Here is a 59,501-nt window from a genome sequence, read left to right as displayed (position 1 = left end):
GGTGAGCTCTGAATCCAATAAAAGTCTGGAATTAAGAATCTACTGAAGACTACAAAGCCATTGTTGATTGCTGGAAAAACCCATCTGGTTCACTAATGTCCTTTAGGGAAGGAAATCTGCCTTCCTTACCTGGTCTGGCCTACATGTGACTGCAGAGCTCACAGCAGTGTGGTTGATTCTTAAATGCCCTCTGAAATGCTAAGCAAGACCAAGGCCAGTTAGGGACGGGCAATAAATGTTGGCTCAACCAGTGATGTCTATAATCCCTGAATGAATAAAAAAAATGCCTGAATGATAGCTGCGAATTAGCCAGCAAGGCTTTGCTATAAAGTTATTCTGAGGGTGTCACTGTTGCCGACAAACACCATAATTTATGGCCTGTCCCCAGTTACTGACCACACAGAAGGGATTGGTTAACACAAAAATATGTAGCTCATTCATGAAGGATTCGTTAGCAGTGTTACTGCTGGAGGACTTATACATATGTCTGAGTTGGGAGCTTCTTCAGAACAAATGGGCAGCACAGTGGGTTAGCACTGCTGCTTCATGGCTCCAGGGTCCTGGGTTCAATTCCCGGCTCGGGTCACTGTCTGTGTGGAGTTTGCACATTCTCCTTGTGTCTTTGAGGGTTTCCTCCGGGAGCTCCAGTTTCCTCCCAAAGATGTGTGGGTTAGGTTGATTGGCTATGCTTAAATTGTCCCCAAGTGTCCTGAGATGCATGGAAGGATTAGTGGGTAAAATATGTAGGGTTATGAGGGTACAGCTTGGATGGGATTGTGGTCAGTGCAGACTTGATGGGCCGAATGGCCTCTCTATACTGTGGGGTTTCTGTGATTTATGAAATCGGATGCTGATGTCTAGATCACATGATACATTCCCCCTCTAGTGATGTACACAGAATACAGGGGCAATTCTCCCAGCCCACTGCGCTGCTCAGGTAGCCACGACGTGGAGAGGGACACTCCGAAAGCTTGTCCTACCAAATAAACCTGTCGGACTTTAACCTGGTGTTGTGAGACCTCTTAATCCACTCTTGTAGCACAGCTAGCCAAGAGACATCAGCAGTGGCCATTTGTGGGATTCACGCTGGACGCCAGGCCTCCCAAGGTAAGTTTTGGTGTCGTCAGCTCCATGTCAGAAATCGACGCAGAACTGACATTTCGATATGATTAGCGGGCCTGGGACGGAATTCTCTGGGCCCGCTAGCACCCACCCGCGGCCGGGAGTGGTTCTCTCCAGCGGTGTTTACGACTGCTCCCAACTGACAGGCACCAGATTGTCTGACCCCTGCTGGAGGGAACAGAGGCTACTGAGGCCCCCTGGGAGGTCGGGGGGCAAGGGGGACAATGGCAAGAGGTAGGGCAATTCGGATCGTTGGGAGGGGAGGGAGGAGGACGATTAGGGCAGGCCATCGGGGGGGGGGGGTGCGCCCAGATTGTTGGAGGTGAGTCTGGATTGTTGGGGGCGAAGATCAGAGCTGGCAGCAGGGTGGGGGCTGGTTGCTGGTTGCTTCAGGCTGGTCATCGGAAGCAGGGGAAGATAAAGGCAAGGGAAACATCATATATTGTAGTTATAAGTATAGAGAAATAGAGGGTTTATTTATTTGTCACAAATAGGCTTACACTAATACTGCAATGAAGTTACTGTCGCCACACTCCGGCACCTGTACGGGTACAGTGAGGGAGAATTTAGCATGGCCAATCTACCTAACCAGCACGTCTTTCAGACTGTGGGAGGAAACCCACACAGACACGTGGAGAACATGCAGACTCCGCGGTGACCCAAAGCAGGAATCAAACCCCTGTCCCTGGTGCTGCGAGGCAGCAGTGCTAACCACTGTGCTGCCCTATTTATGGACCAAGAATCAGAATGCTACATTACCTTTTTTTCTGGCCAGTGCACACACGCGAATAGCCTTCCTCTGTGCTGCTAATCTGGTGTATATATAAATATATATATATATATATATATCAGGATTACAGTACACACACTAGTTGATCAGTGTGATTTGGCAGCCTAATTTGTGCATGTGTGTTGTACTCAATGCTGTCTCATTAAACCGCACAAGAATATTTGAGATATTCAAGGATATTTTGTATTAGGTGAGGCACTTAACTCCAGTGAGCAGCAAATCAAACCACAGAACCTTTTACATGAAGTGAGGCAAAGATACGCGCTCTGGATTGGGTTCTCAGGACAACACTAGAAAGAGTTGTTTCAAATTGACAAAGTCTTGCAAACAATATGGCCTTGTTTCATTTCATTGTGTGATTTACATTAGAAGTGTGGGACTGAATCATGTGTGCTGGTGGTGGGTGAGGGAATGGGAGTGATTTCCTTTGGAGTGCCAAGATAGCTGACCAGGCACAACCTTGTGTCATTATAGAGTTACAGAGCACAGTGCAGTGGCTGTGTGACGGGTGAAGATTCACTGCTCTTCTGTTCTTGGATTCACCTTCTCTGACACCCCCTGCAGGGTGTTGAATAATTGTCGATGATGGCATCTGAAAGCATGCTGCTCGGTGGTAGCATGAGGGAGGGAGGGAGGGAAGAGGGAGGCAGGGGGTGAGGAAGGAAAGAGGGGGGCAGGGGGTGAGGAGAGGGAAAGAGGGCATCGAGGAGAGAGCTGTTACGGAGGAGCAGGGGGATGAGGAATGAAAGGGATAGTGAGAGAGGGAGAGAGAGAAACCACAAGTACATGTGGAGCTATCCAACAGGAAATTGAAGTCTTAGCTTGAACTGAATGCTTCTCGCTGAAGCTAATCCACGGATTCTGCTCGTAATGAATGGGAAACTGATTTCATTTGCAAACATTAAACATTTCCTGTCGTAAAACAGAAGTTTAAAAGTAGATTATTAAAGAGTGACTCAATGTAATTGCATTTCTCCATTTATAGTAGTGAGGGGGGGCCCAGCCTCAATCCCTGGTCAAGGCAGCCAACTGTAAGGGTGGGTGGTTTTTGTTGTGTTCCCCCCCTCCCTCTCCGGCCTGGGGCTAGCAGACAGAGTCAAGGATTGATCGAATAGAATGATGCAAACAGAGAGAAGCCAATGTGGCCACTGTGCCTGTGACAGTTCTATAATACTGGATCTTGCTGGTGGATTCAGTGACCCTTCCCTCCCTGTGGTGGCAGGGGAGGGGAAAAAGGGGGCGGGGGGGGGGGGGGGGGGGGGGGAGAGAGAGGGAGGCGGGGGGGGGGGGGAAGAGAGGGAGGTGGGGGGGGGGAAGAGAGGGAGGCAGGGTGGGGGGGGGGAGAGGGAGGCAGGGAAGACGTTGGGGGGGAGGAGGAGGAGGAAGAAGAGGGAGGGGGGGGAAGAGGTAAGTGGGTGGAGAGGGAAAGAGAGAGTGTTAAGGAAAGGGATGTTATGAGGGGATAGTTGGGGGGTGGTGGTGAAGAATGGGCAGGAGGGGGAAATGAGAGAGGAATAGAGAGAGAGGGACCCACTGTGCCTGTGACAGTTCTACAGTAGTGGATCTCACTGACTGATTCAGTGACCTCTGCCCGCCATGTGAAGACAGGATTAATATAGCTGTGACGCCCTCCATGGCCAAACAGGTTGTGGTCATTCACTGAATGTGTATGAAAACAGACCATGTGAGTGCAGATTAGACAAATTAAGCTAAGCCAGTGAATTAGAAAGTTAGGCTTGGGGATATTTGGACAGCAGGAGGACATTTGAATCCACGCTCGTCAGAACCAAACTTCATACAGTGCATCGCAACGACCTTGGAAAGAGAATTACACCAGTCCACATCACTCCGTGGGTGTCCATTTGAACCCTTTATTTGACCAGGGTAGAACATTAAGCCCAGCATAATAATGTTTTGGTCACTTGCCATAAATCATTCACCAACCAATTGGACATTTCAGACAGATTACCGCAGATAGGTCGCAACATGTAAACAAACTCTGAGATCTTCCTTTATTCCCAAACTAGTGTATGTAAAAAAAATACAGCTCTTCTTCACAGGACAAGGCCTCAGTGCTGATATCAATCATAGCTGTGTTATGTCTCCTTACGTTCTTGAGAGCCCTCGGTTATCCAGATCTTTCACCTGTGGAGAGGCAGCAGAACGTGATAAAGAGTTCTGAACATTAAATCTTTGACCGTTTTTTGGAAAAAAAACAGCCTAGTTCCACCGTTGTACCACAAGAAGATGAACTGAACCAATCTCAAATACTCAATTGGACAAGTCAGGGGTTTTTCACTCAGAGGGTGGTGAGTGATGAAACCAGCTGCCGTCGGTGGTGGTACAGGTGAACTCGCTGGGGTCTTTTTAGAGACTTCTGGATGAGTACATGGGATTTAATGGGATTCAGAGTCATAGATAGGCCTGTTAGGTATGGATATGATCAGCGCAACTTGTGGGCCGAAGGGCCTGTTTGTGCTGTAGTGTTCTATGTTCTAACTAAAGAGGGGTAGGGACGCAGCCTGTCATCAAGCCTTCTCACAACCCTTCCTGGAGAACTCTCTCTCCTCATCTCAATGCTAAACGCTCAGCCCCCTTCCCCCGAGACTGTGCCCCACGATTTCACTGCCCAGAGAACAACCCTCTGTCTCTCCCTCTCAATATGATCACCTCTCATTCTGTGCAGGAAGACCTCAACTATGGCACAGTGTTAGCACTGCTGCCTCACAGCAGTGACCCGGGTTCAATTCCCGCCTCGGGTGACTGTAGAGTTTGCACATTCTCCCCGTGTCGCGTGGACCGGGTGCTCCGGTTTCCTCCCACAGACCGAAGATGTACAGGTTAGGTTGACTGGCCTCGTTAAATAGCTCCTTAGCGTCGGAGTAAATATGTGGCGTTAAGGGGACAGGGCCTGGGTGGGATTGTTGTTGGCACAGGCTCGATGGGCCGAATGGCCTCTTTCTGCACCGTAGGGATTGTACGATTCTAAAGCTGGGTTTGAGAGTCTGAAAGTTGCGACCGAAGTGAAATGATTGTCTCACTGGAGTCAATGTTAAAACCAGTGTGAGCTTTCTCTGGGCATTTCTAGCCTGGAAAAACTGATGTAATATTTGAAATACACAGTGATGTACTGAGCATTTACTGCTGAAACAACTTGCAAAATTAGAGTTATTATTAAATAAAGAAGAAATATAACACACAAAACACTTAGAAAATGTGTTCACCATTTGCGTACAGCATTTTAGATTGAGCAGGCTCCATCCAGTGGCAGAAGCTGGTCAGTGCAGGTGGCTGTCTCAGCTCCACCTGCACCAACCAATCTCTGCTACTAGATGGAGCCCTTCAGTGCAAGTTTTAAAGTTATTAGTGTCACAAGTGGGCTTACATTAACACTGCGATGAAGTTACTGTGAAAATCCCCTAGTCGCCACACTCTGGTTAGCATCTCAAAGGGACCGTTCGCTCTGTGACACCCTGGTCCACTCCTCTACCACCCTCAACACCCATCCTAGGAGGTGTAACCCCTTTATCTCCTCCTCCTTCAAGGGCCCAGACACTCCTCCTGGATGAAGCAGTGATTTACTTGTACTTCTCCCCATTTTGTCAAAGCAGTCGCTGCCAGGAAGGGGTCTCCACCGCACTGGGGAGACCCAACATAAACTGGGCGACCGCTTTGCAGAACACATTCGCTCGGTCTGCAAGCCGTGGCTCTGACCTTCTGCTGTTTCAATTCACCAGCTTTCTCAAATTTCTATTGATCCTTTGCCTGCTGCAATGTTCTAGAGAAATCCATCACAAGCTGGGGGAACAGCACCTCATCTTCTGAGCAGGAATTTAACAGTCTCTAATGAATCCAAGGAGGAATTCAGGAGAAACTTTACCCAGAAAGCAGAACTTGTTACAAACAGCCAGGTGAATGGTATAAATACATTTAAGTGGAAGCTCGGTAATTCATAGAATCCCTTCAGTGCAGAAGGAGGCCATTTGGCCCATCTAGTCCGCACCAACCATAATTTCACCAAAGCCCTATCCCCATAACCCCACGTGTTCACCCTACTAGTGGCAATTTAACGTGGCCAATCAACCTAAGGAGGGGAAAGGAATAAGACATGTTGAAAGGATGAGGGGAAGGCTCTCACTCAGCACAAATGCTGGCGTTGACCTGTTGGATATAATGGCCCGATTCTGTGCTGTGAATTTATTTATAAATATTTTTAACTCCATCCAAGGTCGGGTGGTGCTTGAAGAGGAAGCTCTGAGCTGCATAACACTAGGCGTGAAGTACTCAACGTTCATGGGTGGTGACAGTGATGGAAGCAGCTTGAAATATTAGACGCAGTAATTTACAGCGTTTCAGTACACTACTCAATATTGATTCTTCCACTGAATGATTCCAGTTTTCACGTATTCAACTAGACTCAAGGACATGGGACTGCTTGAAGTCAAAACTGAAAATGTGGGGGCTAGTTTCCATATGGATAGTTTAACAGATTGGGGAAGCCTAGAGGGCACAAATTGAGTGTGTGCAGAAACAGACTGGATACTAGGTGGTTCTTCTCTCAAGGTGCAGCAAGCCTCGAATGCAGCGCTGATGGCTTTGGTGCCTACTGATTCTCTGCCTTTGAGCGCGAGGACTGGTTTCTGACTGGGGCAGAAATTATATCATATAAAAGGCAAGTGTCTTTGTAGATAATACTTGGTCAACGGGATTACCCTAAGGGGTCAGAGAGGAATTTTCTAGAATGTGCCCTTGTAAAGTGTTAGGGTTTTTGCCTCTCCGGCACTGGAAGTGTGGGGAGGCAGCAAAAGCTTTACTGGGTGGCACAGTGGTTAGCACTGCTGCCTCTCAGCGCCAGGGAACTGGGTTCAATTCCGGCCTTCGGTCGCTGTCTGTGCGGGGTTTGCACATTCTCCCCGTTTCTGCATGTGTTTCCTCTGGGTGATCCAGTTTCCTCTCTCGGTCCAAAGACGTGCAGATTAGGTTGATTGGCCATGCTAAATTGCCTCCTACTGTCAGGGAGATTAGCAGGGTCAATAAAGCTTACAGGAATAGGGCCTCGGTGGGATTGTTGTTGGTGTAGACTCGTTGGGCCAAATGGCCTCCTTCTGTACTGTAAGGATTCTATGAATGAAGCTCCCTCCAGCCACCATGAACCAGCTGCTCTTCTGCCTGCCAACTCAGTGTCTGTACACATAAACCCAGCAGCAAGAGAACCCAGATATGGACAACAGGATCACTGCACGCCACTTCAAAATACCTGGGTAAAATATGTGTATGATTGATTGAATTTATTGTGATCTATTTGGCGACGTTTACACCAGACTGAAAGCATTGCCCTCAAACAGTCAACTACACCATCACTGGGTGATATCTATTCGCTTGGTTCACAAACACTGGACTGTTTACAACTTTAAAAAAAGCTGACGCCAGACAGCTTTTTGAGGATTAACCCTTACAACACGGTACTCAGCCAGGAGACAAGTACAAAAATATCAGCAACCCACAAATGTTTGTGCATGCCGTATTAGAAAAGCAATCTTCCCACACAAAATCAAACTGGATTATACTCGCACAGGGACCAAGCATCCTCTTGTACTGTGCTCATTCTCACTCATCGCTTTCAGCAAACTTCGTAACTGCGGATGACACTACCCCCAACTCGACCGCTTTCAACACCCACCTACACAAACTCCTCTGCAGGAACTGCTGAACAGCTACAACGAGGAGAAACTCTAAGATTTTACACATCCACAATCAGGAGAATACAGTCCAGAGTGTCTTAGCCCACCTGGCTGTTGAAACACTCTCTATGTTACCGCAGAGACCAACTCTTACAGCTCACAAACTGAAACCCCCAGAACGATCAGTGAGATCACACTTTGTAACAGTGAGCCATTGCACCCTGTTGCTAGTGCAGTGTACTGCACTGCTGTTTGCAGCACTTACCTTGTATATACGGACCAGCCAGTGCTCAGTGGTGTAAGCTTCTTCTAGCACATCAAGCTCAAAGTCTTTGTTCCCAATCTCGGCATTCCTTACTCTGTCATATCCAGGCGGGCGTTCTGTGGGGAAATATGATGGCACCATTAACATGACCAATTAATATAGTCTTGTCAATTCATTCCTTAATTAAGACTCTGTGCAATGCTTGTCCCAACTTAGCATCTCAGAGCACAGAGCAACTCATATAATGTGAAACCAAAACATCAGAACGATGCAGCTTTGGGATTGTGTGTGCAGGGATGAGGGGCAAAAAGGAAGGCTCTTCTGAGGGGAGACTTTGGGAACATTGAGATAACATTTATAGCTAAACAGTCTACCTTACCTGGACATGGTAAGGTTGTGTTTGACACTGCCTATTATCTATATCTGATATTGCAGCCCCTAACCTCATTGAACCCCAATTTCTCTGCATTCAGTCTGTGATTCAATCCTTCGTGTGGGTGAAAAGCAAATACAAGAAACGAAGAAATACTTAATTCCCAAACTGACAGATGAGGTTTTATCCCGACAGTCTTTACGTATCACTTTAAAGTTATAGCAATCTTAAAAGTAGAATGAAAGCGATTGTTGGGAGATAGTAATGACTATCTCCAGGTGATGATTTACCTGGGACTCCAATGAACTTTGATTCAAACCTGATATTCTTTGAAGGGGAGGGTGCATTTTTTACGCTTTACAGCAGGAACAAGCTGCTGGTCATTAAAGCTGGAATATAACATTTATTCTGAAAGAACTGTCTTGGTGATCTGAGTGAACTTGAAACTCAAGATGCAGTTTAGGTTCAGTCCCATTCCCCTTCAATTCCATGCTATAACTCACTGCCCATTCACTGAGTAATGGAGGAATCTGCAGCCAGTCTTTTCTTAGGATAGGTTTATTCATAAAATCCAGAGAACACAGATGTAAACTCCCTTCTCCTCCCCCCTCACAGGCACAGACTCCCTTCTCCTCCCCCCACACAGGCACAGACTCCCTTCTCCTCGCCCCACACAGGCACAGACTCCCTTCTCCTCCCCCCACACAGGCACAGACTCCCTTCTCCTCCCCCCACACAGGCACAGACTCCCTTCTCCTCCCCCACACAGGCACAGACTCCCTTCTCCTCCCCCACACAGGCACAGACTCCCTTCTCCTCCCCCACACAGGCACAGACTCCCTTCTCCTCCCCCACACAGGCACAGACTCCCTTCTCCTCCCCCACACAGGCACAGACTCCCTTCTCCTCCCCCACACAGGCACAGACTCCCTTCTCCACCCCCACACAGGCACAGACTCCCTTCTCCTCCCCCCACACAGGCACAGACTCCCTTCTCCTGCCCCACACAGGTACAGCCTCCCTTCTCCTCCCCCACACAAGTGGAAACCCGTTCTTACATACACTTTAGAATACCAGTATGATAGGGAGTGGGATTGCTTGATCTTGGGTTCGAACATAGCTTGGCACAACATTGAGGGCCAAAGGGCCTGTGCTGTACTGTTCTATAATGTCCCAAGCTTTTCCCCATTAGTAACAGCTGCTCTCACTTACAACTCAAGCATGCATTTCATTGAGAGGGTTGCAGCATTAACATTCTGAACTCTATGCTCCCTGTTATTAACAGTAGGTTTCAGGCTTATAGCCAAGTCCATTTACTGCTTTCACCTCAATACATATCACGGTGAGTTGAGTGCTTACCTGGGGAGGAACAGCTGAATTTTTAACCCTGTGCTAGGCCTGTTCAGTTTAAAAGCCCAGTGTGAGTATGAATCACACCTTTCTATATCTTTTGGAATACATTTAGAATTCTGTTTTAGTACATTAAGGATACAATTCCTCACGTGTTCTTGCAAAATTTTCTTGTGGTGATCAGCAATGGGTAACCCATTTTAGAATGTGCCAGCTTATAGAATTTGGTATCTACATTGTGCCAGCTTGCTCCATTATCCAACCATTCTCAACACTGATACTAAATGATTGGTACTCAATGCTGAGCCTGAATCAGATGACAAAGCATTGACTCTCTGGTGAAAAGACTGCTTCCTCCTTGTTGGGCGTCTCAGTCCGGTTTGTTGACGTGGATCAGTTAGCAGCTCTCCTGCCCCCTAGACAAAGTTAAATGTTCATTCAACAGACTTAAGCACACGTTTCTAAGCTGACATTACAGTGCAGCATGGAGGAAGTGCTGCACTGATGGAAGTGAAGTCGTCAGTACAGGGCATCAAATTACGACCAGGTCTGGCCTCTTGGTGGGTGGGTAGTGAGGGGTGGGGGGTAAAAAGATTCCACATCACGATGTTGACACAACCACAAATTCACCAGTGTCCAAGCCAATATTTATCCCTCAACTGACATCACTAAAACAGGTAATCGGGTCGTTACCTGGTTGCCATTTGCGGGATCTTGCTGTGCACAAACTGATTGCTGTATTCTGACATCACAATAGTGACTACACTCAAACAGCATTTTGACGGGTGTAAAGATGTCAGGTATGCAGGGAACCATACAAACACAGGTCTTCCTTCCTTGCGATATGGAGTTGAGACCCTTACCCTCAATTCTGACTGTGATTACACTATGATTGCAATGTTATGTTTTATTATCCATTCAAGGGGCGTGGGCTTTGCTGGCTAGGCCAGCATTTATTGCCCACCCCTAATTGCCCTTGAAAAGGAGATGGGGAACTTTCTGCTTGAAACCACTGCAGTCCAGGTGGTGCATGTACACTCACAATGAGAGAATTCCAGGATCTTAACCCAGTGCAGTGAAGGAACAGCTGATATATTTCCAAGTCAATCAGGATAGTGAGTGGCTTTGAGGGAAGCCTACAGATGGTGGTATAAAGAGTAAACTCTGCACTGATGCTGCAGCTGAACCATGTCAACACACATTAAAGGACAGGCATCTTTGGCACTTACTTGCTTCAGTGTAGACTTGCCCAAAGCGATAGTAACACATTTTGTACATCATACAGTTGAGCAGGATAGGGGAACCCTCCCTGTCAACACGGAACTCTCCTGTTGGGGTGTAGTAATCATGCTCCTTGATGTGTCTGCCCGTGTCTGTGCTTCCCCCGATTCTCACCATCCACAAGAACTTGTTTATATCTAAAAGGGAGAAGAAAAATAAACGGAAATGAAGAAGTTTAAACATAAAAGGACTGTTCAGCATCATGTCAGGTCCCTTGAGTTACACAGCTAACCAGAAAAATGGAAATACAGCAGTGCTTTGAAGCTAGCTTGGAATCCGTATGTTTGTAACTCAGATGTTTCAACTTCAGTCTACGCCTGGATTGAGCAAAATGAAAAGCTACATAAAAACCAGATGGCAGCATTTATTCTCCACTTTCCTTCTTTTCCCAGCACTACACAGGCTGCAGACAAGTGGGAGACATTTGGCTTTCTGGACATGTAGACCAAGACTATAAGAATTACAATGGATTTGAAAATGTTATCCATTTGGAATTTAAAACGCTGGTGAGGAATCGAGGGTCTATTACTAAAGAACAAAGAGCAAAGAAAATTACAGCACAGGAACTTTGGTCCTCTAAGCCTGCACCGACCATGCTGCCTGTCTGAATTAGTACCCCCTAATCTTTCGGGCACCATAGACCTCTATTCCGTCCTATTTACGTATTTGTCCAGATACTCCTTAAAAGTCACTACTGTATCTGCTTTCACTACCTCCAGGCATCCACCACCCTGTGTAAAAAACCTGCCTCGGATATCTCCTTTAAACATTGCCCTTCACACCTTAAACATATGCCTCCTAACAACTGACTCTTCCACCCGGGGAAAAAGCTAGTGACTACCCATTCTGCTGATCAACCCCCTTTTCTCGATTGTTGTTAAGGGGCGGAAGTAACAAGAGCTATGGCATGACAAACAGAAAACTCAACAAACACTTGAAAAGCCAAATATAGTATTATGAGAAAAGGGAAACGATTAGTATGAGAGGCTCCAGATGGAGGGCTAGCACTGGCACAATGTTCAAACGGCCCCCTTTTCTGCTCCTTTGGTATTGATCCAGCGTCAAATGGCATTTCCATGTAATAATGCACTTATAAATCCAGATTTTTAATTATTTTCACTCGTGCTATAATATCAACCTTCTGAAACAAGAATGTTATTATGCACTTAAACAGCACAAGAGATTAATTCACTCCCCTGAGCAATGTTGAGCTATACTGGAACATGCATTTGCCTACAAAATAGTGAGTACATTCCAAAAGCAATTCAGTAGCTTGGGACCTCCCAATTAAGGTACCAACAAAAGTTACTTTAATTTCAGGTTCCTTATTCCTTTTTTAAATGGTAAAAAATTACAGCATGCTGCTGTGCAGAAGGACCTGGGTGTCCTTGTGCAGGAATCTCAAGGGGTTGGTTAACAGGTAATTAAGAAGGCAAATGGAATTTTCTCCTTCATTGCTAGAGGGATGGAGTTTAAAAACAGCGAGGTTATGTTGCAGCTGTATAAGGTGCTGGTGAGGCCACACCTAGAGTACTGTGTACAGTTTTGATCTCCTTACTTGAGAAAGGATATACTTACACTGAAAAGGATGCAGAGGAGATTCACTAGGTTGATTCCAGAGTTGAGAGGATTGGCTTATGAGGAGAGATTGAGTAGACTGGGGTTATACTCGTTGGAATTCAGAAGAATGAGGGGAGATCTTATAGAAACATAAGATTATGAAGGGAATAGATAAGTTAGAAGCAGGGAAGTTGTTTCCACTGGCAGGTGAAACTAGAACTGGGGGCATAGCCTCAAAATAAGGGAAAGCAGATTTAGGACTGAGTTGAGGATGAACAATGGGTTATGAATCTGTGGAATTCCCTGCCCAGTGAAGCAGTTGAGGCTACCTCATTGAATGTTTTTAAGGCAAGAATAGATATATTTTTGAACAGTAAAGGAATTAAGGGTTGTGGTGAGCAGGCAGTTAAGTGGAGCTGAGTCCACAAAAAGATCAGCCATGATCTTGCAGAATGGCGCAGCAGGCTCAAGGGGCCAGATGGCCTATCCAGCTCCTAGTTCTCATGTTCTACTCACAGTCAGGGATGCTCTCACATTCCTGTATTAAGTCCATTAACTTTAACCTGATCAATCGCTGGGCGTTGCAATTGACTACATTATTGCTGCAGATACAAGTAGCCATGAACATCACGTAAGGATGGGACCACATATCTCCCTTTGGTCAGAAAGTCTGCCAAAGCTCACTAGCTGGCTTAATATAAAAAGAACAGTCATTGGAGAAAAGGTAACGAGGGTTCAGGACTCCCAGAAAATTGCATGTCAACTGCACTGAAGCATCAGCTATAATTTTGAAGAGGGCACATATTCAAATCAGTCAGAGAGAAGGAGGAATTTCTTTGCTTGTAGGGTCATCAGTTTTTGGAACTGTTTAACTGAGAGAGCAGTGGAAGCTATATTATTGAATATATTCAAGGCAGAGTTAGACAGATTCTTGATCTATCAGAATCAAGAATTATGGAAGGCAGGCAGGAAAGCAGAGTTAAGGCCACATATCAGATCAGCCACACCTTACTGAATGGTGGACAGGCACAGGGCGCCAGATAGCCCACTCTTGCTATTCATGCTCTTATGTTTTCAAAGTGTGAAGTCGACATCTGTGTAATTATTTAACATCTAATCATGGACTGTAGAAACCCAGATACGTTACCGTCAGAGGAATATCCTGTGAGACCTCCAAAAATAACCAGTACGTAGCTAACATCCAGCTCCCTCATGATCTCATAGGCTTTTTCCTCTGGAGAAGCCATTGCCTAGTGGTGGATAAATGTACCCAGTGTTAATGACATTTAGATGCAACATCAACAAAGTTTTCACTCATTCTGTCTGCCCTTGTCCACATTTCTACTGCTAGTGTGTGAGTAAGGACACCTTCTAATAGCTTATCGTCTGAGGTTATGTGATTGGGATATCATGTAAATGCGGTCTCTTTGCAGAGTTTTTATTCATGCATATCACCAGGTCTTACATTAGATGAATTTACATTGTGGCTCAGCACTGCTCTGTACAGTTATGCAACTTCCAAATAAACAGCAACTTTAACAGTGGGGAGAATGGACACTGAAGCAATAGTGAGAAGACTCAGGAAGGTGATTGAAGGTGAAGTGCTTTACGGAAGCGCTGGAGGAGTATAAGAGTTAGAACAATGTAGGGGATGTAAGAATGTAAAGGCTGGAAAGTAAATTGCAGAGTGGATTGCGATAAGCCAACTCTGGTCTTGTGTCTGCAATATAACACGGCAGCAAGGCACCCTAAGATGCATCAAGTGGGAGAGATATGGATTGAAAGGTAGACAATTCAAGATAGTCTGCTGAAAACTAGCTTTTTGCAGGGAGGGAAGCAGAATGTTCTGGGGGGCACAGGGGAGAGGGTGAGTTTGGTGGGGGGGAAGAGGGTGAGTTCTGGGGGGGGAGGGGTGGGGACACACACGGGAGAGAGGGCGAGTTCTGGGGTGCGGGGGGTGCTCCAGAGGGGCACTTGGGGGGGGGGGGGGGGGGGGGGGGTGGGGTCTGGACTTGGAAATCTCTATAACTGTTAAGCATCACCCTGAAGTGTAGATGGTGGATTGAACAGAATGAGTGGAGTCAAAGTGCTCCAGGTGGTTGTGATGCTGGAATGAAATGGGTTGAGGCTGTGCAGGGTTTTGTAGGTAAGCTCAATGATATTGAAACTAGGACAGAGTCAGTGAGTGGAAGTTACTGAAAACAGGGTAACAGGCAATTGACTCAGACAGGATAAGTTATGAAGTGCTGAGTTTTTTACAACGGTTAAGCTCAGATGCCAGAGAGGAAAGAGTTGAAAAGGTTCAATTTGAGAACCTGGTTGCATCATCAGAATAGGGCAAGGTAGGGACAGAAAAGTTAGAGAGAGGGAAACTACATTCCAGTTTGCCAAGAACACTAATTTCACTAAACCACAATAAGAAAGCAGATGAAAAGGAAGGCTGGTAATAAGATGGAAGGAAGGAGAGATGTAATGGCAACAAGGATGATGATACAAGATAAAAAAAGATGGTAAGGCAAAGACAAAGGAACAAAAGATGGATTCTAGAGAAGAATCAAATGGCAAAGGCAGCATCATCTGCTTAAGACAAATGGTAGTGGTGGTTATGATCTGAAATAGTTGATCTCAATGTTGATGTCTGGAAGACTATAAAGTGCTTAATCAAATGGTGAGGTGTTAACCTTAAAGTTTCCATTGAGCTTCACTAACTGTAAAGGGCGGCAATGAGAGAGATCAAAATGGGAATGAGGCAGAAAATCAAAACTGACAGGCGATAAAAAGCATGGGTTCACACTTATGAACTTAATGGAGATGTTCTGCTATCTGCATTTAGCCTCCCTAAAGAAACTGGGCAGACTTGATGGGCCTCCTTCTGCTCTGTAAAGATTCTGTGATGTAGTGGGCACCACGATGCAAGCAGTGGCTACAGCATACAAAACTAAACAGTAAATCTCCGTTACACCTGGAAGGAGAGTCTGAGGCCCCAGACAGTGGGAAGGGAGGAGGCAAAAGAGCAAGTATTGGTTACATCTCCTGTACTTGTACAGGAATGTACCCAGGGAAGGAAAGGGGCTAATGGTGATTGTGAAGTGAACCAGGATGAACCTTCAGAATTCTGAAAGAGGAGAAGAAGGAATACAAAGGTGAGAAAGAAAAGTGTGGCACGAACACCAGACAAATTGAGAAAATTGCATTTAATCTGAAACTTGGCCTACACAATATGCTTTTCAGTGGGTGTGTGATGTGGTTTTTGCTGAGCAGAAACTATATTTTCTTAAGATACGCACCTGCCCAACTCTGGAGATGTGAGTGTTATTCCAGGTGTTATTGTCCACTAGGATGGTTCGATTCGCCATTGCTGTGATTTGATAACCGTAATCCCACCATGACATCACCTTGGCATCCTGAAAGCAGGCCGGGTCAGTTTAGCACGAGGGAAATCAATTATTCAATTAACTCTCATCACCAGCTTCCTTGAACCAGCACAACATCATCGGAGCAACAATGATGGATAGGAAAGTAGCGATTGGTCCATCCAGCCTGTTACACACAACTGCAACAGTTTATTGCTTAACAAAGACACACCTTACACCAAAAGGTGCTGTTCCAATGCTCTGAGGAGGCAAACACCCAGGCAAAGAGCAGAAACAAAATCTGGAAATTTTCCAACAGAACTTAAAAAAAGCTCCTTTTAAAGATCTATTGTTTTTGGTGATAAAATAGCTACAGATTTGCATTTGCCCTGAGGCCATTTACTACCAGCTACATAATGGGGGTCTGGAGTCACTTGTTTAATGTCACAAGCAGGTTTACATTAACACTGTAATGAAGTTACTATGAAAATCTTCTAGTCGCCATACTCCAGCACCTGTGTACACTGAGGGAGAATTTAGCACGGCCAATGCCCCTTTCCTTCTCTAGGCACATCAAAATACTCAGGGCTACGGGCCAAGTGCTGGCAAATGAGATTGGCTGGAGGTTCAGGTGTTTCTAATGTGTCAGTGCGGACTCGATAGGCTGAAGGGCCTCTTCCACACTGTATGATTCTATTCAACAACTCAAGCTTGGCAAATACTAGGTAGACAAAGTACGAGTGTATGAGCCTGCAAGAGAGGGTTAATTGTTCTTCGTTCCTACACTACAACATACAAGTTACATTTTACCTAAAGCACATTCGACTAAAAGGCTTCAAAGGCCGTAGGCACCTGAAGGGGAAAATGCTGCTACAATTCAGTAAGCCTCTGCTCAGGGGAAGCTCTATTATATTCACTGGAGGCAACATCGTCCACACACTTGGTGCACAAAGATTTCAGATTTGTTCTATGAAACCAAGCAACTTAGCTGTCACACAGACAAAACTTCAAAATGGTTTTGTTTCTGTCATCCTGCTGTTTCTCCTGCTTCACACTGGGAGCCAGCAGAGGTGAGCTTCCTGGCTTCTGCCAATCCCAGTCAATAGGTACGCCCTTACCTCTGGGGTGTTGTGCCTGAGCCAGTAGTAAGCCTCCCTGAAGTCGTCGAAGATGATCCTACTGCCGTCCCCCCCACGGGCAGACAGCACGATGGAGGGAGAGGAGTATGCCTCGCTCGTCACCCAGGTGGAATGAAACGTGTAGGTGATTAGGAAGAAGGTCATTACAAGCACCATTCCACTCGCTACCTAAACAAGAACAGACAACAGGAAAAATACTATTAAATACTTCCATTGTGGCCTGGGACAACAGAAACTTTCCAAGTGGCAATGGACCAAGTAAACAGCAAAAGGCATGCCAATAGAGTCAGAGGTGCATGGAAACAGGCCCTTCCTCCCAACCTGTCCATGTTGTCCAGTTTTTAACCACTAAGCTAGTTCCAGTTGCTGGTGTTTAGCCCATACCCCTCTGTACCCATCTTACCGTCTAATTGCTTTTTAAATTGTACCTGCCTCTACGACTGCCTCTGGCAGCTTGTTCCAGACACTCACCACCCTCTGTGTGAAAAAATTTCCCCTCTGGACTCTTTTGTGTCTCTCCTCTCTCACCTTAAAGCCTACACTCTCTAGTTTTAGACTCCCCTACCTTTGGAAAAATATGTCGACTACCTACCTTTTCTATACCCCTCATTATTTTACAGACCTCTATAGGATCATCCCTAAGCCTCTTACGCTCTAGGAAAAAAAAGTCTCAGTCTATCCAGCCTCTCCTTATAATTCAAACCATCAAGTCCCAGTAGCGTGGTAAATCTCTTCTGCACTCTTTCTAGTTTAGTAATATCCTTTCTATAATAGGGTGATCAGAACTGCACGCATATTCCAAGTGTTGCCTTACCAATGTCTTGTACAACTTTAGCAAGACATCGCAACTCCCGTATTCAATGTTCTGACCAATGAAACAAAGCATGCAAATATCTTCTTCATCACCCTGTCCACCTGTGACTCCACTTTCAAGGAGCTATGAACCTGTAATCCTTGATCTCTTTGTTCTATAACTCTCCCTAACACCTTATCATTAACTGGGTAGGTCCTGCCCCAATTCCATCTACCAAAATGCATCACCTCACATTTATCTAAAGAAGCATGTCTAGAGGAAGTACAGATGGCAGGACCATGTATAGCTGCCACCTGAAAACAATAAAGGCAAACAAGAGAGAAAAAAAAATCAAAGCAGGAACTTCTGGATCACTCCCAGACAGCATGCCTTTTCCCTCATCCTAATTACAAATGAAGTAAGCCCAATAGGTGTCGAAAGCTCAGCTTTACCATCTTCTTTGGCTGCCCTTCATAGTCAGTGATAAACAGGCATCGCTGGCAGGTTACTCAATGATGTGGAGATGCCTGCATTGGACTGGATAAACATCAGTAAGTAGTCTCACAACACCAGGTTAAAGTCCAACAGGTTTATTTGGTAGCAGAAGCCACTAGCTTTCGGAGCGAAGGGACAGCGCTCCAAGAGCTAGTGGTTTTTGCTACCAAATAAACCTGTTGGACTTTAACCTGGTGTTGTGAGATTTCTTACTGAGGTTACTCAATCACAGGAGACATCCCAGCCAATACCCATCTGCACTTTGCAGAAATTGGGTAGGAGTTCTGGCTTGTCGTTCCCTCTCAAACTCAGGGATGCTGTTGTCAATTGTGGTCTCAAACTGAACCTGAAAACTTTTGGCCTGTACCTGTTCTAAACCCATGAAGCAAAGGAGGAGTTGCAGCGATGTGGAACAGATGACAGTAACGCTGCACAAAACTAAACCCGGAGAATCAGAATCCCTACAGCGCAGAAGGAGAATATTTGGTCCATCGCGCCTACACGAACAACAATCCCACCCAGGCCCTATCCCTGTAACCCCAGGTACTTATTCTGCTAATTCCCCTGACACTAAGGGGCAATTTACCATGGCCAATCAACTTAACCCATACATCTTTGGACGGTGGGAAGAAACTGGAGCACCTGGAGATAACCCATGAAGACACAGGGAGAATGTGCAAAATCCACACAGTCACCCAAGGCTGGAATTGAACACTGGTTTCTGGTGCTGTGAGGCAGCAATGCTAACCACTGTGCCACCGTGCACAAAGCAAAATTGTTTTTGTCTTAATTGGACTTAAAACATTAACTGTGTTTCTCTCTCCACAGATGCTGCCAGGCCTGTTGAGTTTATCTAGCATTTTCTGTTTATTTTGCACGATCTCAGAGGACAGGCCAAGTCAATGGTTGGGGCAGCATTTTTTTGCCTATCCTTAATTGCCCTTCAACTGAGTGGCTTGCTAGGCTATTTCAGTGGGCATTCAACCACACACTGCTGTGGCTCTGGAGTCACAAGGTGGTCAGACCAGATAAGGATGGATGAGTGTTGAGAAGACTTTCTAGAATACACAGACAATCTTTCATCCACATTTTTGTTGTGTTTGGTATTTTGTTACATTAAAAACCACCCAGCAAATGCTTTGTTGCACTTATCAGCTGAACAAACGTCTGAGGTCACGTATCAACCGACTCAAGAACAGATTCTTCCCTGCTGCCATCAGACTTTTGAATGGGCTTTTCTTTAACCTTTTAACCTTCCTTTACAACCTATGACTGTAACACCACATTCTGCACTCTCTCATTTCCTTCTCTATGAACGGTATGCTCTGTATAGCACGCAAGAAACTGTACTTTTCACTGTATGCTAATACACACGACAATAATAAATCAAATCAAATAAAATGAATAGGCGGCACGGTGGCACAGTAGTTAGCAATGTTGCCTCACATCACTAGGGACCTGTGTTCAATTCCAGCCTTCGGTAATTGTCTATGTGCAGTTTGCACATTCTTTTCTTCTCTACGTGGGTTTCCTCTGGGTGCTCAGGTCCAAAGATGTGTGGATTAGATTGATAGGCTATGTTAAATTGACCCTAGTATCAAGAGATTAGCAGGGTAAATATGTGGGGTTATGGAGATAGGGCCTGGATGGGATTGTGGTCGGTGCAGACTCAATGGGCCGAATGGCCTCCTTCTGCACTGTAGGGATTCTATGAATCAACTAAGTCATGCCGGGCACTGTGTTCAGTTTAGTAGGCGTGAAACTGGCAAAACAGATTCTTGCATTTAATTGCATCATCGCTAATTTAACAATGAATACTCAAACATGTAGTTTAGGCTTTCAGCTTGCTGTTTCTTCACTTCCTCAAAGCTTCAAATCACCAGGGCCTCATCAACAGCACCTTCCAAACCCATGCCCTCTGCTGTCAAGAAGGACAAGGGCAGCAGACACATGGGAACACCACCACCAGCAAGGTCCTCTCCAAGCCACTCACCACCCTGACTTGGAAATACATCGACATTCCTTCACTGTCACTAGGTCAAAATTCTGGATTCTCCCCTAATAGCACTGTGAATGTATATTGACCACATGGGTTGCTGCAGTTCAAAGTTGCTCACCGCCATCTTCTCAAAGGCAATTAGGGATGAGTAATAAATGCTGGCCTTGAGAATGACGCCCTCACCTGGCTGAGATAATTAAAAAAAAATCTTCTGAGGAACAGACTGGGTTACATGTAAACTAAAGGGCAGCACGATGGTACAGTGGGTTAAGCACTGCTGCCTCACAGCGTCAGGGATCTGGGCTCAATTCTAGCTTTGGGTCAGTGTATGTGCGTGGAGTCTGCACGTCCTTCCTGTGTTTGCGTTGGTTTCCACGGGGTGCCCCGGTTTCCTCCCACACTCCAAAGATGTGTGGGTTAGTTTGAATGGCCATGCTAAATTGCCTTAGTATCAGGGAGACTAGCAGGGTAAATACATGGGGTTAAGGGGATAAGGTCTGGATTGGATTGTTGTGGGTGCAAGCTTGGTTGGCCAAATGGCCTCCTTCCGTACTGTAGGGATTCTGTGAGTTTTCATAGAATCATAGAAACTCTACAAGTGCAGATAGAGCCATTTGGCTCACTGAGTATGCACCAACCACAATCCCACAAAGGCCTTATCCCTGTATCCCTACACATTTACCTGCTAATCCATCTAACCTATGCATCTCAGGACATTAAGGGGCAATTTTATATTGGCCAATCAACCTAACCAGCACATCTTTGGACTGTGGCAAGAAACCGGAGCACCCGGAGGAAACCCACAATTTCTCTGCTGCTGTCATGGATTGTGCTTTTGTGGGGCTCGGTTTAGACTGATAATGATACAGTACACACACACACACACATAATCCTCCCCCCTTCAGCGGTCTCTCTTTTCCCCTGGAAGATCTTATAAGCACCAACAGCACCTCAGTGCCACATCTAAACAGCCAGTCTCCACAAAGCAAACTGATGTCCACAGCAATCAAGCAGAATTGGAACGATTTTTCCTGTAGGACATAGAGGGCAACTGCAAATACAATACTGCTATTCTGCTCGAGATTAGCTAACTTAGTACTGAAGTTTGGAATTAGGTACACTCCTGATCAGTATGGCCTGGTGCAGTTAGCAACTTAAATGATTAGGGCACCATTGATGAGTTTTATCAGTCACAACAAGCTACCATGCTTCAGCGGCTATCCTTAATGCTTGAGCCAAGGCAGTGATGACACAGGACATCATCGCTCACTCCATTCTCAACCCATGGCCCAATCTACTCCAGTCCATAGTGCAACCCACTATCATCCTCACCCAAAATCCACTTCCGGTAGTTACCACCGGATGGTGACCAGCAGCGAAAAATGTGACTGAATTTCCACATTATCGTCTGCGGGCATCAATGCCAGTTGTCATGCTCCACATGCTGTCTTGGCCCAGATCGGCTAACTCAGTCCAGCCTTGGAACACAGCTTACCAGGTAATGTCATCAGCATGACTTTAACAACACAGTTAGCGCAGCAATTAGCTATCCCCCAGAGGCTGTTGAATACAACAGAGGGTCATACCTCATTCTTAATCGGATAAGTGGAATCCTGTTGCTTTTTTAACTTCTTATCTGGACGGCTGATATCCAAATTCTTTATGTAAGTTGATAGCACCTGAGAGACACCGATTCCCGAGAGTATACACATCACTGGGGCCAGGACCAGCATGAGCCGAACCTGTGGGGACAAGACAGACATGAAAATGAAAAACAAAGATAAAAAGCTGGCTGTTACATTTTTCCAGAACACTTGTCCTTGGATCTGAATCCAAGGTGATGATGAGGATGCAGCATATCCTGTGTACCTGCTATATAGTAAGAAGTCTCACAACACCAAGTTAAAGTCCAACCAGTTTATTTGATAATAAACCCACAAGCTATCGGGGTTTGCCCCTTCGTCAGGTGAGTGGAGAGTTCTGGTCTCAAACAGATGAAGGGGCAAACCCCGAAAGCTTGTGGGTTTACTATTAAATAAACTGGTTGGACTTTAACCTGGTGTTGTGAGACTTCTTACTGTGTTTACCCCAGTCCAACGCCGGCATCTCCACATCATGACTACCTGCTATATATTCAGTGTGTCATGGGGATGGGGTTGGCACTAAAGAACAATGATCAAAAACAGCCCGGGAAACAGGCCCTTCGGCCTAATGAGCCCGCGCCGCCATCCCAACACCACCAGTCCCCCTCTCCACCCATGACCCTTGTCTAATGTTTTATGGCCATCCACATTAAGGGAAACTAATTTAGGGACAATTTATTACTGCCAATCAGCCTAACAGCACATCTTTGGGGTGTGGGAGGAAACCGGAGCACCCGGAGAAAACCCACGCAAGCACGGGGAGAATGCGCAAACTCCCACAGACACTGGCCCAAATCCATGTGTCTGCACAGCAATCAGTGATAGTCACTGAGCTGTCGTCTTGCCCAGTATCTGGTCCAATTTAGGCACACACTAACGACATGAAGCACTAGGCCAATCTCGAACAACCAAGAGCAGCCCAAGTACGATGCATCGCGTGTATGCCCCTCGTTGGACGCAAGGCACTGATCAAGCAATGTAAGTAACAAGAGGAACATTTAGTAGGAAGAATGTAGTTTTTATTCAATATCATTTCACAAATAAATCAGACCCAGAATTTTATTTGACATTTCTATTTCAAACAAGGTCCATATTAATTTATTTCTGGTTGGCCTGATCCAGTGAGATTGCTGGCACAATATTTGAAGTATCTCCACTGGGTGGGGTGTGGGCTGCTATTGTGGAAGGAGAGTACTGCTGTGTTCCAGGGTTTTGCCATATCTGCTGGATGGGATGCATGTGGACAAAATGTACACGTGTTTTTCAAAAAAGTTCTTTCGCAGATTGTGAATGTCACTGGCTAGGCCTGCTATCTGCTGCCTAATTGCCCTTAAGATGCTGGTGAGCTGCCTTCTTGAATGGCTACAATCCATACGGTGTAGACCCACTGTGCGACGTTAGGTGGCACAGTAAGAAGTCTCACAACACCAGGTTAAAGTCCAACCAGTTTATTTAATAGTAAACCCACAAGCTTTCGGAAACGCTGTTCCTTCGTGAGGTGTGTTCTGATCAGACAAGGGCATACACAAGCACACACAGTTTACAGAATACTGGTTAGAATACAAATCTTTACAGCTAACCTGCTATTCAAGTCTTAAAGATGCAGACAATGTGAGTGGAGATAGCATTAGGCATAGGTTAAAGAGATGTGTATTGTCTCCAGACAGGACAGTATGTGAGATTTTGCAAGCCCAGGCAAGTCATGGGGGTTGCAGATAGTGCAACATGAACCCAAGATCATGGTTGAGGCCGTCCTCACGTGTGCGTTACTTGGCTATCAGTCTCTGCTGTTAGGTGGTCCACTGGTTTCATTCCATTTTGACTTTGCAGTGGTTTGGTATATCTTTGGTACATCTTGGATTGAGAAGCTTCCTAGACCATTTCAGTGAATAATTAAGAATCAATTACATTGCTGAGGGTCTGAGATGAGGAGACCAGCTTTCCTTCCTGAAAAAAGGACGTTAGTAAAGCAGATGGATTTTTATGACAAATTGACCATGGTTTCATGATCACCATTAGTGGGACCAACTTATAATTCCAGATTTATTCATTAATTGAATTCCATCAGCTGCCATGATGAGTTCTGAACTCATGTTCCCAAAGCCTGGGCTCCTGGATTACAAGTCCAGTGACATTACCACTATGCTGCCACTGCCTCTCCTCCTAGAAGTTTAAGGCATAGGAATGGTGATAAACTTGGCTTGATGGTGTTGTGTGGAAGAAAATCAATAGTTTCATGGGAATATCAAACAAAACTCTGATGAAGCAATGATTTTTTTCCTAACAGGGCAATAAGCAGGGCTAAAGTGTATCCCTCTAAGCTTTGCCACAGAGTTCCACATGACTGCATTTGTGACACCTAAATCCAGCACTGCATAACCACTCCCCAGACATGCACTCTGCAATTGCAAAAAGTACATACAGATTATGGAATTTGGAACAGCAACGCAGTTCTGGCTATAAGCAGATATTAGAATCAAATATAGGCACACACATTTTGTTTGCACTTCATTAAAACACAAGTGTGGCAGTACAAGTTTAAGTGCACAATGTGGCAAATTCGAAGATCTGGCTTGAAGGATTAGCTACTTTTAATCACTCCAAGAATTTTGATTTGATTTATTGTCACATGTATTAACATGCAGTGAAAAGTAATGTTTCATGCATGCTATTCAGGCAAAGCATACCATTCATAGAGAAGGAGAGGACAGGGTGCAGAATATAGTGTTACAGTCACAGCTAGGGTGTAGAGAAAGATCAACTTAGTCCAGGTAAGAGGAACATGAGTGAATATTGGATCATGCCAGAGAAATCCCTAACCTGGAACCCACAGCAGAGTTTTGTTCTGCCTGTTCCCGTGACTACATGAAATACAACAGCACAGGACTGAGGCAAGTGTGTGACAAGCTTTGACCTGAATAACTGCCCTCTCCAAAGCAGTTCATAGAAAAATTTGTTTTAACTTCATCTTTTAAAGTGTTTACCAAACACACAACACATCAGGGATTTGTCATCTCATTAGAGTTATGAAAACAGAAACAACTGGAAAACAAGAGTCTCAGTGGATAACTATGGTAGTGAAGGATTGTTGGGCATTGGTGCTATGCTGATCAATAAAGTACAGGAGGAGGAAATGCTCTCGAATCACATCTTTTGTTTGAATGTTATAAAGTACCCCATGTGTGATCATATAATCCATCACTTTACACCGCTTCCTAAGTGGCATTTCTGCAGGACATGCTGCACGGTACATAAGAAATAGGAGCAGGAGTAGGCCATCTAGCCCCTCGAGCCTGCCCTGCCATTCAATAAGATCATGGCTGATCTGTCGTGGCTCAGTTCCACATTCCCGCCCTCTCCCCATAACCCTTAATCCCCTCTCTTATCAAAAACCCATCAACCTGCGTCTTAAAAATGTTTAGCAAGGTAGCCTCCACCACGTCAACGGGCAGAGAATTCCAGAGATTCACCACCCTTTGAGTGAAGAAATTCTTCCTCAACTCCGTTCTAAACCGCCCCCACTTTATCTTGAGGCTGTGCCCTCTAGTCCTACTGTCCTTTCTGAGCCCTTGCTGTTTATTATTTTTGGTTAACTGCTTAATTAGAGAGCAGGAGCATCAAGCTGGATTCAGGTGCCTCAGTTCAGAGTGCAAACATTTCACCAACATCCCCAATAAATCTCACTGGCAACACTGTGCACGGCGGTGGGAAGATTCTTACCATCACAGCTGAGAAGTACATGCTGGTGACACCATACATGATGATGAAAATCCTGGCGTCCGACAGGTTGTTAAAACAAAAGTACAAACCGACTGCAGGGGGAAAGCAGAAGGAAATACCACAGTGAGACACAAACTAAGCCGTCCAATATTTACAACGTGCTGCCAAGTTGCAGATGTCACTACTCACTTACACAGAAAACCAGGAAGTAAACTAAAGATAATTTAAATACCAAATTCCATTATCTCAAAATGACCCACAGACATTAAAGTAATCCAGAAGTCTGGACTAATAATCTCTAGAACACGAGACCAAAATTTGAACTCAGTTCAAAAAAATTTGTATATAAAGGTTAGGCATATGTCCAAAGTGATTCCCCACCCGTCACCATGGTGTTGATGCCTTTAAAACCTACTGGCTCACAAATCTCTTCTGAGGAAGGAAACCAGTCAACCTTGCTCGATTTAACTTGTATGTTACTCCAATCTCACAACAATGGGGCTGGACTTTAATTAGTTGCTGCAGTGAGTCACTCAGCTACATCAAACTGCTACCAAGGATTTAGGAAGTGAGTAGTTTGATAATAGCAGTACCACACAAGGACCTTTAGATGAGGCAGAAACATAGCAATTGCTCCAGTACAGTCTCAAATTCAGGTGTCCTAAAACCGGATTTGTCTGTAAACTGGACATTTTTCTGGTGGTCATGCATTAATTTGAATTGAATTGGGGTGACTGTAACATTTCTTGAATACCCTTCCCGCTGGGTTCCTGCTGACCCTGACTGCTTTGCAATCTTGTACTTGGATGGATGAGGCCTAAGCCAGCCCAGCAACACCCCACTGAGGCCCTTAAGTGGACAACTATTGACGACTTAAGGGCCATTTCCAGTCCACTCTCAATTTTCAGGCTGGCAGAAGAGCAGGGGGTTGCCCAAAAATAAATGGGGTTTAGGGCGCAGGTGGGAAGTTTGGATACCACAATCAGCAGTCTCCTACTAACATCTGGCAACTGCCCTCCCACCCCCAGTCCCTGCAGATTCTCCCTCCCCCAACCTCTTCACCAATCTCCTTCTGACCACTATCCCATGTCTCACTAATCCTCCCCGAGACCCCCAAAACATACCTGGCCCTCGACTCTTGGGACAGGCTCTGGGGACTGCTCATAGTTCCCGTCCTTGTGGTACAGCAGGGTTTAGAGAACGCCAGCCAATCAGGTTGGCTGGCAGCTCTCTGAGGCTGGATATTCTCCCAAGTGAAGGCCCGAAGTTCCATCGACAGCCAATTAGCACTTTTTGGATGCTGGGCAGGCAGAAAAGGCGAGGATATGCTTTCTGCCTACTCTTCCGATTGCGGGAAGGGAAATTCCGCCACCCTAATAATCCTGGCCCCTGACAAAGTGAAGGGCAAAACTGGCAAATTGATTGTGTGTTAGGCAAAAATGAGATAATCCATTTTGGGTCTTAAAAAAATAGAATAAGGAACTTCCTAGTTGGTACAAAACTAGAAACAACAGAGGATCCAGGTACATAGATCATTAAAATGTCATGAAGAGGTACAGAAAACAACCAGAAAGGCGAATGGGATGGTGCTCTTCATATCTAAAGTATTAGAATACAATGAAGTAAGAGCCATTCCTCAGTTATTCGAAACTCTAGTAAGACTACACCTGAAATACACACAGTTCTAAGCATCACACCATAGGAAGGATATACTGGTGTTGGAGGGAGTGTAAATTTAGCACAATTAAACTGGAACTCCAAGGGCTGAATTGCAAGAAACAATTACTCGAATTACGACTGTATTCCCTGGAATTCAGAAGATTAACAAGCGTTTTGATTAAAGTTCTCAAGATGTTAAGGGAATAGATGGAGTAGATGGAGAGAGGGAATGGAAAGAAATTACTTCCATTGGCTCGGGAGTTTAAGATTGAGAGCATAGTCTAAAACTTAGATCAGCCATTCTAGGAGTGAAATTAGGAAATATTTCTACAAATAATTTTGGAGTTCTTTTGCAAACAGATCAACAGATGCTAGATCAATTATAAATATTAAATCTGAGATTGCAGTTATTCTAATACATATGGGACAAAGATGGGTCTACAGAGTTAGCCATGATGTCATTACAGGAATATAGGTTATTTAGCCCTGCAAATCTGTTCTACTATTCAATAAGCTCTTGGCTGATCTATGGCCTAACTCCATGATCACATTCTGCACAACGTATTCATACAGATTGCATGCAACGTGTTTTAAGTTTATTTATTAGTGTCACAATGAGTTACTGTGAAAATCCCATCGTCGTCATTCTCAGGCACTTGTTCAGGTACCCTGAGGGCCAATTTAGCATGGCCAATGCACCTAACCAGCACTTTTGGATTGGAGGAAGAAACCTGAGCACCTGAAGGAAACCCACGCAGACACAAGGAAAATGTGCAGAAGCAAGCTGGGAATCGAAACTGGGAACCTGGCACTGTGAGGCAGCAGTGCTAACCACTCCGCCACCAAGCCGCCCAATATGCAATGATATAGCACATTTAATGTAGAAAAATGTCTGAAGGCAGCAGTGATTCGCAGCACCCAGCACCATCACCTTAGAGTAACAAACACTGTTGAAGAACAAGCGTTCCTCTTAAGTTTCATGTTTGGAAAGTCTTTAGTCAACATGGTCATTGTAACAGCTCTCAAAACCTTTTGGATGGGGATTTGCATAAATCCAAATGCCTAATGCAGGTGGAGTATGCACATAGATTGCTTCCTCATTCCCTTGTGAACACGGGTACCTGGAAACATGAAGACGAGGAGCTGCAGGTCAAAGTAATATGACGACCAAGTGGTGGGCTGATGTTCGGATACCGAGGCGATGATGGGAATGTTGTTCTTTGCGTAAGAAGGATCCAATAAAGAGTAGAATCGGCCAGTCCATGGGGAAATCTTCCCTGCAATGAAAACGTACCTAATTATATTCAGAAAAGAAAACAAGCTAAAATCCGTTAATTCATCATAAATACAACATAAAACCACTTTAATTCCTCATATCAGAGGTCTGAATCAGAAACAAAAGTTACTCAAACTTAAGGAGCAGCAACTATGAAGGGACCTGACAACAGGTACATCAATTCACTCCAAAAAAATTAAATCTAGAACACAACTTTAAATTCAACCCATGAAAGCAGCACAAACGGTACAGGAGCAAACAAAATACAAATTAGATAATGTTAAGAGTAATCGCTAGTTGAATGGACTTCTGGTAGTTGACATCATACCCACAAGCTGCTGTGCACCTTAATGGTGGAAGGGCCCCAGGGTTATTTATGGACAGACAAGATGGGATGGCCATCTTCATTATCTTGTGAACAAATAGTATTCTTTGTATTTTGTAATGAAAGCAGCCTGTACGCCAGTCCAGGGAGAAATATTCGGAAAGCTAATAATCCATAAGGAACAAGCAGAAAACAGTACAGGAAGCTCATTAAGGAAGCTCAAGAGTAGTTACATAGTCTTCAGGAAACACTTGATCACGATCATAGAATGTTGCACTTATAAACTATAAGAATAGAGAAAATGATTTTCCTGCAAGTGCAGAGACAACCAACAAACCAAAAACAAAAGGGAGCACATTAACCTTCCCCCTCAATCTGCACAAACAAGCAGGAATCAGCAAACAGAAACATCTGTGCAGGTGAAGGAGGATAAAAAATATGGACTGGATTGGCTGACCAGCCTGCTGCTGTGTTTAATTTCTATGTCATTCACTGCAATATATAGCAAGAGAAATATCTGATCAAGATATAGGATCACCAAATGAAAAGCACTGTAATTCAGGGGAAGAAATCTGCTGTCCTTACTTGGTCTGGCCTACACGAGGCTCCAGATCTGCAACAATGTGATTAACTCTTTGGGCATTAAAACATAGAAAATAGGAGCAGGATGAAGCCATTTGGCCCTTTGAGCACGGGCCACCATTCATTACGATCATGGCTGATCGTACAATAGCCTGATCCCACCTTCCCTCCGTATTCTTTGATAGAAACAGTTCTTTCAAATGTTGGCCTTATCAATAACACTCGTCCCAAGAACCAAATAAAAATTCAGATCATCACTGATTTTACACACGCCCCTCTTTTTTTCCTGGGATTAGATAGCACTTCTGCTGCTTTGGATCAGAGATCAAACAAACCATTCTTCTGGCTGTGATTGGAGGAGATTGGTTGGGAGAGTGGCAGAGGTAGGGGGCTGTAAGGAGAGAAGGAAGAGGTGATATAATGAAATGATCGTACCTGTCAGCATCAACACTGCCCCTGCAGACAGAACCACCAATCCCACCAGGGAGATGACACTCTTGAAAAGGATCTCAAACTGCTGAGGATTTAACTTGCTCCGTAGATAGTCAACGAATGCATGGATTTGGCACAGACCAAAAACACCCAGGGCAGCCATGTGCTCTGAAGACTGGACGGGCTGAAGGGAGGAAGAAAATAAGGTAACTAAAATGCTTCACCATGCGACCCAGACATCAGCTGCACACAGTACACAACATATTCTACATCCAAACATTGTTTGTTTTGAGAAATGGAATAGTTCCTTGACAAGTATGATATAAGAGAAGAAATTAAATATAACTCAGCATCTGCAACAGATTTTGAAATCAATGTACCAAGGGCTAGTTAACTTGAGTGTTCAAAACTAAATAATAGAAAGTGATGATTTTCAACCCACTGAAACTGCCACATAAATGATTCAAAGAGTCACTGCACCTGCTGCTTACTTAAATAGACAGTCTGGTCCAAAATTGACTGCATATACTTTGCAAAACGGATTACAGCTCTTGAGTTATTTAAGGGATTTGATAGGGTAATTACAGAGAAACAACTTCCTTTGGTGGAACAATCCAGCACACACAATTTTACCGTTAGAGCCTTGTCATTTAGATGTGAAATCAGCGGGTATTTTTTGCCACTCAAAAGATGGTGGACATTAAGAATCTTCTCCCTCAATAGGTTGTGGATGCTGGGAGGTAATTGATTTTTTTAAATATGGGAGGGAATTGCAAGATATGGATCAAGGTAATCACAGCTGAGGTACAGCTCAGCCATTATCTAATTAAACGGTAGACATGATAAAGGAGCTGAATAGCCAGCACCTGTTCCTGTCTGAGCTGAACATGAACATAAATTCAATTCTGGCCTCAGGTCACTGTCTATGTGGAGTTTGCACGTTCTCCCCGTGTCTGTGTGGGTTTACTCCAGGTGCTCTGGTTTCCTCCCACAATCCAAAGATGTGCGGGTTAGGTGGACTGGCCATGCTAAATGACTGTAGTGTTGGGGAATTGGCAGAGTGGATGTGTGGGATTGTGGGAGTACAGCCTGGGTAGGACTATGGTCAGTGTGGACTCGATGGGCTAAATGGCCTCCTTCTGCACTGTAGGGATTCTATTCTATGATAGACATTTAAAGAGGATAACTGTCGGGAGGCTGGACATTAGAGAATTGCTTCACATCATGCTACACAATCCTGGAGAAAGGATTTCCTCCACTGGTGTCTGGCTTGGTCTGATGTCCTCAACATCTAGGGTCATACATATTGGGGTGCTGCCAACATGTGGAACTTTACAGCAGCATGGTCCAGAGGACAGCAGAGAAAAGAAATAGCTTCACAGACCTGGAATCCCACAAAGGAGATCTGCATTGAGAGGATGGTTCCAAGGCTGTATACTGTACAGTATGCAACATAGATTCGGTGGGAAAATCGCCCAGTCAGCATAAGAATGAGCACGTGAAGTGGGATCAGATTAATCAGGAACACATAACCGCCCCATGACGAAACCTGAAAGAAATAAAGCACACTAAGAATATAGTAGGGGTAAAATTTGACACCACCCACAGTGCTGTTTCACTTTTATACACAGAGACGGCTGGGTTAGGCAAGCAGTCTACTCTGGAGCACCAGTCTTCAGCACTACAACTGGGATGTTATTGGGTCCAACATGCCTCTGAGTGGGTGGTTGCCATTTTGAAATGTTGCCGACACCCTAATCAAAGGGTGGGCGTGACTTAAACTTTGTGCGTCTTTGCAACTCAGGCTGCAACACGTGTTGTTTCCCGGACTCTTACGTCCAGTCTTTAGGTACTGGTAAATAAACAGATGCGCTTTTGAGGTCAAAAATTGTGCTAACCATTAATTTGAGTGTAGCACATCGTGGCTGAATCCATGTTCACCCCGATTAGTGGAGGAGTTTTTCAAGGTTCTGAAGGTCAGTTTTTTTTGCTGACATCTACAGCAGAGTTCGCATAGTTACATTATTTAAATCCTCATGAGCCAGTTTCCATTACATCAGTGATCTTTTCACATATCAACTTGGCTCACGCATAAAACCCAGTGGAATTATGAGGACCAACAGGATCAGAAAGAAAACAAGTGGACATCAAAATTCATCAAATGTTGAAAACCCCACTGAATGAAGAGGTAAAGCAAAATATCACTTAATTACATAACTTAGTCAATTGTTCTGATCATTAGCAGATTGCATTAAGCACTAATTCAACAATGTTAATAAAGTTCCAAAACTAATAAACAAAATAGTGCAATACGATCACTACAAGTCAAAAGCAGATACTAAAAGATCCGAAGAATCTTTAAAGTTAATAAAATAGTTAATCCAAAATTTTGTAATTTGTGCATTTTACAAAGATCTCCAGCCATCCATCCCAAACATCAGTGGCAATGCCAGGGAGGTTGTTTTTTCAAAAAACTGCCAATAATAGCTTCAATTTTGTTTTTCAGTTCAGTTACTGTCAAGGGACTGGTTACTGTCTTCAAATCTTAGTACAATATCCTCATCTGCAATCTCACATCCTTTTTTAAAATATACACTTCAGATTTCAATCTTGGTATGTTTATTTGCACAGGTTCAAAATGAAGTGCACCCATAAATTGTCAATTTTTGAAATGACTGTATTGAAACTCGATTGTTTGGAGATGTTGTCAATCTGTTGGCTGAGGTCAAACGTCTTTATTACCGTCAACTTTGATATTGTATTACGGTCCTTGTAATCTCCACCTGTTTTAAATCAATCCTTGATCTCTTTGAATCATTTTTTATAAACTTTCAGGCTCTGTAACAAGTTTTGCAGCATGGATTTTATTTTCAAATAGACATGCATCTTTGCTGCCTTGGCTAACTTGATATCCTACCACAAACAGTCACCAACAGCCAGATCTGATAAAACAGACATGAGGCTGCTGGTAACTGCACATGGTAGCAATTGGACAAGTAAAATGATTAGCCAAAATAAAGTTCACTCCTCATGGACTGAATATAGGAGTGTTAGTGTTGGATTAGCAGCCACGAGACCAGCAGTAAGGCAGCAGCAAAGTTTTGCATTAGGTACATTGTAACTGGGGTTTTTTTTTATATATAGTTTATGGGTTATTTATTAGTGTCACAAATAGGCTTACATTAACACTGCAATAAAGTTACTGCGAAAATCCCCTAGTTGCTTCACTCCGGCGCCTATCCGGGTACACTGAGGGAGAATTTAGTGTGGCTAATGCATCTAATAAGTGCGTCTTTCTGACTGTGGAAGGAAACTGGAGCACCTGGGGGAAACTTACAGACAGTACATGCAGACCCCACACAGACAGTGACCCAACCGGGAATCGAACCCGGGTTCCTGGTGCTGAGGCAGCAGTGCTAACCACTGTGCCATGGCTGTCTCAGTCTGTGTAGTGCACAGTCTACACAAACAAAGGAGGAATATGATCGGTAAGAAACAGACTATCCGCCTCAGGATCTAATCTTAGAATCTGAAAACTAAGGCGGCAGCCATTTGGCCCATTGTACTGTGTCAGATCTTTAAAAGAACTATCCGATTAGCACCACAAGTCCACTCTTTCCCTACTCCCTTAAATTTTTCCTTTCAAGTATATAATTGAAAATTATTTAGGTTTTTTGCAAGTCACGGTTTACTGTGGACAAGCAGTTACTGTAACTACTGTAATCTGAAGGAAGCCATAGTTATTTACACAATTACGCTGGAGTTAAGCTTAAGCTAGGATTGGTTTGCAACCAGGATTTCCTGCACAACCTTGTTTACTTGTGGATCAGGATGAAACGCAGGCACTTCCTCCTCCTCACAAGATGACAAATCAGCCTCGCCCATTTCCTAACCAAAGCACAAGCAAAGATCTGGAACAATGCAAAAACTGCATGTATGCTTGAGGATGCTGGCTGAACAGGTTTGGCAAAGGGCTAAATCAGAAAATGTATCTTCAGTTTCTGCTCCTGTCAGCCCCACAGTTAAACACAAAAAGCAGGGATAGGCCATATGGTCCTTTCAATCTGCTCCACCATTCAATATGCCCATAGCTGTTCTTCACCTCAATTTTACATTCCTGCACTAGTGGACAGACTTGGTGAGTTACTCGCCCTAGAATTCCCAGCCTCTGACCTACTCTTGCAGCTACAGCATTTCTATAACTAATTCAGTTAAGGTTCTGGTCACTGGTAACCCCAAGGATGTTTTGCAGTGCCTTTGCATCGTCGTCATATCTTACTTAACCTATCTTTATATTGTCAATAAATATGAATACATTACACTCAATCCCCACAGACAAGTCATTAATGTGGATCATAAATAGCTGAGATCCAAGCATGAACCCTTGCAGTATTTTGCCAGTAACATCTTGCCAACCTGAAAGCGAGCCACTGATTTCTTCTGTTTTCTCTCTGTTAATTAATCCTCAATCCATGCTATTATACTACCAATAAACATATGAGCCCTAATTTACATAATAACCTCCTGTGGGGCTCATTTGCATGATCAAGCGCCAAGCAATGACTACTTCCAGCAGTAGGGAATTTAACCATTTCTACATGACATTCAATGGCATTACCATTGCTAAATCCTCCATCAACACTGAAGGAGTGGCATGGTGGTTAGCACTGATGCCTCACAGAGTCAGGGACCCCAGTTCGACTCCCAGATTGGGTCACTCTCTGTACGAAGAATGCATATTCTTCTAGTGTCTGCGTGGATTTCCTCCAGATGCTCCAGTTTCCTCCCACAGTCCAAAGATGTGCGGGTTAGGCTGATTGGCCCTGCTAAATTGCCCCTTAGTGTCAGTGGGACTGGTAGGATAAATACATGGTGCTATGGGAATTGGGATCAGGATTGTTGACAGTGCGGACCTGATGGACTGAATGGCCTCTGTCTGCTCTGTAGGGATTCTATAATTCTATGAACTGGACCAGCATAAAAATACTGTGGCTACAAGAGCAGGTCAGAGGCTAGGAATTCCAAGGTGAGTAACACACCTCCTGATTCCCAAGGGCCTTCTACAAGGTATAGATATTTTATTGTTTAAGGGATTGTATATCTGCTGTGTATTAATTAATTTGCTTTAAATATTCATGATTGTTTACTCTTAAATCCTTGGATTTACTTTCCCAATTTAGCTTGCTCAACTTGTCCATCACTCCTATAGTTTGCTTTATTTAGATTTAAGACTGTACTTTTGAACACAAATTCAATATAAAATTCTATCATATAATGATTATCCCCTAGAGGCTTCTTTACAACAAGGTTATTAAATCTTCTTTTCATTGCAAAGTACTAGGCCACAAATGATGCACTTTCTACTTGTTTCCTCGACATACTGATTAAAAAACATTCCATAAACTCATCCATTATTAAAGGAAATATAGTTTGCACTCTGTGAACATTACCATTCGCTTTGATTGCTGTATCATCCTTGTTACACGCACTTCTAATTTCCTGATTTATACGCTAAAATGAGTACTTACCATGTAGAAGTAGGCCAGTGCACACATAGCAGACCAGTAGATGGAGCCTGACTTTACTGACTTGATCCACATGTAGTACGTGAGCAACATGCAGAAGATAGCAATACCTGCACAGATATACAGCAAATATCACCAAAAAAAGGTAATCAACAAGTGATACAGGAAGTCATTTCCATCCACTTCATTACCACCATGCTTCTTTCAGCAAGTCGATAATTCCATTCACAGTCAATCAAGCTCTCTGCAACTGATAGTCCTGAGGTTTCTGTGGTCTGGAACAGAACCTCCTGCTACTCATAAAAGCATTTCTATATCCAGATGAATTGAATAATCCAAGTTGATACTCAAAGCAGAGAAGGGCTGTTCTCAAAATGGTATGTTAAACCAAGGCTATGTCTGCCTGTCTTGGTGATTCAGACAGTTATTAAAGCTTCCATGATACCCTGCAGAGAGCAGCACAGAGCTGTCAATGTCCCGGCTAACTTTGCTAGCTCAAAAATATCACCGTGCCAAAAAAAACCAAACAGTGGCAATTCGCCTTCTAGCTTCCTGCAGAATGTTCACAAATCACATTCCCTTGATCCCAAAGAAAACCGTGTGCATTTATATGACAACCATTTCAAAAAGAACGCAGCCTGAATCTGCAGTGAACCAGCTTAACTCTGCAGCAAAATAGAGTGAAAGATGTGGGAGCGGAGGTCTCAGCTCGATCCCAGTTTGGGTTTTCAAATGCGTAATGAGGTTTTTGCTAGTACAAAAGTAAAATCACCTTCTAGTGAGTAAACTGTAGGGCATTTTAACATGTTTTTAAATAAAATTACTTAAGCAACAAAAATGTGCATGTACACAGAGCCTTTAACATAGTAAAATGTTTCAAGGTGCTTCTCAAATGTTACAAAACTTGACATCAATTAGGGAGACACTTGGTTAAAGAGATAGGTTATAAGGACTGTGATAAAGGAGAGATAAAGGCTTGTGGAGTTTAGACAGGGAGCTCCATATAGGGTCTAGGCTGCTGAAAGCATGGTTGCCGATGGTGTAGTGGTTAAAAAGGACGATGTACAGAGGCCAGACTTATCAGAGCAGTGATTCAGAGGTTACAGAGATAGGGGGGCACAAAGCCACGAGGGGTTTGAAAACGAGGAGAAGAATTCTGAAGTGAGGCACTGATGGACTTGGGAACCTCAATTTTCAATGAGCACAAGAGGCAATGGGTGAACGGGACTAAACATGAACATAGGCAGCAGTGTTTTGGATGAGCTCAGGTTTACGGACACTGGATAATAGGAAGTCTGCCAGGAGAGCAATGGAAATGTCAAATCTCGAGGTAACAAGGATGAGGCTTCAGCAGCAAATTAACAGATGGTGAGAGTTTGGTGATGCCGAAGAGGTGAACGTAGATGGTCTTGGTGATGATCCAGGTAGCAATGATCGACAAATGAGACTCAGAATCAGAATATAGGGGGTCTTATTTATTACTGGTCTCTCAATATTCATAAATTTATCTATTGGTTCTTCATCGAGTCTATCTATCTGAAGCTGGACTCACTAGGATGTACTCCGAACTGGAGCCCGCATTTGGCTCCTGCAACACTGTCTCATACAGTGTAGTTATGTCCAAGACTATCCACTTTCTGGTCCATGTGTCCTCAACATTTTCAAACGTGAGACAAATTTATTGATATTAACCCTATTACTGATATTGTTTGCCGTGATCCCTGATGAGATAGCTGCAGATTATATACGTCAGATGCCTTGCTCTTTGCCTCATTCTTGCACAATAATCTATCTTATTCAAATGCAAGTCTGTGCCTCCACCTTTCCACTTGCAATGGGTCAATATGATGTTGTTCCTTAAACTTGAAAACATTAAACACAACTTAGGTGGATCAATTTAAAAAATTGATTAGGTCTGGCCGGCAACCTTTTATTTATTATTTTGACAACTTTTCTTTCTTCTTGGAGTTCTGCCTATTTCTCCTTGATTTTCCTTTGTCTCTTTTTTCATCCCCTAATTTTTCTTTGCCTGCATTTTACGATGTGCTTTTTCTAATAAATAAAATATAAAGTTTGAAAAATAATGCATTTGAAGCCATAGGCTGGCATGGTGACCATGATGTAGAGATGTCACTAGCTTTAGGAATGTTCGCTGCTCCTTCGTCAGGTAGATATGTCTGACGAAGGAGCAGTGAGTGCTCCGAAAGCTAGCGGCTTTTGCTACCAAATAAACCTGTTGGACTTTAACCTGGTGTTATGAGACCTCTTACTGTCACGATGACAGTGGTCAGCACTGCTGCCTCAGTGCCAGGGACCTGGGTTCAATTCTGGCCCCAGGTGACTGCGTGGAGTTCTCCCCGTGTCTGCACGGGTTTCCTCCTACATTACAAAGATGTGCAGTTTAGGTTGATTGGCCATGCTAAATTGCTCATTAGTGTCAGGGACATTAGCAAGGTAAATATGTGGGTTACGGAGATAGCGGCTGGGTGGGATTGTTGTCAGTGCAGGACGGATGGGCCAAATGGCCTCCTCCGGCCCTGCAGAGATTTCATGGTTCATTGCTATGCGTCTACTGAAATTGCTGTAGCTACAGAAGATTATTAAATTGATTTTTCCAACATAAAGGAAGTTTGGGTTGGGTACTCACCTTCATTATCATAGGAGCCAGCTACAGAACGAGAGATGTAACCAGGGACAACAGCAATCATGGCCGCTGCTAACAAGCCTGCGCCAGCATCCTGAAACGCAAACAGAACATTAGCATTCTTACACAGTGCAGAGAGGGAATTATTCTCAAAATAAACAGTTGCCGAAATACAAACACATGAACATACAAAAAAAGTAGCAGGAACAGGCCATTCGGTCCCTCGAGCTTGCCCTGCCATTCAATAAGATTATTTCTGATGTGCTTGTGTTTCATGTTCTACATTACCATCTAACCCCGATAATCTTTGATTCCCTTGCCTAACAAGAATCTATTTACCTCTGCTGCAGAAATATTTAGTGACCCGCTTCTCCTGCCTTCTGAGGTAGAGAAATCCAAAGTCTCTCAACTCTCAGAGAAGAAACCTCTCCTCATTTCTGTCCTAAAAGCACAATCACTTATTTAAAAATAATAAATCCCTAGCTCTGGACTTACTCACAAGAGGAAACATCGAGCAGAATTCTCCCATCTGGGGACTAAGTCCCACGGTGGGGGTGATAACGTGGGGTGTTTCCTTCTGTGGAAGCCAATGGGAAAACACACCAAATCTTCTGGCCCCGACCTCTAGATATGCAACTGGGTGCTTTGTGCTCTATTCTGGTGGGGCAGGCTTGCTGGACGCCATCTTGAAAAGATGCTCAACATCACTGCCCCACTTTTGGAGGAAAGGTGGACCTCCTGAGAAAGAAGATGGATCCCCAGGAACATCCTGAGGCTGGAAGATGGACCCCCTCCAGGACACTGAATCTGGAAGGTCCACATGTATATTCCACCCCCCCCCCCCCCCCCCCCCCACCGCGCACGCAGTTGTGGTGCTCTGGGGTCAAGGGCTGTCAGCAGCCTCCATCCTGAACTCCAGAGTCAGCCCAGGTATTGTTCAGGTGAATCCGTACAACTGCACACCATGTTGTTCCTGTATTGCTTTCCATTGGCGTCACTGAGAAGTTGGTGTGTTGGCTGGGCCTTCACCTGCATCCCATTAGCAGGATGCAAGTGAGTTTCATACCAGCCTCCAGTGGGGTTTAGTGAAACTGACTTTTGGGTTTCCTGCCAAATTCTCCCCACCAGCAGGGGCTTGGGAGAAGTATGCCCATCCTTTCCATGTTCACCTTGCCATGACTATTCAGGATCTTTCTTATTTCAATCAAATCATTCCTCACTCTTCTAAACTCCAGTGGAAACAAGCTCACTCTACATAACATAAACCACTCCTTCCAGGAACCAAAAAACCAGTGCATTACGAAACATGGGATGCATTATGGGCAGTTTTAATTTACTCACAGGTTGTACAAATGCAGGATCACAAATCACCTTTGATAAAACAATGCTGAGGTTTTCAATACTGAGCCAGGTTAAATAATTCACATCCTACTGATCAGTTGATGTTACAGCCTCTCTGACTTTCAGTTGCAGCTCTGATATAAAAGAGCCTGTGTCAGTGACGGGAGCAAAGCAAAGAATCTCCTGGGACCATCCTTTAAACATTTGTCTAAAGATACCTAGGTCACTAATGGTAAACGCATGTAATCAATTCTGGTCACTGTTCACCACTTCCTTCCTGACACCAGGAGGCCAAGCTGCCCACAACTGGTTAATAGCACTACTTACCACGCAGAAAAGGAAAATCATAGTGCAATGTGAATAAGCTATGATACAAAACAGCGAGAAACAAAGTTAACATTATTGTTGTTAGGCAGAACTGAAGAAGCACCACAGACCTGAAACATTAACTCTGTTTCTCTCTCCACCTGCAACACACTTATAGCATTTTCCATTTTTATTCCAGTAACATTAAGCTGGCCAGAGCCATTCTGAATGGGTCTCCATACTCCACTGGTGTACATTTTCTGGTTTACAGGGAACATGGTTCAGTTCCTACCTTCAATTCCTTTGTTAAGTGATAAGTGACAATTGTGGTAAAGGATGAGAAAAGGGGAGCCAGAAACACACACACATTCCTGATGTCGACTGCAATGTGGAAGAAGTGCAGCACGTGGTAGAGAGCAGCAGAAGTGATCATAAGACCTGGAAAAAAAATCATTTAATTACGCTGGTTCGTCTCAAAAGAGTCAAGAAAATTTCAGTGTTATCACCCCAAAAAATAATCTCTTGCCACACAATATGCATGGCAGTATTGCACATCCTTTTCATAGTTAGCTCAGGTTACACTGCAGTACGAGTTCCCAGTGAATGAATGCAATACAAAGAAAACAAAATATTTAAATATGTATGCTATTTCAGGCTGATTGGACAGTACTCTGTAATATACTGGCTGTGCAAATGCAATGAGGGAGGGTAATACTTGGTTCAAAATAAGCAATGTTCTTGACTCATTTGGCAAAGGCATCGAAGTTAGTTTCTAGTTCCCACCCTGGAATGCAATTGATCGTAACCCTAACAGCACCGTTAAGTTCAGGTCTTACCTTTTTATGTTCAATCTTCCATGTTTTTCTAACAATTCTTAATATTATTGTAATAATGCTACTCAAGACTAGTAGCGTTATAGCATTAAAGCTATTTCATAAGTTCATCCTTCTTCCTCCCTCCTCTCGTTAATCTAATTCCCATTTTAAACCTTCTTTCAGATTAAAAAAACAATTTAGTTAAATTTCACTGCTTCAGGTTCCATTGCGTTCTGAAGCCAAGATCTATCATTAAAAATTTAATGACTCATTTCCCCCAATGACAACTTTGAGGTTACAAGGAAGGCATAAATTTAGAGACTGACAGGACTGCTTCAGAGTTCCCAGGCAATTTCTGACTCAATGTTTTAAAGCTTCAAGCCAGGAGATACTGAGTGAACCTCCACTATCTTACAGGGTAAGGCAGCCATGATATACACAGGTGTATCAAACAAAACAACTCACTGATGTATTAAAGAGATCAGTAATATGACCGCTTGGAGTACTAAAACTATACTGACCTGGGTAGATTGTTCCTCCAATAATTCTGCCTAGTGGATACCAAGCTCGATCATCAAACCAGTTATGGAACTTGTAGAAACCCTCTTCAGTGAGGAAACGAGTAGTCCGGTAGTTGAAGTACCTAATGATGTTTTGAGGCATCAGGCAGGAAAGAACACAGTAAATTTCTCAATAAATACTCAATAAATGTCCAAATATTTACACACTGCAAAATGTAGAAAAACTTCCAAACTGCAGCAGTTCCAGGAGGCAGCTCAGCATTATCTTCTCAAATTGCAACTTGCGACAGACCATAAATTACAACCCTCCCATTCCAGAGATCAATCTGGTAAACATTCTGTGCATTGCCTTCAATACAAGTATTTCCTTCCTTACACATGGAGACCAAAACTGCGCCACATTGCTCCAGTTGTGGTCTCACTGAAACCCTGCATCATTGTACCAAGACTGTTCTATTCTTGTACTCCAATTCCTTGAATTAAAGGCTAACGTGACATTTATCTTCCTAATTGCTTCTGCATTTGTATGATCACAAACAAGTCTGTACGAACATCAATATAAGTCACAGCATGCCAACTCAAAAATGCCCTAATCATTTCTGTCTGTTAACCAATTCTTCATCCACAAAATTGCTATAGGAGGCCATTTGGCCCATCATGTCTGCACTGGCTCTGCAAATGAGCATCATGACTTAGTGCCATTCGTCTGCCTTTTCCCTGTAGCCGTTATCATTATATAATGCCCTCCTGACAGCCTCAATTGAATCTGCCTCCAGCAGGTTCCAGGCAGTGTGTTCCAGACCAAACCATTCACTGTGTGAAAATGTACTTTCTTGCATCACATTTGCTGCTTTTGCAAACTACTTTAAATCCGTGCTCTCTGGTTCTTGATCCTTTTACGAATAGGAAGTTTCTTCCCATCTACTCCTGTTTAGCCCCCTCATGTTTTTGACCACCTTTATCAAATCTCCTGAGCCTTTTTGTCTAAAGACAACAGCCTCAAACTCTCTAACCTAATCACATAACAGAAGTTTCTCATCTTTGGAACCAGTCTTGTAAACATCTTCCGCATTCTCTCCAATGCATTCACATCCTTCTTGCGCACAATATTCTAGCTGAAGCCTAACTAGCATCTTGTAGAAGTCTTGCAACAGAACCCCTTGTTCCTGTACTCTTTGTCCCTTTATTATATGCTTTATTAACTGCTCTCTCCACTTGTTCTGCTCCTTCAGTGATTTATGCACATAAACACACAGGTCCCTCTTCTCCTGTGCCTCTTTCAAGAATTTTACCGTTATTCTATATTGCCACACCATATTCTTTTTACCGAAATGCATCATCTCATACTTCTCTTCATTGAACTTCATATGTCATGTATCTGCCCGTTCCACCAACTTTTGTCTATGAACATTTGTCTATGTTCATGACAAATTAACCTCCACTCATAAGTCCTTATCTTGCCTATTAACCTTTGCGTGGCACATTATTGAGTGTTGTTTGGATTACCAGGAGTACTACATCGACTGGATCCTGTTCATCCAACCCACTTGTTACATCCTCAAAATGCTCTAATGAATTTGTCAAACAGAATCTGCCTTATGCAAAGCATGTTGGCTTTTGAAAAATGGGTGGCACAGTGGTGAGCACTGCTGCCTCTCAGTGCCAGGAACCTGGGTTTGATTCCCAGCTTGGGTTGCAGTCTGGGCAGAGTTTGTACGTTCTCCATGTTTCTGGGTGGGTTTCCTCAGTATGCTCCTGTTACCCCCAACAGTCCAAAAGACATGCTGGCTGTGCTAAATTCTCCCTCGGTGCTCAGAAAGGTCTAGAGTATGGCAACTAGGGGGTTTTCACAGTAACTTCACTGCAATGTTACTGTAAGCTTATTTGCAACACTAATAAATAAACTTAAGAACATGTCCAATCATACTATATCATTTTCTAAGTTAGGATTCCTTATCAATAGATTCCAGTACGTTCCTGATGACTGTTGCCAGGTCAACTGGCCTGTAGTTCCAGTTTCCTCTTTCCCTTCTTTCTTAAACAGCAACGTTACATTTGTGGCGGCACGGTAGCAGTGGTTAGCACTGCTGCTTCACAGCTCCAGGAACCTGGGTTTGATTCTTGGCTTAGGTCACTGTCTGTGTGAAGTTTGCACATTCTCCTTGTGTCTGCGTGGGTTTCCTCTGGGTGCTCCGGTTTCCTCCCGCAGTCCAAAGATGTGTGGGTTAGGTTGATTGGCCATGCTAAAAATTGTCCTTAGTGTCCTGAGATGTGTAGGTTAGAGGGATTAGCAGGTAAATATGTAGGAATATGGGGGTAGGGCTTGGGTGGGATTGTGCTTGGTGCAGGCTTGATGGACCAAATGGCCTATTTCTGCACTGCAGGGTTTCTATGATTCCTCTGTGAACTTGGTGACTTTTGGAAAATCATAGCCAACACATCCACTATTTGTGCAGTTATTTGTTTTAGAATGCCAGGTTGTAGGCTATTACATCCTGGGGATTGGCAAATTTTAGTCCCTTAAGTTTCTTCTATTCTTTGTTTCTCTGCTCGTATTAATCATCTGAACGTCTGTACTTGGAACATCTACATTACTCTACATTTCTGACGTCAACGTGTCTTCTACTGTGAAGACAGACAAAATATTTATTCAACGTCTCTGCCATTTCCTCATTTCCCACAACAATTTCTCCTACCTCTTCTACTTTAGCTCCTTTCTATATTCCTTATATATATTTATATACTCTTCCTTTCTATATTCTTGAAGAAGCTCTTACAATCTCTTTTTATATTCCTGGCTAATTTACTCTCCTATTTTATTTTTTTCCCCTTTTTATCAACAAGTTTGTTAGGTGCGAAACTAAAATACCCCAAAAACACAGTAACCGAAAGCTCCCAAAGTTTGGTTTATGTTGGGATATTAAAATAAAGCAAAAGGACTTTGTAGCAGTACTTACGGATCAAACTCATGGATCACACTCTCAAATCTTAGTACAGAGAACAGTCTGGTGGAAAATGCTGTGGAACAAAGCACAAAATTTATATAACAATTAAATCCTGTTCACTGCTTTCTTTTAATACTCTTAACACTAATCTCAACATGAATATTCAAATATATCTCGCAAATCCAAGATTGAAGTTAACCGCTTTTGTGAAACAATGTCATTTCTAGCTTCTGATAATCAGTCACCAGTTTAAATTGCTGTAAAAACTCCTCCTGTCTGACACATCAGTTGTGGTATTGATGGGCTGAGCCTGAGAGTTTTAAGTAATAGTCTTTCTGAACTACAGCCCAGACCTGGTCTTTTAATGTTTTTGGATTGTGTTTAGTTAAATGATTGTGGATTTTGAGCAAAAGCTCAGAGGATGCCACAATTTAAGTAATGCGACACAAGAAGTCTCACAACACCAGGTTAAAATCCAGTTACGGGAATAGGACCCTGGGTGGGGGGGATTGTTGTCAGTGCAGATTTGATGGGCCAAATGGCCTTCTTCTGCTTGAAAGAGCAGTGTTCCGAAAGCTCGTGATTCCAAATAAACCTGTCGGACTTTAACCTGGTGTTGTGAGACTTCTGATTGTGCCCACTCCTCTCCAACTCGGGGATCTTCACATCAAGCAACGCGAGATTGAGGGCCAAGCATAAGCAACAATCTACATGCATTCAAGCTTTCAGTGGGTAAAAACTTCACAGCCTAGCCCAAAGCCGGATAGATTGGGAGCAAAAATGGAGGAAACTGAAGGAAAAGGAATGAATAGATGATATATTGGCTCCATTCTCAAGTTAATACAGCTTAAGTTTATAGCACACATCTACTCCTTTAACAAATACAGGCATGCTGCACAGGTGGAATAGCAATATATGACCCGAGAAAACAGTTCAAATTGACTATTTAATAAGGTATTTCTGGCTGCTCTGCGGTTTTTAAAAAAATTCTTTTATGGGATGTAGGTGTCACTGACTGCCAGCATTTATTGCCCATCCCTAATTGCCCTTGAGGGGGCAGTTAAGAGCCATCCACATTGCTGAGAATTTGGAGTCTCGTGTAGGTCAGAGCAGGTAAGGATGGCAGATTTCCTTCCTCAAAAGAATATTAGTGAACCAGATGGGTTTTTATAACAATTGACAACGGCTTCCACATTTTTCACAGTTTCTAGTTCTAAGGAATGAAAGAGACAGTAGAGATGATACGTCAAGGATTTGTGAGATGATGTGACAGGGATTGATACTAAGCTGTTGGAGTATAAGCTGTGCTTTTATCCTTACGATATAATAAGTTAAGCTCCATTTGAAACTTACAGAGCACAGCTGCCATGGACAGAATGAGCAGCTTCAGCAGGGTGTCCTGCTTCTCATAGGACAGCCTCAGGAACCCCAACTTCGTCATCTTTGGCCTGGTATTTGCAGCTGACAAACCATTAACCTGGAAAGCAGAATGTAAAAACTGAAATACTGGCACAAGCATCAGATTTACTCAATACTAGCAAGATCACAATTAAACCAGGGAGCAGAGGGATAAAACACCTCCCCCGCCCTCCTCCAAGTTGAAGGATACTGGACAGTGGAATACACTCACTTTTGACACCCCTATGAAACAGGACAGATTCAGAAAAGTATAGTGGCATAGTAGTGAGCACTGCTGCCTTACAGCTCCAGGAACCCGGGTTCAATTCCGGCCTTGGGTCACTGTCTATGTGGAGTTTGCACATTCTCCCTGCGTCTGTGTGGTTTCCTCCCACAGCCCAAAGATGTGTGGGTTACATTGACTGGCCGTGCTAAATTGACCCTAGTATCAGGGAATTAGCAGGATAAATATGTGGGGTTACAGAAACAGGATCTGGGTGGGATTGTTGTCAATGCAGATTTGATAGTCTGAATGGCCTCCTTCTGCACTGTAGGGATTCCGGGATCTCAAACTCAGTGGCCTGTCTTACAAATTGCAACCGAGACTTTCATTTTCCACTCTGATCACAGCCTAAGGTCTCTGAACAGAGTCTTCTAACCAATGTTAAAAGCTCATATCTATGCAGAAATATTGGCTATGCATAAATTCATTTCCACCTTCTTTCGCTGTGATATTGCCTATCTCTTAACTGGATGAGAATTAGTCTTGGCTTCCTGAAATGGGAAGACCGTTAAGCCACAGCAGCTGTCCAAGCATTCTTTCTGATGTATTACAGCCCGACGTGGTTCCTGCTCTGACCAAGACCACAAGAAACTACAAAGGGTTGTGAATCCATCACGTAAATCAGCCCCCCACCCACTGACTCTGTCTACACTTCCCGCTGCCCTCGGAAAGCAGCCAGCATAACTAAGGACCCCACGCACCCACTCACCCCACTGTCTCCCATCTTCTTCCATCAGAAAGATTATACAAAAGTCTGAAAACATGTATCAGACTCAAGAACAGCTTCTTCTCTGCTGCCATCAGACTCTTGAATGGACCTGTCATATATTAAGCTGTTCTTTCTCTTCACCCTATCTGTAACTGCAATTCTGCACTCTCTTCTTTTCTTCTTCCCGATGTACGTTACGAACAGTATGTCTTGTCTGTATAGCATGCAAGAAACAATACTTTTCACTGTATCCCAATTATGTGACAATAATAAATTAAATCTATCTCTTCAATTTAACTCCAAATGTAGATGATGCAAATAGTTAAAAAAGGTTTATCATACGTGTAACAGGAATGACTCATAAATCTCTGAACTGACATTGAGGTTTGATGCCAATAGACCATGCTGAGATTTTCACAAGTCAGAATTGAGTAATTCCAGTGGTGGACAACAAATCTCAAAGCGTAAAGCTCAAGGAAACTAAATTACAGAAGAATTATACAAACTCTACAGTGCAGGAGGCAGCCATTCAGCCCATTGAGACTGTACCGACCATAAACCCATCCAGGCCCTCCCCCCATATCCCTACATATTCACCCACTAATCCCTCTAACCTACACATCTCACGACATCTAAGGGACAATTTTTTTTAGCATGGCCAATCAACCTAACCCGCACATCTTTGGACTGTGGGAGGAAACCCACACAGACACGAGGAGAATGTGCAAACTCCACACAGACAATGACCCAAGCTGTGGATTCCATTTCACTTTCATTCCATTCCAGTGTAGATTAGCTCCGAGTGAAGTCAAGGCAATCCAGTACAAGATATTGCTTGCGAGGTTAGCCTATGGTACAAGCATGCACTAGTTTACCTGCAAAGACTAAAAATACATTTCCAGAGTTTGGCTTTTATCCAAGGTGATAAGCAGCCAGGTGACCTCTGTTAATGTCATACAGCCACAAATGCTTTGTAGATGCCTTGAAGTCTGTCCACCATTTACAAGACACAAGTGATGGAATACTCCCAGCAACACCACTCAAGAAGCTCAACAATATTCAGGGCAAAGAAGCCTATTTGATGGGTACTTATCCATCATCTTAAATATTCACTCCCTCTGACACTGGTTTACCTTGGCAGCAGTGTGCACCATAAACAAGATGCACTGCAGCAATGTGACAATGCTCCTTCAACAGCACTTTTCAAACCTGTGACCTCTACCCACTGAAAAAATAACACTACCAATTTAACCTCCAAGTTGCACACCACCCTGACTTTCTATATCACTTTCGCTGATCAAAATTCTGAAACACGCACTCTAACAGCAGGGTGGATGTTCCTACATCTCATGAACTGCAGTTCAAGGCGGCAGCTCACCACCACCTTCTCGAGTAGTTAAAGATGTCCAATAAATGTTGCACAAGAGATAGCGATGCCCACATCCCTGGATTGAACAAAAGAGACATATACTCGACCTCTTGAACTAGATGAGGATGACTTGCACACTGCTGAGGAACAGCAGGATTGTTGGAGATCCTTCAGATGACAGAGTGAAGTTTCATAGAATCTTTACAGTGCAGAAGGATGCTATTTGACCCATCGAGTCTCCACCGACCATAATCCGACCCAGCCCTATTCTTGTAACCCCACATATTTACTGTGCTAACTCCCTGACACTAAGGTCAATTTAGTATGGCCAATCAACCTAACCTGCACATCTTTGGACTGTGGCCGGAAATTGGAGCACCCAGAGGAAACCCATGGGGATACAGGGAGAAATGTGCAAACTCCACATAGAAAATGACCCAAGGCCAGAATTGAACCCAGGTCCCCCAACTAACCACTGTGCCACCATTGGCTTACATGCACATCAATAATCCAATGGCATGATTCAAAGCAAAGATGAATCTTATTCCAACAGTCCTCTCTGAATTGATATTTACCAACAAGATTCATTCATTTCAATGCTGTCCTGGGACTCTGTCAGCGAAAACTGACCTATTTCCTGTTCACTATCAATGCATGCCAAAAGAAATCATAAATTTGAAGGCTTGGATATTTTGATAAGTCAAATATTTTCTTAAAACTTTCACTTGTATGCTTTTGAAGTAATATGAAATGGAATTATGCAAAAGACCAAAAAACAACCAATTGCTTACAATTAGCATATTTGCATCTGTCAAGACTATTTATTAGCCACAGCCAGCAAGTACAAGGGGAAATCAACAAGAATCTTATCAGGTGGACTAGCCCAACATTAAAGATAGGACAATAAGGGGAATTGCATGGTGTGTGGTTATTTTAAAATTATCATACGTTGCAGAACAGAAAGTGAAATTACTCAACAAGCTTCTACAATGAAGATCAAGCACTCAGCAACTTTTTGTAAAAATTTATTTACTGAATGCGAGTGCCACTGGCAAGGCCAGTATCTACTGTCCATCACCAAATCTCCTCCAGAAGACACTGGTGAGCCATTACAGACTAATTGTTCTAAAATGGGAAAAGTTTTGATCAGCATCGTTTTCTTATTAATATTTCTGAGACTTGATATGAGGATAAAGTCCAAAGATCCTGACTGCCGGCACTCTGCAGTATTTTATTAAAGAGCTCGAGTCCTAAATAACTGGTAATGTTTGACAACTGCTCTGGGAAAAAGAGCACTTAAATGTGACAGAGAGAATACTTTCACTGCCCCCCCAAACCCCCAGAGCACATTCTCTGTTCAGTATACAGTGCCTAAAGGTTATATGTAACACTTCTCATGACCTCAGAACATCACAAAGCAATTTACAGCCACTAAAGAACTTTTTAACTGTCTTTATAATTATAAGGAGTCATACACAAAGTGACTGCGATGTCCCACAAACAGCAAATTTGATGTATGGTGGATAATCCGTTTCAGTGGTGTTGAAGGGAGGACAAGATAGGAACTGGGAAGAATGCCAAAGGATCTTGTATTTCTATTTACAGTCACAGAGTTTTACAGCACAGAAAGAGGCCCTTCAACTGACTGTGTCTGTGCTAAGCCATCAAACACCTATCTACTCTCATCCCATTTTCCAGCAGCATTTGGTCGATAGCCTTATATGCTATGGCTTTTCAAGTGTCATCTAAATGCAAGAAGTTTGTCAGTTTCCTTTTGGGTAGTGAGTTCCAGATTCCCACCAGCCTCTGGGTAAGTTTTTCCTCAAATCCCCTTGAAACCTCCTGCCCCTTATCTTGAATCTACACCCTCTGGATATTGACCCTTTTATTACAGGAAAACGTTTCTCCCTATCTACCCCATTTATATCCTGTCAATTTTATACACCTTAGTCAGGTCCTTACCCAGCCTTCTCTGCTCTAAGGAAACCAACCCCAGCCTAACCAGCCTCTCTTCATAGCTGAAATACTCCAGCCCAGACAACAACCTAGTGAATCTCCTTGGCATCCTGACTAGTGCAATCACATCCTTCCTATAGTGTAATGACCAGAACGGCACACAGTAATCTTGTTGTAGCCTAATAAGTATTTTATACAGCTCTACTGTAACCTCCCTGCTCTGGCAAACAGAGCCTTTAACTTCTCATCTAAAAGACAGCACCTCGAAGGAAGTAGCTCTCCCTCGCTATTACAATGGGGTGTCAGGCAGACCTTTTACTCAAGTTGGAGTTATTTGATTTATTAATATCACGTGTCCTGGGAAACAGTGAAACGAATTGTTTCTTGTGTGCTAGGTAGACAAAACATACCATTCATAGAATACATAAGGCAGAAGGAAAGGAGAGGGTGCAGAATATAGTGTTCCAGTCATAGGGTGTAGAGAAAGATCAGCTTAATATATGGTAGGTCCGTTCAAACATCTGGTGGCAGCTGTTCTTCAGTGGGAGCTCAAATCATTGGGGTGGGATTTGGACCCAGACTCAGAAGTGTGTGCGCTTCAATCGGAATCATGAAAGTTACATTATCAGAAACCTATGAGAGCGTGGGCAAAGGGGGTAGAGAGAGAGAGCAGGCAAGGGGAGAGAGAAAGAGCGGGCAAAGGGGGTGGGGGAGAAAGAGAGAGAGAGGGCAAAGGGGGTAGAGAGAGAGCGGGCAAAGGGGGTAGAGTGGGCAAAAGGGGAACAGAGAGAGAGAGAGCGGGAGTGGGGGTTTGAGAGAGTCCCCGCCCCGTGCCCTCTCCCCCCAGGCCCCAGGCCGCAGGCCGCCACCGCCACTTTACCTGAGGGGACGGCGCTCACTCCATCCGAAGGCCAGCTCCGAGCGCACGCCGGCGAAACCTAACCCCGCTGCCGGAAGCGGCCTCTCTCCAGCCACTGGGGGGGAGCCCGGGGCAGACGGGACCCCCCCGCTGATTGGACCGCCCGGCTGCCAGTCAGCGGCCGCCGCTTCCGGTAGCGAGCTGGGTTGAGAGCGCAAAGAGGACGTGTCATTCCCGCGGGGGCGCGCTCCGCCCCTGCGCGCGCCCCCGAGCCACAGCGAGGAGCCGTACGGGCGCCAAGAGTGGCCCCGCCCCCCCCCCCTTCCGCCAGCGCTGCCTCATGGGATACAGGAGGGTCGGACCACGGCACCTGTCAATCAAAGCCTCAGCTGTAGTCCCAGAGGTTGCAACAGTGACTGGGGCCAGACTGGGAAGCTGAATAGGAATAGTGAGTTCTCAAAATCTCACTAACTGTCCTATCTGGAGACAATAGTCTTTAAACTATGCTTAATGCTCTCTCCACTCACATTGTCTGTACCCTTAAGACTTGATTACCTGTAAAGACTTGCATTTCCAACCATTATTTTGTAAATTGAGTTTGTGTATTTATATGCCCTGTTTGTGAATGGAACTCCCACTCACCTGACAAAGGAGCAGCGCTCCGAAAGCTAGTGGCGTTTGCTACCAAATAAACCTGTTGGGCTTTAACCTGGTGATGTGTCACTTCTTACTGTGTTTACGCAAGTCCAATGCCAGCATCTCCACATCACGGTTCCCAAACCTCCAGGATTAACCTGGACTCTCCAGGAACTGAAGATCAATCTTCAGAACACTGCTGTGTGAAACTCTGAAGAAAAATAATCAGGCTGTTAAAAAAAAACGTCATTTTCTTTGACCAGTTCTCTTTATCAGACATAACACTATTGATAACTGGGTGGGGAAAAAGCCAGAAAATCCCAACCTACATCTCCAATGTTGTAAACCCAGTAAGGTTTAAAGTCATTTTTTTAGGGTCACAAGTAGGCTTATGTTAACACTGCAATGAAGTTACTGTGAAAATCCACGAGTCGCCACACTCCGGTGCCTGTTCAGGTACACCGAGGGAGAATTTAGCATAGCCAATGCACCCTTCATCGCTCCTTTGCTTACTCTCTCCTGTTTTTTCAGGTGACTGATTATTCAGTCAGATAAAAGCAAAATACTGCGGATGCTGGAATCTGTAACAAAAATAGAAAATGCTGGAAAAATAGAAGTGAGAAAGGATGATAAAATGGATGAATGAGATTAAATGAAATTAAATAAAATAAATGGAGATGGGGTGAAGGTGGAAGGGAGAGTTCATCCTCTGAACTCAATGTTCAGTCCAGAAGGCTGTAAAATGCCCAATTGGAAGATGAGGTGCTGTTCCTCCAGTTTGTGTTGGGGTTTGCTGGAACATTGCAACAGGCCAAGGATGGACATGTGAACAGGAGAACAGGGTGCTGTGTGGAAGTGGGAAGCGTCAGGAAGGCCTGGGTCCTGCTTGCGGATGGTCCGAAGGAGTTCAGCAAAGCGCGCACCCAGTCTGCATTTTGTCTCTCCGACGTAGACCATGTTGGGAGCAGCGAATGCAATGGACCAGACTGAAGGAGGTGCACACCTGAACGGGGTTGTTAGAACCTGGAATGATGAGCGGGGAGATGGAAAAGGGGCAGGTGTTACACCTTCTATGATTGCACGGGAAGGTGCTGTGGGCAGGGGGTGAGGTGTTGGGCGTGACTGAGTAGTAGACCAGGGTGTCCCAGAGGAAACAGTCTCTGCAGAATGCTGAAGCCGGAGTGAGGGGAAGATGTGTTGGGTAGTGGCATCATGCTGGAGTTGGCAGAGAATGATCCTTTGAATGTGGAGACTGGTGGGGTGAAAAGCGAGGACAAGGGGGCCCGTATTCTGGTTCTAAGATGATGGGGTGAGAGCAGTAATCCAGGGGATGCGTTGATTGCGGTTGAGATCCCTGTCAACCACAGTGGGTGGAAAACTGCAATTGAGAAATAAGAACATAAGAAATAGGAGCAGGAGTAGGCCATCTAGCCCTTCGAGCCTGCCCCGCCATTCAATAAGATCATGGCTGATCCGTCGTGTCTCAGTTCCACATTCCCGCCCTCTCCCCATAACCCTTAATCCCCTCTCTTATCAAAAGCCCATCAACCTGCGTCTTAAAAATATTTAGCGAGGTAGCCTCCACCACTTCAACGGGCAGAGAATTCCAGAGATTCACCACCCTTTGAGTGAAGAAATTCTTCCTCAACTCCGTTCTAAACCGCCCCCCTTTATCTTGACACTGTGCCCCCTAGTCCTGCTATCCTTTCTGAGCGGGAAGAGTCTCTCCACCTCTATCCTATCCATCCCATTCATCATCTTATACGTCTCAATGAGATCTCCCCTCATTCTTCTAAACTCTAATGAGTACAAGCCTAGTTTATTCAGCCTCTCCTCATAGCTCAACCCCCTCAACTCCGGCATCAGCCTAGTAAACCTCCTCTGCACTCCCTCCAAGGCCAAAATATCCTTGCGTAAGTACGGCGCCCAAAACTGCACACAGTACTCCAGCTGCGGCCTCACCAATGCCCTATACAGCTGCAGCAAGACCTCCCTACTTTTATATTCAATCCCCCTCGCTATGAAGGCCAGCATCCCATTCGCCTTCCTGACCACCTGCTGCACCTGCAGGCTGGGTTTTTGCGACTCATGCACAAGGACCCCGAGGTCCCTCTGCACCGTCGCCTGCTGCAGTTTTTCTCCACGTAAGTAATAGTCCTTCCTACCATTATTCCTACCAAAGTGGACCACCTCGCACTTGCCAACATTAAATTCCATTTGCCAGTTCCTGGCCCATTCGCCCAGCCTATCTAGATCCTTCTGTAGATTCTCCACACCCTCCGTGCAATTTGCCGTTCCACCAATCTTGGTGTCATCAGCAAATTTCGACACCATACACTCGGTTCCCTCCTCCAGATCATCTATATAAATGGTAAATAGCTGAGGCCCCAGCACCGACCCCTGGGGCACTCCACTAGTCACCAACCGCCAATCCGAATAGCACCCATTGACCCCCACTCTCTGCCTCCTATTTGACAACCAGTCCTCTATCCACGCTAACACCCTACCCCCAACTCCATGTCCCCTGACCTTCTGCAATAACCTCTTGTGAGGTAAGAAGACATATCAACAGCGCTATTTTGGAAAGTGGTATTATCTGAATAGATGCAGCGGCGGCAAAGGAACTGAGGCAAATAAGATGGAGTCTTTGCAGGATGTGGGGTGTGGAGAGCTGTGGTCAAGGTAGTTGTGGGAGTTAGTGGGCTTGTAATAGATACTAGTAGACAGTTTATCACCAAAAATGGAGACAGCAAGGTCAAGGAAGAGAAGTGTCAGAGAAGGACCATGTGAAGGTGATAGAGGGGTGGAAATTATTTTGTTGGGAACACACATTGTTTATAACACTTGTATTCTAGATGTCATGAATAGATCACGAGAGATCCATTAACAGATCTAAAAAAACTACAACTGCTGGAATTGGGCAACAAAACTTTTTTTTGGCAGCTGAGGACGATAGGTGAAGCTTTCCAGTGGGAACTGAACGCGACAAAGCATCAGTCCTGAATTGTTGTTGTAGCCAAACAGGCCATCTAAAATGGCGTTTTGTAAAGCACTCTGGGATAACCGGGCAAGAAACTAAACCGACAGGCTGCAGTTTAAAGACAGAGACAAACAGGCTGCAACCCTGATGAGTGAATACACAGGATATGGGCCATCTCCAGGATGAAAGAGACTTTCTGATCACACTGGGTTGTGTGCCAGACGTAAAGGCACCGTGAATCCTTATTTAGGAGGAAGGTATGTGGCCTATGTGCCTACAACACCTACAGGCATGGCCGCCAGGGACACACCCAGAGATCAGTGTGGTAGCACCTGATTGGACTCTTATCGATCAGGGTGATCAAGTCCTGATCGATTGATTGGCAATGGCCAAAAAAAGGGCGTGAAACCAAACGGGGCATAAAGGATGCTGCACAACCAGGAATCTCTCTCTCTCTCTCTGATCCCACGAACGAGCTACAACAATGGTGAACATCGCCAGCAAGAGGAGAGCCACCACACCCGAGAAGGAAGAAAGAGAGACTACAGCCAGAATGCCAGACCAGAACAAAGGACCAAACTACACAGACAACTACCAAGACCAGCACACAGATAAAGGCCAGTATCTGTTTGGGTATTTGTCAGTCACACAAAGTTAAGTCAAGGTCCTGTATTGTACTTGAATTCTAGTATTTTCTGTAAGATAACTTATTGTTGGTCGGGTGGATGATTATTGATTGTGTGGGTTTAAATAAATATTGTTTGTACTAATAAGACGTCTACTCAAAGTTATTTGTCCACCGTATAAGAGTTGAAACAGGCTGATTTTTTACAACATTTGGCGTCCCTGGGTGGGCATCGATAAGAAGTAACTTTGTTGCTCCGATATCGAACCCCACAGACTTTAAATTGAATGGTTATTTAAAACTCAGAGCCAACAGGTGTGAACTCCTTATTGGACAAATAACTGCTTTTGGGAAATTGTTTATTGTGCATGTATTGTTACTAACAAGGAGGATAGGGTAAACTCTGTAGGTTTGTATTAGAACCCAGAGGGATTAGGACTGGAACATAGCATAAAGCCGTACCCGCAATCCGATCGCCTCCCTACCCCTTGTCATTAAATATAGAATGGCAGAGAAGTATCCCATATGGGAAAAAAAAATCAGGGAATATATTAAGAAGAAAGGGTGGCCCCTATGGGCAGAATCTTGTGCCAATACTGAGACGGGACCGGGATCCCTAGGGCAGAAGTATTGGGATGATCTAAGGAAAGTTCAGGGAAAACAGGCAAACAAATATGAGAAACAGATTGCTATTGTGAGCTGCTTCGGACAGCTACTAGGTACAGAAAAGGAGTTAAACACAGTTCGTAAGGAACTGGAGGAATCAAAACAGGCACAGGTGAAAAAGGAGGAGGAGATTAAGAAACTAAAGGAACAGCAGCAGGAGAGGATAGAACAGATAAAAGCCGAAAAGGACAGAGAGATATGTAAGGCACTGGAGGAATCAAAACAGGCACAGGTGGAAAAGGAGGAGGAGATCAAGAGACTAAAGGAACAGCAGCAGGAGAGGATAGAACAGATAAAAGCTGAAAAGGACAGACAGATAGATGAATTAAGGCGAACTAACCAGGCAAATTTATTACATCTGGGCAATTTCCAAACCCAGTATGAGAGAGCCTACCAAGATGCCCAGCGTGCTGTCTTGGCCAGAGACGAAGCTGAGCAGGCAGTAGCACGATTGGAAGCTAAGTGCACTGATCTGCAGGCTGCTATAAAAGCTCTACATCAAGCCAGTAAAGAACAGAGACAGGCAACTGCTGACCACTCCAAATGCCAACGAGAAATCTCAAGGCTGGAATCCCTATTATCAGTTCAAAATGGATTTATGTGTGCCTTCGGGACAGAAGAGGAAAAGGGGATAGAGAGTGCAGACTGGGGAGAGTTAAAGGAGAATGCTAGAATTTATGTTATGCAAACCGAGGGTTGGGGTCCACCACCGCCTTTCCCAGGGGAGGTCATACCCACGGCACCCCCAGATGTACCTCCAGTACCAATGTACCCTGTGACGACTGAACGTCGGACAGGAGGGGGTCAGGACTCAGCTGTTACATACACAACTCCATTTACAGTGGCACAATTGACTGAGATTGCAAATAAAATCACAACTTTTGAGCCATCGGCTGACCCATACAGTTTCTTTGAGGATGTTAGGCAGCAAAAGATAATGCATGGGCTGGATGAGAGAGAGGAGGTGAAGCTGATAGTCATGTGCTTAAGCAAGTCTGTACGGTCTGCCCTGCCAGCCCCTCAATATGTTGGGGAAGGGACATTAAACGAAATGAAGGAAGCGATATTGACTGCGATAGGATTTAATAAAGGGGATCCTGTAGATGGGTTAAATAAATGCAGACAGAGGAAAGGGGAACATCCGACTGCCTTTGCCAGTCGTTTGTGGATCCACTTCACAGGAGTATATGGGGAATTAGATCGGACTAGATTAAATGAAGCTGATTCATCCAAATGGGCTAGGACATTAGTGTCACATGCTACAGAGGAAGGCAAGAAAGCCTGTGCTAATTTTGACCCTGCAGAAACCACACACAATGAAGCGTGGGTTCTCCGACGCTTAGCTCGAATCTGGGAACAGGAAGTTCAGGGAGCCCCAACGTCACGGTCAGAAAAGGAGGCAAAAATGCTTCCGATGAGGGCTAGTCAGGGTCCAGTATGGAGAAACAAAGGTAGAGGGAATCACCAATACCAGAGAGGTACACGTCTACCTTACACAGCAGCCCCAGGGAGAGATAGAGGGACATGTTTTAATTGTGGGCAGTCGGGACACTTTGCCCGAGATTGTAGGGCACCAAATTTTAGAAGACCTGCACACCCATACAACCCTGCTGATCGCCGACACAGGGGACCACGAGGCCACACAGAATATAGGCCCAATCCCCGACACCGAGAACGATATAGAGCTGAGCCCAGAGGCCCATGCCCACAAGTACAGTGTTACACCTGTGGGCAACCCAACCATTTTGCCCGGGACTGTAGGGCACCACCCAACTACCCCACACGACCATCTCAGAGGTTCCGACGATGGAACCCAACCCATGTCCCTCGCAGGACCGGCCCGACAAGCAGCTACATTGTAAACTAGGAGCAAAAAATAAAAAAATGCTGAAAAACTTCAACAGGTCTGACCTTGTGTGAAGAGAGAACAGAGTTAACATTTTGAGTCTGGATGATCCTTTAGATTTGAAACATTAGCTCTGTTCTCTCTCCATAGATGCTATCAGATCTGCTCAGATTTTCCAGCATTTTCTGTTTGTTTCAGACTCCAGTGTCCACAGTAATTTGCTTTCATGCTAAACTAGGTGACTTGACTCTTAAATGCTGATGGACATGTTGCAATTCCAAAATGTTATGTGAGTGCAATTTAGAAAATTTTAAGACAGCGATTTCCAATCAGTGTTTTGTTCAAAATTGTCGTCTTCATGTGGTTTGACTTTGGTCAAATCCGTGTTTTTCACGGTGCAGCTGTAAATTTTAATCTGAATGTAGTTTGATTGAATTATTGGAGTAAATGCAAGTTTCACTAACATGCCTGGCACCACTTAATACCATTTTATTTTATATTTTATTTATTGGTGTCACAAGTAGGCTTACATTAACACTGCAACGAAGTTACTGTGAAAATCCCCTAGTCATCACACTCCGGCACCTGTTCGGGTACACTGAGGGAGAATTTAGCACGGCCAATACACTGAACCAGCATGTCATTCGGACTGTGGGAGGAAATCAGATGAAACCCATGCAAACATAGGGAGAATGTGCAGACTCCGCATAGTGACCCAAGCCGGGAATCAAACCTGGTACTGCAATTCAGCTTCTGTATCGAGTCGGACAAACATTCTCGTTCCTCATTCAGAAAATGCCACCCCAACTTGTACAAGTGCTTTTATTTTCACGTTTAGTGGTGTATACACTGACAAATATCAAATACATTATGAGCTCCATTTTTTTTTGTAGTCCTCAGTCTTATGACAAGGGCTGAGGACCAAGTCCTTGTTACAAAAAGCATACAACGTGTCAAACACGACTTTTAAAATTACTTTGTACAAGTTCACAAAACATAGCACGTAAAGTAAGACCTTGTTCCTTCTTAAAAAGTGAAAGTTGAACAGCTCAAGCTTGCTGCAGTTTGAAAACAACATGCTTTATATGAAATCTGAAAATGCACATTACAATAAAGTTGAATATTGTCCTTCATGTAAAGGATTAGAAGCAGCTTGATTTGAAACCTCAGGACATTGTCCTTTAGCACCCTCTAACTATGAAATAATATTTTACATCCCTTTTTTTTGGTTATAGGAAGTGCTGTACCATTTAGAATAAGTGGAGAAGAGGGTGGTCCCCTGGATAATCAGTGAGTTAATACTGCATGTGGTGCGATAGACTCAGACCAACCAGGGAGGTCCCAGTCACAGCCCGAGCTGCATTGAGTTAGCTGATCTCAGCCTGAGCAGAAGTTGGAGCACAATGGGTTAATGTTCAGTGATCCTTGCTGTATATGATGAATGTTGGGATCAGCCTTAGAGGTGATGCCCCCACACTTAACCATCCTACTAAGCCTACACTGGAGAACAGCCTCTTGGGCCACCGTTGCCTGACATAACCTTCGGGGTAAGAAAGGACAAGATGAAGAAATAGCCTTCATGTCTATCTCAAAAAGTTATGATGTGAAGATGCCAGCATTGGACTGGGGTGGGCAAAATAAGAAGTCTCACGACACGAGATGAAGGACTCACCTGAAGGAGTAGTGCTCTGAAAGCTCGTGCTACCAAATAAACCTGTTGGACTTTAACCTGCTCATCTCAAAGTAACTCAGTTGCTTGAAGATTTCACCAATCAGTGAGGCAACATTTTCAGTTATCAAGGCAGTCACAATCTGCCTTCAATTCACACTGGTATAAATATAAGGGTACATCACACAGCAGAGAATGCCCAAGAAGCTCTGCGGACGGTGTCTGCAAGGATGAAAAAGAATCTTGCCATCTAAATAGGGCTTTGCACATTGGAGCCCTGTGAGCTTAATGTTACATTACACTGGAGAATACTGGATACCTAGTAGTTGCAGTGCTGCTGTCAGGAAAGTGGAAATTTCTTCTTTTAAAATGAATTTTAGTGTTCTCCTAGATGTGACTGAACAGAAAATGGCTGGTCAGTCCAGCATAGGTGAGCGCGCGCAAGCAGGGGAAATTGTTTGCATCTTTCCTGCATGTCCTGGTGAATTGCCTGAAAAGCTGCATTGAATAGAGTTATGTCTATAGGTTGCATTCTCCTAACCTGAATTCATAGTTGGGGCGGGTAGCTTC

At 44.2% G+C, this 59,501-nt stretch overlaps 1 protein-coding gene across 1 annotated transcript; it reads right to left on the bottom strand.

Moving 5' to 3' along the window:
* Positions 1 to 3,769: 3,769 nt before the first annotated feature.
* stt3a (STT3 oligosaccharyltransferase complex catalytic subunit A) lies at positions 3,770 to 50,638 on the bottom strand. Its single transcript, XM_080182219.1, has 18 exons — positions 50,531 to 50,638; positions 45,289 to 45,412; positions 43,948 to 44,008; positions 40,991 to 41,112; positions 39,947 to 40,092; positions 38,011 to 38,101; positions 35,367 to 35,473; positions 31,223 to 31,387; positions 29,842 to 30,022; positions 28,345 to 28,500; positions 25,565 to 25,656; positions 21,788 to 21,943; positions 16,894 to 17,082; positions 15,710 to 15,826; positions 13,570 to 13,672; positions 10,811 to 10,999; positions 7,859 to 7,974; positions 3,770 to 4,057 (listed from the first exon to the last, which is right to left on the bottom strand). Exons 2-18 carry the CDS (start codon positions 45,374 to 45,376, stop codon positions 4,019 to 4,021), a joined length of 2,118 nt encoding a protein of 705 aa, XP_080038345.1. The 5' UTR covers positions 45,377 to 45,412; positions 50,531 to 50,638; the 3' UTR covers positions 3,770 to 4,018.
* Positions 50,639 to 59,501: the final 8,863 nt, after the last annotated feature.

Source organism: Carcharhinus amblyrhynchos, unplaced genomic scaffold (genome assembly GCF_965287045.1).
Source record: "Carcharhinus amblyrhynchos unplaced genomic scaffold, sCarAmb.v2.hapA scaffold_49, whole genome shotgun sequence".
NCBI classification, from domain to species: domain Eukaryota; kingdom Metazoa; phylum Chordata; class Chondrichthyes; order Carcharhiniformes; family Carcharhinidae; genus Carcharhinus; species Carcharhinus amblyrhynchos.
The sequence above is the reverse complement of the archived record's forward strand: the minus strand, read 5'-3'. Positions and strand labels throughout refer to the sequence as shown.

What these genes read in the sequence shown, in the direction of transcription:
- stt3a (XM_080182219.1), bottom strand. Translation starts at nt 45,376, where the DNA reads ATGACGAAGTTGGGGTTCCTGAGGCTGTCCTATGAGAAGCAGGACACC. An exon ending in ACTTAACAAAGGAATTGAAG is followed by an intron (nt 38,102 to 39,946) that starts GTAGGAACTGAA and finishes TTTGCGTTTCAG; the next exon opens with GATGCTGGCGCAGGCTTGTT. An exon ending in CACAGGATATTCCTCTGACG is followed by an intron (nt 11,000 to 13,569) that starts GTAACGTATCTG and finishes TCTCCCTTTTAG; the next exon opens with ATATAAACAAGTTCTTGTGG.